General features: G+C 34.0%; 1 pseudogene; it reads right to left on the bottom strand.

The window, feature by feature from the left end:
* Positions 1-21,814: 21,814 nt before the first annotated feature.
* Positions 21,815-48,904, bottom strand: LOC149535519 (oxoglutarate-dependent flavonoid 7-O-demethylase 1-like; annotated as a pseudogene).
* Between the last annotated feature and the right edge of the window lie 23,185 nt (positions 48,905-72,089).

Genomic DNA, 72,089 nt, shown 5'->3' with positions numbered 1-72,089 from the left:
GTTGGGGCTTATTGTAGTATGCCCATCTATTTTATGGTCACGGTATCATAATCATATTTTGGCAAAATGATTTTATCATCAAGGATCACATCTCCATATTGAATTACTTTTTTAGCCTTTGATGAAATCGAGCTAGGCACTAAGATCTGCAATGGTGTAACATCTATGCTTAGCTTCTAAAGAGTATGACTTGATGGAGTGCTAGATACTAGTAAGGTTACCATTGCTTGAATAGTTGTTTTCTCCTTCAGTTGTTGTGTCATCTCACTATCTTTAGGCTTGCCCTGTTCTACTACAATGATCTGGCTTGCACCTTGATCTTGTGTTGTAGGTGCAAATAAGTCTGTTTGACCTGTTTCTTTTTGTTCTACAATAGCAACTTGCTTCCACTATTCTCTTTTCTATTGTATCAATCTTGGTGATTGTATCAACCTTGTCTGATATGGCTTCTGGTATCTTGACTAAAGGTTGTACATTAGTGAATTGAGGGACATTAGAACGTGGTTCTTGTGGATTCACCTTTTCCTTTTCAGTATTAGTCACTATCTTTTGTAATTCATCCACACTTACCAAAATAGGATTGTCACAAAGTTTGGCCTGCAGTGTAGACTGATCTAGTATCTTCTTCAAATCATCCTCTGTAAGGGGATTGATGTTATGAGCTAATAGATTAGAAACATCCTTAATAGTTACTATCTTAATAGTCTCCCTTGTTACATGTTGAGGACTGACACTCAGCAATTGTGTGTCTTGCACACTATGTTCTTCTTGCTTCTCTTCCTCAATTGTTTCCTTGTCATCTATTATCATTTTTTCTCCTCCCTCAATTGTACCTTCATCATCGTCTTCATCATCCTTGACCTCAATGGGTTCTTCCTCACCTTCCTTTGTTGTAGTTAACTCATAAGTAAGTTTCCACATCTGAGTGGTGTTCTTAACAACATAATCAACATTATTTTGCAAAATGTTGAAGGCTCTATATTTAGGTCCAACCCTAACTACATATTTCTTCATGGCCTTAGCAATCTATTCCTTAGTAAGTCTAGGCATCACTCGAACTAGAGATGTTTCTCTAATTTGTCTCTCCAAGTTTAGGCAATAGTGCCATTTTTGCTCAACTCTATCATATAAACTCTTAGGCATTGAGTTGGAAAGCTCTAGTGGAGTTGTCTTGAATTTTTCCATCATGGTATATATGGCCTCCTCCACTTGATCTTTCTCTACTTAAATTGGTTGTTGTCATCTAATTCTATTTTTTTCTAAACTTGACTTTCCTTGTGCCACATACTTTTTTCTTGGGCTTTTCTACTCTTGGCCTCCTTTCTCTACTAGTTTGGTCTTTTCCTTGGACTTTTGAGTTGTTGCACATGTACTAGCTCTTGTAGTAGGTGCAGTGGGCTTGGGTTGACTTGGCTTGGCTACCTTCTTAGCTTTAGTCATTGGTTGGACCTTAGCTTTCCTCTTCTTTGACTCAGTAAGAGTAGGTGCTTCCTCAGCTTCTTGTACCTCAACACCTTCAATCTCCTCCTCTTCTTGGTCTTCTCCCATACTTGGTGTCAAAGATAGTGGTGCATGTGTTTGAGAGTCTTCTTCCTCTTCATCCTCTTCTTCTTCTTCTTCTTGCTTAGCACCCTCTCCAAATTCAACTTTCAATTTCTTCACTATGTTCTCCTTTTTCTTCATGGAAAAGGTAGTCTTCAATTCCATGGTAATTTTGGACTTTACCATCTCATAGTTTCCAAATATCTTTGCACTTTTATCTATGTCTTCTTCAAGTAATGCAATAATGGCTGTAGAGGCTTCATCCACATTAATTTCATAACCTAAGGGTCTCAACCATATTACCCTTGGTATAACAACTTGTACATAAGTATAATCAACATCCACAAGAAAACATACATTTCATTAGCAAATTTTAGGCTCACTTGGCATCCATTAACATTTCAATCACTCAACAACCACTATGAGCTTGGCATCAACTAGCCAGATTGTTAGCTCAACGTCTTCTAGCATTTCACTTGGCACACATATGAAATATTTCATGCTCAAAAACAACATGAAAAGCTTAAATATTTATCTTGGATTTTTAATAACATCTTGCATCTTTATTCATGCTAATGTAATCTTTTCAACTTGCTAAGTCATTTTGGAACTGATGTATGATATAACGTTTAAGTATCAATCCCACATACCTCTTGATTTCCTAGTTTGAAGAGGTGTGATCACCTAACCCACTGGGTGAAGTGGTCCATTCTCAATTTGATGTACTGCATTCATCCCTTCTCTTCCATGTCTTGTTCATTTCATATTTGATGTGTTCAACATCTACCTTTCCTTTGCCTTTATCAAATTCACAACTTGGTGCCTTTGACCTAGTTGGACAATACCTATTGATGTGACCTATCTTCAAACAACTAAAACATGTTGTTTGGCTCAACCATTTTTAGTAGTCACCTTTGAAGTGTATCCTAATACAATTCTTAGGAACATGTCCATATTCTTGATAATAACGAAAACTATACCTTGTATTATAATCCCAGTTGTAAGAGTTGTCATTGTTCCTTACCTTTTCTTGCTTGTTGGATGACCACATGGGTTTGGATCTGAACTTAAAAGATATATGTCCATACTTCTGATAGTTGTAGAAATATCCTTCAAATCTTTGTGTATGCATGGTTTTGGTTCTACATTTATGTGCCTGATGACCTTGTTTGTTGCACTTATGGCAGTGAACCATGTTCTTAGGCTTGACATTCTAATTTGTAGACTTGCTCTTGCACACATTAGCAGTATGTCCTTTCTTACCACAATTATGACAAGTGGGTTTGGAGTTCTTAACTTTTTTGTTCCTTTCTTCTCCATTTTTAGATGACTCTCCTTCTTCACTACTTGTGTATCCCAATCCAAATGTATCATTATTAGATCTAGAGGATCCCAATAGTTGCTCAAAGTATTTGATGGCTTCATTTGGTTTGTAGAAACTTTCATTAAATTCATGTTCCTTCTTTAGTTCATTCTCCAATTGCTCATTCTATAGTTTCAATGTTGTTATCTCAATGTCCTTGACATTCAATTCATAGTTGACATTCATCATTTGACTTAGAGTATCCAATTGCATGTTGGAAACCTTGGTTAGTTCTAATGATTTCTCTTCTAGTCTATTGGCCAAAGCTCTTTTGTCTTCTTCAATCATAGCTTTTTCATCCATGGCTTTCTTCTTCTGTATAGTCACCTCACAAAGCAATATAGCTTGTGATTCTTTCTCTAACTTGAGATTTCTAATTTCCTCAGCTTTGGCTCTATTATTTTCCGTTATATATGCAACTAGTACATTGAATTCATTGGATTCTCCATCTACAAATAACTTAGTAATGTCTATCTCTTTGTATTGTGTGTCATCCTCTACAATAGAAATTTCCTTCCTTCTCTTCAAATATTTATTTAGTTCTTCTCTTGCCTCATTTAGTTGATGTATAATGAGATGTATTTCAATCTCCTAGTTCTCAATAGTCTTTTCCAATTTTTAGACTTCCATTTCAAGATCTTTCCTCAAAGTTGTGAAGCTTCTCTTTCAAAGAATAAGGCTCTGATACCAATTGTTGGAATCAAAATAGGAAAGGTTGGGGGGGGTGGCGGGGGGGAGGGAATGAAACAATAGTTTAAACTTGGACCCATTAAATTTTTTACCACACATCCATCTCATACATTCAATGAGTAAACTAGAAAAAAATGTAAAGCATGTACATCTAGAACATGTAAAACATATAAGAAATCACACAAATATGACAATAGATATGATTACCCAAAAAACCTCCAAATGAGAAGGTAAAACTGGGTTAAGGATGACACCCACAAATCTTCACTACTACAATAATAACATGTATCCAATGAAGGTTACACTGTTTTGACCATGAGACATGACCTACCCTATGAAAGGTCTACCCTATTAAAGGCTTACAAAGACTGTTAAGTCTCACCTTGTTAGAGGATTTCAACACCCTGTTAGAAGTGTGCCTTGCTAAAGGACTTTAACTCACACTAAGTAAGCATCTTGTTAAAGGATTTCATACAGCCTATTAGGACTACTTTGTTAAGAGATTTTAACTAAAATCACCTATTAGAATGTCTCATCTTTCATCATGTATTTAGCACTTGATTGCTTGATAATAGATCACCTCTAAACAATGTCTTCTTGATCCTTCTTGATCAAATGTCCCTTTGTTGTATCCTTTTCTCTATCATCTATTCTACTCTAACTAATTATGCAATGTAGTTTCACTTCATAACTTCTAAGCCACCATGAATGCTCAATTTTTGCATGCAAACTATTCTCTTCACTCCTTCTACACCTTACACACTTGCTCATAGATAATTTAGGGTTTGTCCTCCTTATGAAGACTTAGGTGACTTAGGGTTAGGTATAAATCTATAGCTAAGATTCATCCATTTTGTCACTTAATCCATCCCATTTTTTGATTGGCTATATCTAATTAGATAGGGAATCCATCTTGATATTTGTCTGTATCTCCAAAATATCAAAATCCAATCTTAAGTCGGCTCAAAAATGGTTTACATAGTTTTTTGTGCCTTTACAAACAAATATGTCAAAATTACCTTGCTTGGCATCTGAAGTCACTAATGCTCAGCATACACTAATCTTTATACTATTACTCGACACCTAGATTGCTTAGAATTCACTATTCACTCGACTCCTATGTCACTCAGCATATACTATCTACTCGACACTCACTATGACTCGGCATGGTCTAATATATACATATTATGCTCAGCATGTACTACTTGTTTAGCATGAACTAAGTAAATAGCTTAAGTGTATTTACACTCACTTGTCAAAACCAATATGAGATCAATAGATTCTCCTACATCAGCTTAGGAAATAAGGAGATTTCTTGGTGGCTTGTGAGCACAAGTTTAGATCTTTCTTGGGGTTTCTACTAGTTTATTATGATATTACAGATCTAGGCTAGCTAGGGTTTATTGGACCTTGCAAGGTCTTGTAGAACTATTACTTGCTTTGCATTTGGCTAGAATCATGAAAGCCTTATAACCTAGAGCATTGCACGTAATTAGTTATTTTATAAAAAAAGAGTTATGTTTTGGTATCAGATCTTATTTCCTATGTTGTTTTTCCCATTGTTTAGTTACTTTCTAAGAATTAGATCGCCTCTATTGGGGGTACATTTGGTTCTATACTACATCAGATTAAGAGTTTATCAAAATAATTAGAAAGTACTCAGGCTTTGGATAACTGGGCATCCAATCTCCAATTAGTGAGGGAGTCTTTCCTTAAGGAATTTATTATTATGGTTAAATCACCTTCTATTTCTTGTTTCTTAAGTCCCAATTCCTTACAAAGATCCAAACCCTCAACTAAAGTTGAAATTCCTTTCCAATTGTTGGTAGCTTCCCCAATTTCTTTGGCTATACATTCAATCTATATCCCTTCATCATTATTAATGATGCATCTTATACCATCTTTATCCATATTCCCACTAGATGCTCCTTTGAAATTCAACTTATACCATCCTATCTTAGGGGCCTTCCAAATACAATCTTGCCTATTTATGTTACGTTGAAGGTCCCCATTCCCTAGGAAGGAGGGAATCTTAAATCCAATCCACCTACCACACATCATCTCATCCCAATAAGACATGTTTTCCCCATTGGGAATCATAGACATCAATTCATTATTTGTTCATTCAATGATTGAGACTTCAATTATTGACAAGATGATCAACCTCCATCTTCTTACCTTGAAATATTCTTCTCTTTCTCTCCTTGATATTTTCAAAAGAACTATAGAAGGAGAGGATATATAAAGGTTCTTGTAAATTCAATCTAGTTTTAGCAAGGGCCAAGCTAAAAGAAAACTTATGATGGAGTTAGGCAAGGCCAAATTGTTGGATTAAGTAGATGAGAAACAAGATATTGAGAGGGGGGCTAAATCAGGATCTTAAAATTTTATCTTCAAAACCAATAACATAAATCCACACCTAACTCATCTAATATATTTACCATTAAAATTGAAATACTGAAACATAAGTGAAATACATCACATCCATAAAGAATTCAACACATAGCACAATGATTTGGTTACCTAGAAATAAAATCAAGATGGAGGTAAAACTAGGGTGGGGATGAAACCCACACATCTTCACTATTGCAACAACAAAGTTAACATGTTAGGGTTACAATTTCTTATCATAAAATATGATCTACTTTGTGAGGGTCCTTCCCTAATAAAATCTTAAGAGACTATAAGGTCTCAACCTTTTAAATGATTTTACACTCATAATGAAGTAAGGAATCTATTAGGAGGTTTACATAGGTCTATTAGAACCACTTTATTTTCTCTTCTAGTTGATCTTGGGTCTTCTCTTTGTTGTATCTCTAATTTGATAACTCTATTCAATCCTTCATTACTTTGATTGCTCTTTGTCTGCTCTATCTTCAAAACTTTGTGTTCACTCTTTCACTTGCACATAAGGATACTTTTCCTTCTCACTTTTCCTCCTTCATACATACACATGATTCTAGGGTTAGAATCCTCCTTAAATAGATGTTATGTGAAGGTTCTAGGTCTTGATCAATGACTTACACTTCGTCATGTTTTTTCATTTCTATCCCATTTTCTAATTGTTGAATTGTACACCTTGGGATTATTACCTTCTATAATGATTCTTATTACCTTCTCTAAACCTATGTTATTGATTAGTGTCCAAACAATTAGCCATTTACTAGGAAATATTACAAGGTCATCATTGTGACTGAGTTATCTAGTAAAGGTTAATCATAAAACACTTATACTGAGCAAGATAGTGGTTGTTGAGTATTCAATAGCGACTGAGCATATGAACAAGTCAAGCAATATAGTTGAGACTAAGCATGTTAAGTTAATAAGTGTTGACCAAGCAGGTATATAGAAGCTGAGTAACAACATGAAGAAGTATACATGATTGAGCCTCAAAGCATTGAACTACTAAGTAGTTTAGTTTTGACATATAATTTTGTAATGGCACAGACATATATATAAACCATTTTGGCCAAATCTTCTATGATATTTAATATGTGTAGATCAAAGTAACGATTTGATTACATGTCATTACAGAATATAATAATCACAAGGCATGCAATTTAATGAATCAAAAAATGGAATAGAAATAAAAAAAATTGATGAAGTGCAAGTCATCAATCAAGATCTAGAACCTTCTCAAAACATCTATTGAAGGAGGATTCATCCCTAGAATCATGTGTGTATATGAATAAGGAGAAAAAGTGAGATGGACAAGTATCCTTATCTACAAGTGAAGGAGTGAAGATGGAGTTTCAAAGATAGAGTAGATGGCAAGAAATTAGAGTAGTAAAGGATTGAATAGATTTATCAAATTAGGAGATCATATCAGAGATACAACAAAGAGGAGACCCAAGATCAACTTGAAGAAAAAAATTGAGGCTCAGTTACTAAACCAGTTATTGTTAATTGAGATAGGATAAATCTCTTTATAGAGTGGTCCTAATAGACCTATGTAAACCTCCTAACAAATTCCTTACTTTTTTGTGTGTGTAAAATTGTTTAACATGGTCAGACCTAATAGTCTCTTAAGATTTTAATAGGGAAAATCCCTTACAGGATAGATCATATTTTATGATCAAACATTGTAAGACTTATAGGTTAACTTTATTGTTGCAATAGTGAAGATGTGTAGGTTTCATCCCCACCCCAATTTTACCTTCATCTTAAAGTATTTCTATGTAACCAAATCATTGTGTTATGTGTTGAACTCTTTATGGATGTGATGTATTTCATTTATGTTTCAACATTTTAGTTTTAATGGTAAATATATGAGATGAGTTAGGTGTGGATTTATGTTATTGGTTTTGAAGATAAAAGGTTAAGATCCTAATTCATCCCCACTCCCACCCCCCCTCAATATCTTGTTTTTTATACACTTATTCTAATAGTTTGACCTTGCCTTACTCCATCATAATTTTACTTTCAACTTGGCCCTTGCTAAAATTAGATAGAATTTACAAGTACCTTTGGATCTCCTCTCATTATATAGTTCTTTTAAAACTATGCAAAGAGAGGAAGAGAAGAATATTTCAAGGCAAGAAGATGGAGATTGATCTTCTTGTCAATAAAGTTTATTAGTGAAGGGTTTTGATTTTGAAAGTCCTAGATAGTTGGCAATTTGGTGTAAGGTTGTAGATCTATAGATTTGGCCTGCACTTGCAGAGGACTCATTGTTTGATTATTTCTTGTATGTGTAAAGATGGTTTGTGGAAGGAGAGATGTGGATCCAGAATAATATGATATTTTGAGGAAACTTGTAGCTGGAGTAGAAGCTATTGAGTTAGCATAAGATCATGGAAGACATCTTGATGATGTTGAGAGCAATGCGTATGATTCTTTTTGGGATGATTTACATGAAAGGATTGATGATATAGAAGAGTCTAATTTGAGTTGGCATCTGAGGATTAGAAAAAAGGTTTGTTATCTGGTTAAAGAGATTATGAAGAGAAGAAGATAGATTGTGGAAGTACATGATGATTTTTCTAAAATGGAGGAAGTATCTTTTAGTTTTCATGAGAAGATGGATCGATCTAACATTGAAATTGTAGTGCATCTTGTTGTGTGCAATGAGATCAATGAAGAGGAGAGTTTCACTTATGTTGGTAAGGAATTGGATTTTGTTATTAAGAATAATGTTAATGTTGGAATGGATGTGATTGAGGACTTATATGTTGGTGATCTAGAGTTATATGTTTATTCTATTATGAATGATGTTGATATGGATGTTGCTTGTGGTAAGAAGATGGATTTACTTGCTGGTAATATGGTTGAGGGTTTCAAAGGTGTTATTTATGTGGATTTATATGATTTTGTTGTTGTTGATATGGATTTGCACGTATATGTTGCTACTAAGATGCTGAAGGATACAAATGTTGTTACCAATGTGGATTTTCATGATGTTGTTGATCTATATGTTGTTGGAGGAATGAATATACATGTTGTTTCTATTATGGACTTATATGTTTCTACTATTATGGATCTAAGTTTATATTTTGTTATGTTGCTACTACTATTATTGATCTAGTTTTCATGTATGAGGATGACGTTATGGATGATGCTAATGATAAGTTGCAGATGGAGCATTGTGATTTTCAGCTAAGTTCACATGTTGATTGGTTGGATGAGTTTTTGATTTTTGAATGGATGAAGCATAGATGGTTGATTTTCATATTTGATTTCTTTTCTTTGATGGAGTGAAAACCTTTTGTGTAGATGAAGCTGAGTACAAAATTTTCTTTTGAAAGAAAAATATGGGACACATTTTTCTATTTACTTGGGGATTCTAATGCAAGACCATCTAAGATCTTTTCTATTTACCCCAGCAGTTTGATGTAGGGGCATCCTAGCCATCATATTATCCTACTGATTCTATTGATTGCTTCCAAGTTACAAAAATTATCGAGTGCCAGTAAATTTTTAGTCATTACCGAGTTGAAGTTATCCCATGTCATGTCAACATACTACTTAGCATGTTATCCCATTTATTCTACGAGTTTTCATCGAGTGATCTTTCAAGTGCCAAGTTGGTTCAAGTTGTAGTGTTTGTCAAGATGCAATGTGTGCCAAGTGTTCCTTCATGTGCTGAGTGTTCCTTTTGGTGTCATGTTTTCTTGTATGTGTTGAGTGCTAGTATTATTTTTTTGTATATGTTTCTAGTTTAAGCCAAACTGGCACATATTTAATTTCATGATAGGTATTTACTATTTTTTGAGAGCCAAATTATGGCTTAATTATGCACTTAATGTAAGGGTTTTTCTATTTGGTAATTTGTAATAGGTTGACTTGTGCCCATGCAAGTATTTAAAGGGGTCTTGCGTAGAGTCTTAGGCATTATAATTCAATGTTGGATTATTGTTCAAGCATGGAGATGTAGAGAAGCCTAAAGAATTCATTTTAGTTAAGGGATCTTACCATGGAGTAGCTTGAAGATAGAAGTATATATTTGAGTTTGAAGATTTTTCCTTCTTTGAATTATGTTTTCTTCTTTGTAATCACTATAACATAAAAGGTCGTACAGTCGGGCATAGTGGATGTAAACTTCTTGATTCAAATATATGAAATATTGTCTCTCTAGATTTGAATCTCATTCCTCTTGTTCATTTTTTGTTGTTTATTTGTTTGTTGGTTTCTGGATTACCTCATTTTAGGGTACACGCAAATTAGTGTTGCATTAGCATGTTATCTTCCTTGATCACTTGGTCTATACTGCAAGGCTTGGTCAATACAGACTATACCATTGATTCTCTATACTTAATGATTTTATTTTTCTAATAGTTCTTAATACAACTTTACTTATGTAGATATGAAATTTTATCACTTCTATGTTAGGAACTGATGTAAAATATAACATTGAGTATACAATTCCTACATGCCTTCTTTCTTTAGTGAGATGTGGTGTGATCACCTAATCTATCAAATTGGGTGATCACAGTCTCATCTACTCTATTGCTTCCAGCTCTCACTATCTCTATCCATGTTTTCTTTCCTTTAGGTTTGTCATTTCTATTACTTGGTGTTGGTGTTCTAGTTTTGTAGTTCCTACTAATGTGTCCAACTTTGAGACAACTGAAACATACTATCTTTCTATTTAACATATTCTTGTAATTTCCTTTGAAGTGTTTTTTGATGCAATTCTCTAGAATGTGTCCATATTCTCCATAATAATGACAATTATACCATGTATTGTAATCCCAATTTTAGGAATTGTCTTTCCTTGTTGTATGAGTTTTTTTTTCATGTAACCAATTTGACTTTTTCTTAAGTCTACACTCATGAGCTCTATGTCCATACTTTGACAATTGTAGCCAAGACCTTGGAATTTATATTCCTTTTTGACTAATTCATTTTTCTTTTATCTACATTCATGTGCTTGATGTCCTACCTTCTTGCAATTAAAACAATTACCACTTGGTTTAGGTTTAGGAATTTCCTTACCATTTTCGCTCCTACAAATTTTGGTTGTGTGACCAATTTTCCCATAATGATGACATGTAGATTTTCCTTTTGATTTTTCATTCCTTTGTTCTCCACTTTTGGATGATTATCATTCTTTAGTAGATGAAGATTGCTTGTTGTATCCAAGTCCAGAGATGTCATTTGTTCTAGGTGACTTCATCATTTCTTCAAAGTGCTTGATTGCTTCATTTGGTTTGTTCAATCTCTCCATGAGTTCAATCTCTCCATGAGTTCCTTTTCATTCCTTGATTGATTTTTCAAGTGCTCATTGTATACTCTTAGATTTGTGATCTTCAAATCCTTTTTGTTTGCTTCCTGATTTACAATTACTAATTGCTTTGTCACATCTAGTTGATCATTGGTAAGCTTTTGTACTTCAAATGATCTTTCTTCAAGTCTACTAGCCATCTATCTTTTTTCTTCTTTAGCCATGATCTTTTTTTCTATTTCTTTCTTCTTGTGTTTGATTTATTCACAAAGTGTAACTAATTGAATTTATTGTTCTGTCTTGAGACCTTTTGCTACTTGTACTATGGAACTATTCTTCTTTGGAAATTTTGTCTTTGCTTCATAATTGTTACCAATCTTTCCACTATCTAATGGTCCTTCTGTGTTACCTTCTTTGTATTGACTAACATTTAGTTGAATAGATGTCTCTTTTTTTCATTTTAGGGTTTTCTTAACTCCTTTTTACTACTTCTAATTGTTGCAATATGATCTATATTTCAATCATCTGATTCTCAATGATTTTTTCCATCTTATACACTTCCATCTCCATGATCTTATCCTCTCAAGTTGTTAGGCTTCTTGACAAGAGAACCAATTGTTGGAATAAGTATATGAAAAATAAGATATTGAGAGGGGGGCAGTGAATCGAGATCTTAAACTTTTATATTCAAAACCAATAACATAAATCCACACCTAATTCATCACATATATACCATTAAAACTAAAATGCTAAAACATAAATGAAATACATGACATCCATAAAGAGTTCAACACATAACATAATGATTTAGTCACCCAAAAACACTTCAAGATGAAGGTAAAACTAGGGTGGGGATGAAACCCACAAATGTTCACTTTTGTAACAATAAAGTTAACCTGTTATGGCACTAGTACATTTGGGTTCATTTTTCGACCTTTATTGGTTGAATTTTTGACCTAGCTTTCAACCAATTTTTTTCCAAATTCGACCAACCCATCGGTCAAAATTTTTTTGGTCGAAGTTTCAAACAACATACTAATTGGTCAAAATTTTGACCAATCCATTGGTCGAAAACCTTCTAAAGCCATAGTCCAAGTTCAATCAGGAATTGGTCAAAATTTTGACCAATGAAGGTAGAAATTTTGACCAAAAAAGGTAGGAAAAAATTCAAGCATTGGTGGAAACTTCGACCAACAAAGGTAGGAAAAAATTTAGGCATTGGTGGAAATTTTGACCAATGAAAGTTGAAATTTTGACCAACAAAGGTAGGAAAAAAATTAGGCATTGGTGGAAATTTTGACCAATGAAGGTAGAAAGTTTCGACCAATGAAGGTAGAAATTTTCACCAACAAAGGTAGAAAAAATCTAAGCATTGGTGGAAATTTTGACCAATGAAGGTAGAAATTTCCACCAACAAAGGTGGAAAAAAGTCTAAGCGTTGGTGGAAATTTCAACCAATGAAGGTGGAAATTTCGACCAACAGTTAGGTGTAAATTATTTTTTAGGCATTCTATAAAACAATTCACATGCCTTGCATATGATATGACATTTTGCATGCATCCTACGCTCTCTCATCCAGCTGATGATGGATTACACAAAGTGATCTAAAACCATGATTCTAAAAAACACACACAATCAAATCCAAAATGAACTTGCACTAAAAATGGATTATGAAAATCTAATATTGTTAATTTTGCATGCATGTCTATCAGGACAAATATATGTTTAAGCTGCGATTGTCCTAGTAGACATGCATGCAAAATTACCAATATCAGATTTCCACAATCCATTTGTAGTGCAAGTTCATTTTGGATTTGATTATGTGTGTTTTTTAGAATCATGGTTTCAGATCACTTTGCATAATCCATCATCAACCGGATGAGAGAGTCCAGGATGCATGCAAAATGTCATATCATATGCAAGGCATGTGAACTATTTTATAGAATGCCTGAAAAACACCGACAGTAACTAATATGAAGTATATATAATTAGTTATATGATTGAGAAAAATCATGTATATTGTATGAAGGTAGTCCATGGTTGACAAGGCCCACCAAAAGATAAAACATATGATAAAAACACTTATTTTCATGTTTTGAACATATGGGGTACACATAACATGACTTATTATTGCACAATTCAACTAAGTTCAATTAATTTCCATAGCGATTGTCCCCATTTAATGGTGAATGTTTTTTCCACATTTCAAGCCTTTTGATTATATAAAGAAATGGATAGCATGAAAATTTTAAGTAATGTCAAGCCATTTATTTACTTGATATATAATGTGAATAGAACTATTATGTTGCTCAACAACAACCACCAAATAAAATTATCATCATGCACCCAAAAAGGGATGGATAGAATGTCGGAACTAACCTCCAACTAACTACTATCACCATCCCTCTATATTATAAGTTATAGTGGTGCTCTAGATTTTCTCTATTCCATCATACACTTTACCATAGTCCATATCAACAAGGTCAGAGAGATCAATTTCATTTGACTAGTATGTGGAAGACCTTGATGTTGAGAAGTTGTGTGATTCACATGGAGTGGAAGGTGTTTTGGCCCCTTGGAAGGAAGCTTCATCTCCTTTACTGGCTTCTTTATTTTTACTTGGAGAAGCATATTTCTTTGAATTGTCCCCATGGCTCCTTGCAAATGATGCCAAGACTATCCTTGTTGTTTTCTTTTGCCATAACATAATGTTCACAAAGTGTTAGAATTGTCTCTAGATGAAAAGAAACTATAGAGGCTCAATTGACATGTGATCTTAGTTAATGTAGAAGATAGATTACTAAATATCATCTAAAATGTTGATACAAAAGTCTTCCTAAAACAAAAATTTAAACCATATCAATTAGAAAACAAAAATGTAAACCATATCAATCCTAAAAATGATTTATATCATTTGATCCTTTGAAATGAACATGTTCTCCTAATGAAGGCTTAAACTAGTCTGGATCCCTATAGAAACACATGACATGTAACTGAATGGATAAAAATTTATGGTACAAGCACTTGAAACACTTAGATTGGATACTGCAGCTCAAGTGCCAAGGTCTTGAAAAATGCTGAACAAATTTACTTATTGGTGAAGTTTATATGCAACATCAAGCAAAAGTTTGTTATATGGTGCAACAAATTCACTCAAAGCTAGTGATCAGAACAAAAATCACCTTATAGAAGGATATAGATCACATTAAAATTGGCCATCTTCCAACTAAAATCATTTGTTTAGCAAGAAAAACTCTTTACTATTTTTCCCATTGTTCTTTGCACCATCAAGTTTTATTTTAAGTATTCTATGTGGAAAAAATATAATCTGGAGAATAGTTTCTGTTCTACTAATAGGTTCCATATAAATAAATGTTAAGGATTTTATATTATTCCAATCTAAACTGATTAGAAAGTTTACCTCAAAGTTTTTCAAATCTATCTCCGACCAGGTGGAAGCTATGTAACAGACCAGTTAGAGTTAAGCAAGCTACCATATGCACAAAATAGATATATTGAGAGAATATATTTGTTTAAGTTGAAACTGCCCTAGTAGACATGCATGCAAAATGTGGAATCCTAGATGAATAGTTCAACTGAATCCTCCTCCTGGACGAAGGCTACAACAAATACATAGTTCAATTGAATGGTCTATAGATACCATCAGGATTAGCATTTTGAACAATCTATTAGGATCCTATTATGTATTGGCCACTATTCCTAGATGATTTGTAGTCATATGTGTCATGTTTGTGGCATCACATCTCACCACACTTATCGTTGTATAAAGTTTTGTCTCTACCAGTAGGCATATTCAACCTGCAATAAGTTTGTGACAGCTAATATTGAAAATCTCTTATTGTAGTTTTAAAATAAAAGCTCCACTAAGTAGCCAACAACATTTCATCCATATTTTATATAATATTGAGCAACACATTTATCATATTTGTTTTCTATCTCAAGGAGCTTAACTAGACTAGTATTGGGTTGATGATGGCCTAATACTACCTTGTTAAGATCCTCAAGACAAGACACATCAACTCTGAGTAGAAAACATCTTGATAAATTCAAATTAAGTGTGCAATAATTAGTGAAGCTAGCATTCTAGTATTAAAAGGGAATGGAATAAAATATTTAATTTCTTACTAGTTCATGTTTTCTGATTCTGCACTATTCTTTAAAATCCATTTTTCTACTGTCTCACAATCAACTAGATGATGAGCTTTCTCGGAGCACTGAAGAGGTTTTAGTCAAAATTTTAAACTATTTAAGTTTCAATACAATATATTAAAATCAAGAACAATCTGTTGGAAAATAAAAGCACCTGCCAGAAGGACTATTACTAAGCACAATATAATAGAACTTACATTATAGCAAAAGTTGTGTGAACATTTGCAAGTGATATCATAGCACCCACTTCCAATTATGAAGTCAACACCATACTCACAGCCAGGAGCTGGACACTATTTGGTCTACAAGTACATCCAAATAAAAGTTTTAAGCAAATTACTTATTTCATACTCTCTACTAACCCCAAAAAATACATCGGAGATGGAATAAAGATAAATCTATTAATAACAAACACAAGACCACAATGTGGAGAAAGTTCTAAATTGATAAACAATAAAACATTTAGCACAAAAGGAATAGATACTCTAAATTATGTAAACAACCAAGAACAGAAACTCAGTATATGCTCATATGTGTTCCTCTATAACATCCTATCAAATAAGATTATGTAAAAGAAGCATCAACAATTAAATTATCATTATTATCCCAATATAGGGAACATGGAGTGCTCTTCCTAATTAGTACTAAGATGGGAACATGTATATTTGTAGAGAATTATTCAAAAGATGCTACAAAAAACAAAGAAAACTACTCTACAAACACACTCAAAAGGAACAGTCAAACTAGATAAGAACCATGATTAGACAAATTTAACTTCTTTAACATGACCAAGAAAATAATCAAACCTTTCTATTATCCTCAACATATGATCTGAGAAGGTATCATGTATATTTTTTTTTGCCTTCATCAAAGACCAAAGAAAGCACCATATTCTCATCAACAGTAGCTCCACATGATGGGATAGGACATCGTAAAGAAAGACATATGGGTCCATCATTTACAGAAGTGTGAATATAGCCTACAAAGCACAAGAAGTATGTTATGGCATGCAAAACCATTCCTTACCAATAAATGAAGAGTGTTCCCTGCACATCAAACTTACAGGATACAAATCATTCTATCCACATGCAAAACAGTTAACTAAATCATATTTAAAATGAGAATGAATGCAATTTCTAACATGAAAGCAAAGTCAAAACCGTAACATAAAAATCAAAATGATATACATAAGCATTGATCTCTTCTTCACTAATAATGACATCTACTTTTATAAAAGCACGTAGAATTTTTTGCCACTTGAAACTTGTCAACAGACACAAACCAAGTGAGTTCCAGTACCAAGAATTAACTAAAAATGGGAATAGAAAAATTGCAGGATACTTTTTAGGCAATGAGACAATATCTTTCGACTCGCATCAAACAAGCAAGAAAATCTAGATCCAAAAAAATACACAAGTTTTTCATGCTATCTAGAAAACATCAAAATGAAGATAAGATTTTCACTAAATGTCACTAAAGTATATCAGATAGCTTTAGCCTTCATTTGTACAAGAAAAGCTAGTGAGTATCAATGAAACTGAGGTGTGTATATAGAATACAACTGCAAGGCTGCAAACAAATAAATTTAGGCTTAATTTATTTGTCTCAAGAAAAAGCTAATAAACTCTGCATCCACAATCTACATTCACAAAAATTAATTGTAACTTTGCCTCTTCTAGACTCTGGATTCTCATAGCAATCATGTACTGCTCTTAGACAAAAAAATTATCATCACATAAATCACTCATTGAATTACAAACTACTGATATCTCTAAGCACCAAAGGTCCAAATGTTCTATGCTATGATAGCTAACATAAATCTTCTGATTTGAAGTCCAAGAAATAGTCTAGTATACCATCAGAGATATATAAAAATATCTCCATTGGAAGAAAAGAACTAAAAATGGAGATACCATTCATGACAGACTCCACTAGAAAAAGAAGGAAAGAGGAAAAACAAACAATATCATTTAACAGATAAGTGGAAGGAAGAATTACAAAGGAATTCTTACAAAGAGAAGACAAAATAACAAGGAAATAAAATTAGAATAAACAAAAAACTATCATCCTTGCTAACAAAAAAAAAATCACATCCCAATGACAATTAATCTTTTAAGAGATTCAACATCCAATATAGATTCTACAGACTAAAAGAAGAAAAATTCATAGTACACAAATATAATAGAGAAAACTAGTGGATTGAATTCCCTTTGAGAGACAAAAAGAGATTCAAGAACAATAGTTGTTATTCAAAATGTGAAGCAAATGATACAAAATAGTCACAAACTTGATTGATTAGAGGTGAGCTTCAAACAAAATTAATAGCACCATTATTGATAGGCAGAAAGTATCCTGATTAGCTTCTCTGAAGGAGATAAACCTCAAGTTCCCAATTATGTTCTTGTTATGGATAGGAGTGAAAATAGTTTAATATGTCAATTTCTATCGTTTATAGCATGCTAGTTTAGCATAACTAGCTAGTTAAATCAAGCATGATATAACAAGATATCACGGGTACCAGGTTTCAACATTATGGTCTATGTCAGATATGGGTATAGGGCCATAAAATGTGTCCCTATGTTACATGCACACATGCATACATACACATACACACACAAAATAATATTAGAAACATTCATAATTTTTGTAGCAACATTATTAATTGCTATTGTTGTTTTGAATCTTCCAATGTTATTAACACAAAAAAGCCCTCCCACTTTCCATGAACCATGCTCCAACTTGTTGCATTCAAACGGTGATCAAATGAGCGTAGATCCCCACCAAAAATTTGATTTTTAAAAACTCTCCATCTAGCACTTGCTGTAGTGAAAATATAGGTGCAGCAGTCAAATGAGAATCATAACATTGAAATAAGGGAAAACATTGAATCGGTTTATTTTTAGGTGAAAATAGGTTGAGTTCATTCACTTTTTAAGTTCTATTTATTTTTTTAGTTTCTTAGGGGGGTCTCATGTATTGTGGAGCATCTCCTTTCAAGAGAGATGCACCTCAAAATTAGGCTACATCCCTCAGAACTCAAGACATCCCAAAGTACATCAACTATCAATGACCAAGAAAATGGGATATGAGTATATAACATGTGTGGTTGTTTTTAAGGCATGCATTCACACCTTAGTTAAGTATGTATATTTACTCTTAAATATTTTGCATTAGGCATTATGCTAACTCAAGTCACATAGGATTCAATAAAGTTGAAAAACAAAGAAGGCAGTATTCTGAATGATTATGGAAATTTTTTAGGGGTAATGTTAAAGATGAAAGTGGGGGGCATACAAGAATAGAGCTATAATTCTCAACACCAAACCTAATAAAAAAGAAATCAAAGGAATTCACACGTTAGTTCCTCAGGCCACAAGATTAAAACATTTGGATTTTCAACTTTCTTTTGTTTCTTAGATGCATGACCCATAGGTCAAAGTGGTGAAGTTAGCAACAATCTAAGGTGTGCCCTTGAAGCAGATTTCCAATAAAGCCTCTGCAAGAACCAACCAAATTAAATAAAATAGATGATGTCTTTTATGTAATTACATCTAAGTGAAAAATATATATAAAGCCATGTGTTTATTAAAATCATTAAATTCAAACAAGGAGTTGAAATATCCTTCAACTTCATGTCATTTGAGAAGCTACAAGGTTGTCCAATTTTAGATGCTCCATTAAAAAAATGCCACTCTGTGTTTGATAAACTCACCTTGAGATTTGCCAAAGCAATTGTAGTGATTTCTTTGTTTGACCCAAGTTCAATTTTGGGAAGTGATACACTAGTCAAATTAGAAGCCTTAGATCCAAGATGCTTAACACAATTACCATTTGCTCTAGCAAACCAACTTTCCCCTACTGATAGTTCAAAGAGCTCCTGAAAAAACACACCTAAAATAGCATTAAATTAAAAGCTGATAAATATAATTTTTTTGAGAGACATTTAATGAAAAACTAATATGCATTGAAAATCCAAATATGCAGGAATTGTCTAAAACTGTTAGCATTGACTCCATCACATGCAACTATTGCACAATTTTGCAATGCATTGGTGTTTGTACAACACAGAGAACCAACATCCATATGCATTAAGCATGTCTAATCTTTAATGCATGCAGAGTTTTGTGTTGGCCCATTAGGCTATTACCACTAGCTGACCCCATTGGAGTTGAAGTTGTCATGGTAACAAGCACTTTAAAATGAAGTACAAGTGAGGTGTAACTTTTAATCTAGTTTTGCAATCTCAAAACCAAAATAAAAATAAAATACAAATGCAAAAGAAATCAGATGAAATGATGATTTCTAAGACCAAAATCCCCATCAAAGAATGTACATTATTTTTTTTTATCAAAATTATAGTAGCTACTACCCACATCACAAAATATTGTGCACTACAAATAAAAATTTCTCAAATCGGTATCTTGGTTTGCCTAACCAGCCCAGAGAATTGAGAGCATTTCATGCTCAAGGTACAAATTTTAAGCTAATTTTCCTAGTCAATTTAATTTATGAAATGTCAAGAAGAAGTAAACTAAAAGATAAAACCCAATGTGATTCAACATCGTAGAAATTTATGAGAGCATATGCAATAGGTAACTTTTCGTTAAACAGTATGCTTAGAAAAATTATTAAAATGTCCAAAGAGTGAAACTCAAAGGTCTAGAAACATCAAATGTAATTCATGAAATGTCAGGAAGAAGTAAACTAAAAGATAAACCCCAATATGATTCAGCACCGTAGAAATTTCTGAGAGTATATGCAATAGGTCACTTGCCATTAAACAATATGCTTAGAAAAATTAAATTAGAATAGGAAGTCCAGAAACATCAAATGCATTAACCAATGCTAATGAAGTTTGACCAAAAACATGCATAGAATGAAGCCCATGAAAGTAATACTCAATGAAGAAGTGTTAATAGTATATAATACCCAAAAACCTAAAGTTGGTTGGATATCAAGAACAAACCACCAACTAGGACTAACATCACCACAAAATTGTCAACAATGATTAAAAAGTATAGAAGCTTAATAAAGTATGTGACTTCATTACTCAAGCTTGCTGAAGAATTGAGAAGATAATAACAAACCTCTATGTTATTAGTTTTAGGCCATATCAAAAAATCCTCCCAATTCGTGCTCCTACAATAGTAATTCCAAGTCTCTGGCAAACTTTAATATATATAATGTTGAGCATTATTGCTGAAAAATTAATTTAGTATTAATCAAAAAGGTTGAGATAAATGAGAAATCTATTAAAAAAAAGCCACTCTTTGAAACACCAATTTGTTACTTTCAATTCTTTAGGTTCCTTTTCAACTAAAAGCTAATGCAATTTGAAATAGAATTATAAGTGAAATTCCTATGACATATAGTCAATTGGCCTCCACAATTAACAAATTGTAATTGTTAAAATTCAAGCTCCAATAAAAGCATGATTTGTGCATATAAACAAAGATAGGAAGAAATTAAAGAAATTATCACTTCTAGATGCAGAACTTAGCACTGTATGTAAGTATGATTGTTTTGGATCTTTCAAAAGAGATGATCTAGTAAACCCCTGTAAATCGAAGAGAACTACATTAATTGCCTCCTAAACTTCAACTAAATAACATCCAATATTTTTTTATGCTAACTTTGCTTCTACCTATTTTGCTATCACATCAAGCTCTGAGAGCCATGATGGAATGCTTTTTCCCTTCAAAAGGAAAGCATCTAAGCTACCTTCATCAAGAGATTGTCTATTGGTTCTGGGAATTTCTCTTCCTTCACTTAGAACAAAATTAGCATCCATGTCTTGATTATAAGAAATATATGCTTCATCCTCTATAGAAATCAATAACATAGCCTATAAAGAAATTTCAAAAATCATGAGAACACATTGACATTTGAGCATATAAATAAAAAATTGTAAGAACACAATGGCAAAGATACCAAAAATATTGAGAAGGATGCAATTCTGAATGCTGCAAATCTGGCAGTCAGAGTAGAGATTAGGGTCACCTCTAAGGAGTGTGTATTGATTGTTATATAAATTTGTATGCTTGTGAATGCAGTGTGAGGGTAGTCAATGAGCTGGGGACTAGAAATGGCAAAGGAGCCAAATTTGTTGTTATTTTTTCTACAATTTTTTCAACCATGATAGGCCTTGTTTTTCTAGGAACTTTAACAAACATGATGGTTAGTATGAACAACCTACTCTAGAGTAGTATAGAATTGGTAAAAAGATTGGTAATCTGCTAAATTGAATCAGTGTTTAAGTGTGTACCATTTAACTTTAAGCTCATGAGCATTGAGCAATGGGTTATGAAGATTGTCTTAACATAAAACTCCAATTGCATATAAACAAGATGATTAAGACATGATAAAATTTACTAAATTTTACTTACCTACAAGGGATCACTAATGTTGACAATGAGTGATCCAAGAATAGGGGATACAATAAACCATTATCCATCTTTCTTAACTTGAAGACCCTCAACTTGATCATCTAGCAGGGCAGTGATCACACTCCCATCTGAATGGGGTCTCAGTCCATTCACCAAATTTGGCTGAGGGCAAGGAGGATAATAATTGATTCTGAGCTGATGCAATGGTTCCTTGATAAGGGTTTGAACATAATCAATATCCAACCCCAAAACCTTAGAAAGCATACCAAGAAACGTATTTGTAAGATTGAGTACCTCTTCTCCATATTTTTCATAGGTTTCCCTTCATTGTCCACCACCAGTCAATCAACATCAATTTATACTCCAAATTAGAAATTACTTATGAATGTTGTAATTAAATTTACTTAAGTGTATGAGAGGGGTTTTTTTGGCCAATGTTTAGCTACCTTTATAGAGGGTGGGGAGATAAAATGAACAAGGGCATCGACCCAATCCAAGATTGTATCATCGGATATGTCAAAGAAGTGACTGTAGCCTTCAAGCATAAGAGTACTGAGTCTTACTAGGCACTATCTTATTTTTTCTTCCAAAGGAAGATCAATAAAATCTTTCGACACACCTTTAACCCATGATCCTTGTCCATCTAATCCAATTGATTAAATCCATCTATGAGGATCAAAATTTCCACTCTCCATCACTTGACAAGTGTCCCTACCTCCTCATGCTCTCACATGTATGACCATACCTACCTAGCCTACTCCTTGCTAAAAGGTGTAAGAATGCTCATACATATGTAGACATCCAAGACTTATCATACATGTTAAAATTATTTAGGCCCTAGGAATCTTGCTAGAAGTCTTAGTTGCCATAAGATCTTATCTTTTAATGTTGTCAAATTTCCAGAGTGTGTGATATAATTCACTTGTGAATGACAAAAAATCTAGAAGAAACAAGTGAATCTTATTGTTTTTCATTACTTCTTGAGGCCAACATGTTTAATATTTTTTATGTTAGTGGTCACATGTCATAGGAGTAACACACATGCCATGATCTATTATAATTTTGGGTGTTGCCTTGCTTATACAAGAAAAGTATCTCTTACATACTGTAACATCTAATTTCTCAATATAATCAATGAATCATATTGTGTACTTGATTGGTGGAATAGCATGTATTGCTATTGGTTCTCTCTTTTGTTTTATGTGAAAGGTAGGTTGGTGTTGCAGATCATAATTGTATCTTGGATGTTCACTTTGAGGTTTGAATCTGGCAAGCCCCTTTCCAATCTAGATAGTTTCTACTATTAGGTTCTTTCTATTGTGATTTGAGTTTTTTGGATGATCTTATAAATTCCCATATGGTTTTCTCTTGCATTTTAATACAATCTTCAAAATAAAAAAGACTTACAAAGATTTGATGATCATATGGCTAATATTCTTTGAAATATTAGCATAACTTTGAAATATGGCTAATATTTTTTCATAAGATTTGAAATGTAGCCTAACTAAAAGTTAAATAAACCTTCCTTTCATAAATCTATAACTTCAACATCATTGATAGTAAGCAGTGACTAGACTCTATCTTACCTTAGACTTAAAATGCAGTTCCTTCAACTGAAAAAATATATTGTTTTTTAAAAAGGCATTTATTTAATAATAATAAAAATCATGTGAAGGTGGAAAAATAGTTATCAGGTTTCTTCCATTAAAATGCACTTATAGAGTTTCTTCCACAAAAGAGAACTCAAAAAGAAAGCCCTTCAAATAGAAATATGCACAAATTAAATGATCCCTTTGAGAATTCTAAAAAAATCAACATTTGATGAATATATGGCTCAAACAAAACTTTGAAAATTGCATAAACTAAAGCATCCATGACTCTAAAAATCCAATGTGCATTGAAAACATGTCTTCAAATGCATTTACAATTCCAATAGACATAAATGGTTGATGCTACGAAAAACCCATCAATTCAGAGTAGGATTTCCAACTCCTAGTTCATATAGATAGATTCACTATTAACATGCTTTGGATTCTCCAATATAATACTACACAAAGATGCACTCTGGAAGCACCCAATGGATAAAAAATACAACATACCTCAGATCAAACAACTATTTAAGTTTCCTTGACAGGAGTCTCCTGAAAGTAAATTCCATCAAAACCAGCTAGCATTGACTTTGATCCCCTCAATAGTGGTTGTATTCCATTTGTTCTTAAATCATTTTGCATCCACCCCGTTACCAAGGATCTATCTGAAGTATAATTGAGCAAATATTCCTGTGACACATGCTTGCCAAAATAATGGTCATCCACCTTTGGCTTCTTTTTTTTCTTTCTTAGAAATCCAAAGTAGCTATAGCAGTAGGCGTGCCCATGCATGAATTGATGTTTTAATTAAATTAAAGAGAAAATAATCATCATATCTAGATCTGTTCTTAAAAACAATGAAGGTTAAAAAAACCTATTTCAACACAGAGATAAAACATGCAAGCTCCCTAAGATTAAATTAATGATAGAAAATACTTAGCTCTTAGAAATTTGAGAAGTGTGCTCGGCTTCCATTATAGCTTCTCGAGTATGCATTTGTCTATCCCTTTGTAGCAGAAACAGGCTGGGGATTTGATAGATCTTCGAAGAAAGCACATTAATAAAAGGATCAAATCCCAAATTGATTATGGGTGTAATCAAGCTCCATTCCTTCACTCCTACAGTTCTCGCGCTTTGTGAAAATCAAAGCGAATGCTTGTGTAGCTTTGGCGTAGGCTCTGTGAAACCCTTTTTCATTGAACATGTTAAGCTCGTGCTGGTTAAAATTTTGACCAACACGGGCATGGATTTTTTTTTTAAATACTTTTCCTTCCATATTCTGACCAATCTAAAACATTTTAATAGATGGTCAAAAATTTTGGTCAAAAAATGAGGTCAAATGTACTAGTGTGGTTATAATTTTTATCACAAAATATAATCTACGCTATGAGGGGTCGACCCTGTTAAAAGCTTAAGAGACTATTAGGTCTTACCTTGTTAAAGGATTTTCCACTCATAGTGAAGTAAGAAATTTTTTCAAAGGTTTACATAGGTCTATTTGGACCAATGTGTTAAGAGATTGACCCTATCTCAATTAACAATAACTGATTCAATACTTGACCCTCAATTTTCTCTATAAGCTAATCTTGGGTCTCCTCTTTATTGCTTCTCTAATCTGATCTCCTAATCTAATAACTTTGTTCAATCCTTAACTGCATTGATTACTCTCTATCTATTGTCTTCAAAACTTCATCTTTACTTCTTCACTTGCACATAAGGATACTTTTCCTCCTTCTCAATACATACACACAATTCTAGGGTTAGAATCCCCCTTAAATAGATGTTCTATGAAGGTTCTAGATCTTGATCAATGACTCACAATTCATTTTCTTTTGTCATTTCTATCCCATTTTCTAATTGGTTGAATTGTACAGCTTGGGATTATTACCTTCTATAATGACCTGTGATCAACTCCTTATATGGATCTAGATAAATATTATATATCATAGAAAATTTGGCCAAAATGGTTTACATATGTCTTTGTGTCATTACAAACTTAGGTCAAAACTGAACTACTCAGCACTTGAATGTTCTGACCCTTGGTCATATATACTTCTTCATGTTGTTACGCAGCTTCTATATACCTAATTTCTTCTCACTTAGTAACTTGTCAGCATGCTCAGTATCAACTATATTTCTTAGCTCATTCATATTCTTGGTCACAACTAAATACTCAACAATCATTATTGTGTGTGATACAAGTATTGATGCTTGACCTTTACTAGATAGCTCAGTCATAGTGATGACCTTGTAAATGACTAAGTGTTTGGACACTAATTGACAATATAGGCTTAGAGATCATAAACTTCACCATAACTTAGAACACAACCATTTCCAATAGTATTTCAAGAAAGGAGAATTAAGAAAAAGGTGATATATCGATTCTTCTTCAAATTCACAAAGGGGGCATCTACTAGGACCTTGGTAGCCCATTCTCCTAAACCTATATGTTTTTAGTTATCTATTGTGGATAAAAATCCAAGTTTAAACACTCCTACCTTGGGAAGACAAAATTTATCCTAGTGAAGATCAAATGGGAAGATGAATCTTAGAGAACCCTAGAGAGTATTCTAGAAGATTATAAATCATCCTAGAATTATAAAAACCACTATTGCATACATACTAAATAAGGAAATCTTTACCTCTACAAAAAGAAATTTTTGTAGAGGATAGAAAATTCTTCAGAAAGTCCTTCTCACTTCAAGGAATGTCATCCTCATCCAAGTTTTTCTAATGCCTTATAAGACTTCTTGTTTGAAAACCACATAATCCTTAAATCTAGGACCAAGCTTGAACTCTAAAGGACCCATTGAATGGTGGAGAGAAGGATATTTTTCTAAGTTTTTATAACCACCCCAAGAGTCATTCCAAAAATGTGCATCCTCTTCATTCCCTAAATCCCAAGTTAACTTATTTTGAATGACAAATCTACATTTAAGAAATAAATTATTTAAGAAATAAATTCTAAATTTTTGAGCCTTTAGGGGGATTGGCCTCTCTAAATAGATTAGATGGAAATAGAGAGGAAAGGTATTTTTGGTAGAGGATCTTAACACATTTTAGGTTTAGGAACCTTAGCATTCTCCATGCTAGCTAGGCTCCTAAAGTCTTCTCTTGTAATTTGATATTCTTGATATCAACCCCACCTTTCTCTTTTGGTTTACAAATTTGATCCCAAGCTACAACATGGGACTTTATCTTCTCATCCAACCCTTACCAAAAATTATTCCTAAGAAGCCTATTAATTTCATTTAGTTTACTGCCTAGCAAGTCCAGACAAGAAAGTTGATACAAAGTTTTCCTTGATAAGACTGATTGAACTAAAGTAACTCTACCTATAGATGAGATCCATTTGCCTTTCCATCCTGTCACACTTTTTTGAAGCTTCTCAAATATAGGATCCCATAATTTGGTTGATTGAGTACCAGATTTTAAAGGTAACCCCAAGTATTTACAAGGAAGAGATCCCTTATTGAAGTTTAAAATATCACAAAACTAATCTTCCACACTTGGTTGGATCTCAAAGAAGAATATGTCTAATTTATCTTTGTTGATCTCTTGACAAGAGGCGAAAGACTATCGCATTAAGATTCTATTTAGACCAGTATACATAAATAATATAAATATTATACAAGTATAGAGTAGAAAATTTTTACATTTTAGATTAGTTAAATTTGTAAATTTTATAATTTTGCATTTACTTTTACTTTTTTGCAATTTTATTCTTTCTTCTAATAATATGAGTGCAAGTAGTAAAATTTGAAAGAAGTAAACCTTTCTATAATAATAATAATTTAATATAACTACATGCATTAAACATAGAATTTTTTATAACTATATTATTTTTATTTATTTTGTTTTAGCATAATTCTTATAATAGATACAAATAAAAAACATTGTAATATGAAAGTAGTAAGTTTATCTCACTCGATACTAAAAAGCAAAAAATGTTGTTTTAGTTGTTAGAAAAGAAATCATGACAGGAAAGATGGATGCATAAAGTCTAGAGCTCATAACATTCTACCTAATTCAAATGTCTTTTTATATTATAAATGACACACTCAATATCATAACTCTTTGAATTTATAGATTGAGAAAGTGATCTAATATATAAGTTAACACAAAAATTGGAAACTTAATGTTGTAAGCAAATGTTCTAAATTTTAGAAGTCAAGATAGAGTGATTATACACATAAAATATTATTTTTTCTATCTTAAACATCTTTAAATAAATTGACAATTATTATGTTACTTCAAATATTTTCATATTTCAAATTAATTATTATAATTCTATTATAACTTTCCTATAATAATTTCCTAAACAAGTCAATTTAACAAATAAATTATAATTTCGTATTAGTACTTTCCTCTAGGCAATGTAATATTGTATCATTTATAAATTACTCATGTTAATTTCTATTAACTAATTAAAATTAATTATATTTGATAATTTATTATAAATATTATATTTCTAAAAATATACATGCCAAATTTTTAACTTTATAATTTGTACATATTGTTTTTGTATCTTTTAATTGGATGAATCAATTAAAGTCGTATATATTGATTTGTGGGTTTGTGATATATTATATCTTATTAAATATGTTTTAACTCATACTCTATTTTTATGATTGTAATTTTTTGAGGGGTTTGTGGTGAATCCCGCATTCCCTAAATTGGTTTGTATTGTCCCTAACTATTACAAATGAATGTGAGTGTGGAAGTATTCTTAGTGCTAGTCTAAAATACTTGTACAAGGAGACTTAAATAAAAGTATAGTAATAAAGTAATATACAAAGTCATTAGAACATGAAACTTAATAGCTTTATATTAATTATATTGAATAAATTATATTACATTTGATCTTTATTTTCTAATTTAATTTAATTATTAAATCTATTAAAATTGTAATAATAATTTTATACTAGTTTTTTAAAATATGAAGATTTATAAACTATAATGGTTGTGTAAATCAGTTTCTGGATTAGATTGTGTGGAGATTTTTACCATCAACGTTTCGAATCACACTACGTGTTCCATCATCAGGATGAGAGAGCAAGAGATGTTAAATAAAGTAAGTGACATCTCTTGCTCTCTCATCCTGATGATGGATCACATAGTGTGATTCGAAACATTGATGGTAAAAATCTCCACACAATCTAATCCAGAAACTGATTTACATAACTATGATGGATTGTGGAAATATGATCACATTACCTATAATGGTGATTATATAATAATATATTTGATAATTTTATAGTACAAAAATATAATACATTATTCAAAATTTGATGGTACTCTAGAAGTTTTTGTTCAAGGTGAGCCATTTCTGATTTTGGAGTCTCAAATTAAGTAGGATTGTGTAATAACAATTTTTTGCTATTTTGGAAGTACAACATTGATAAGACATTGAAATTCCAAAATCGACAATTTTGGACAAGTGATATAAAAAGGTCCCCAATTTTGGAATTTCAAAGATGACAACATCTTCTCCCTTTGATTTCATGATTTTTCTAAGCATTGAATTATGATTATATGATTTTGTAATTTTGCACAAGGAACAATCTTACTTATTTGATTTCACAATTTTGTAGTTGATGATATATTGATAGCTTAATTTTGTGATTTCTTGAGTCATGAGATAATGTTACCTCAATTTTTTGATTTCTCAAAGGGGAAATTTCTTCAAGGCTATAATTACGAAAGTCAATGTTAAAGGAAAATATGCATATTATTTCTTCAACCTCATGACGAGAAAATTGTGTGAGATAGCTATGTATATTTGTTGGTCTTGAATTTGCACTAAATTATATGTGACAATAACTTAATGTTGGTGCATGTGGAGGGATGGTTGAAGTTAATTCATTTTTTATAGTTGTTAAAAGGATAACATGAGGTCATGATTAACAGCATTCTTGTTGTACAATATTTATGTTTTTTTTGGAGGTTTCAAAGACATGCAACCATAGGATTACTAATTCTAGCTTCTAATGCAGAGGATGGATCAACACTTATTATGCAACTAGATTTGAATTTGACCCAAGAAGGATAGTTAGATGTTATCAATAGCATGTTCATTGTTGTCAAGGAATTGTGAACCAATTATGCAAGCTTTTCTAGTGACAACCATAAATTGGAGACCGAGGAGGACAAGGTTGAGGTTCGTTCTTTTCTTACAAAGTTTCAAGATCTTCAAGGGAAACATAACTTTGATATATTCTTGACATGATACAACAATTATATTTTCTTGAAATTTTAAAGTTTTTTTATTGTAAATTTTGGTGAATGGTTGCAATTAGTTATTAGTTAGTTTCTTTTTGTAAAGGTCTAAAGCTTTTCATACCCTTTCATTCTCTATAAGAAAGGCTACCTAAACCCTAGGATGGATATAGTGAGACATAGAAAAGAAACATTGATAAATGTATGTGTATGTAGCATAGGATAGATATTGCAACCAGTCATAGCCTAATTGTAGTCATCTTTTTAGAATTATTGAAAATACTATATTTATATTCTAAAGTCTAAGAATTGATCATCAAAATTTCTATATATGAATCATCCTCTTGGATTAATATCACTGTTGATAGAGTCAAATTGAGGAAAACTCTCAAATAAGAAAAACTCATATGGTTGTGTATGTTTTGTGTTATTGGTCTTCATCTTTTCAAGTTAAATATAATTAGCTAGGGTTTTATGACTTCAACTTCTTTGTGTTGTAATTGATGGTATTGTGCTTCTCTCTGGGTAGTATAATATTTACACTAAGTATTAAAATTGACTTTATTGACCCAACAAAAAAGGAATGGTATTTTTTTTTTCTAGAGATAAGTATAGTTTTGTGGAAGGTGATATTATTTGTCATATTCATCTGCGCACAACATACACATACTCTATTACACTCCATTACTTGTTGACCTTTATACACATTCAAAGTATTCATGTATTTGATTTCTTCTTGAGAACAAATTTTCAAACTCAAGAGTATTAGTTATAAAGTCTATAAAAGCAAGCCTCAACCTACCCTAGAGAGTTGGCAAAAAGTGCACCTACATAGGTCCATAGAGCCCAAAGTGTGGAGATTAAATTATTAGGTTTCAATCTTTGAAGTTGACCAATATTGTGTTGAAATTTCCAACATCAAGTGGGAAAGTATCATAGGAATTCAACCAATAATTTTGGGAAACAAAAAATTAGTGACTCTACTGGGGAAATTTTTCACAATTCAAATTGTGAAGTTACACAGGATTTCATTTTTGTAGACTAGAGAATGTAATTTTTTCACCTTGTTGGAGAGAGGAATCTAGAAGATCTAGTGAACATTCCTTTGAGAAGAGGTGGTGACTCTATTCATAATATTTGAATATATGTGTTCATGATTATCAAATACTTGTAGATGAAAAGAAGGTAACTAATAGACATTTATCCCTAAAATATATGTTGGGAGGAAAATCATTTCATTTTGAAATAAAATATCTTGAATACACTCCCAATATGAGGAACAAAAAATATAAACAAATTGTAGATATGTCATTCACTAAGTATAATAATTTTCTTAATAGAGAAAGAGAATTTCATGCCAATAATAAAGCTAATAATGGTGAACAAGGGGAGGAAAAACCATTTCATAATATAATTTTATTTCTTAATTAGGAACAACATGAAGCCCATCAAGTGGAGAATGAGACTAATGAGGAAGGAAATAATTATGAAGATGAGATTAATAAAAAAAATTAAAAACTCATATGATCTTTTCAAAATTATACCCAAGAAAAGAACCAAAACCCTAAGAAAGGTTCTCAGCAAGTAGAGTAGACCTCAAAAAAGATAAGATCATTGATCCATACCGGACTAGAAAAAAGGAAAGCAATGAAAAAGGTGATTCATCTAAATACACTCCTCAAAAAAATGAAAATTATTCATTTAATACTATACATAAAAATCCTTTGTATAATAAAAGCAAAGAGATGGGCCATGAGAGAAATAATGTACCTAATCAAAGTAAGAATCAGAAGGATAATACTAATGGTGATTGGAGAAATAATTGTACTAATAATCAAAATAATATGGTAAATAATCAAAGAAGACAAAACTTGAACATCATGAAAATCAAGAAACAAGTGTCCAATGATAATTAAAAGGTATAAACAATTAGATTTTACTGGCATAGTGGGTTAGCCAAACTCTGTATCAAATGATTTGAGAACTTCTATAAAAAAAAATTACTAGAGAAGAGAATCAATATGTTGAAAAAAATGTGATTAATCTCAAAGAATATTTTTAAAGAATTCAAAGACCATAATGAAGATGTATTTATGAAATTTTTTGTCCAATCATTGACCAATGATGCTATAGAATGGTACAGAGGACTTCCTAATAAATCTATATCAAGTTGGCAAGAATTTGTTTACTTGTTCCTTGAAGAATTTTTGAAATCATATTGATACCTCCTTTGCCTCACATGAATTATCTAATATCAAGAAAAATTTTAGAGTTAGTTTTTGAATTCAATAAAAGGTTTGATAAAGTTCTAAGCAGAATATCATAAGATATCACACTTCTTGATTCATTCCATATAAAATTTTACTTGATTTCTTTTGAAAGTAAGACTTGCTATGAGATAAGGTCACATAGACCACGAACTTTAGAAGAAGCCTTTAAGCTTTCAATAAAAATTAAGAATAATACAAAAGGATGCTAGTAAATTTGGTAAGAGAGATGACCCAAGATTATCCCAAAGACCCTAAGAAGAATAAAGATGAAGATAAGATTGAAAAACTTTTGGGTGTGATTAAGGATCTTCATATCAGATATAATAAGAATGAAGGAATAAGGTTTAATAGGAATGAGTTAAACTTTACTAGAAAGCAGATAGATATAGATTGTGAGATATGTCTTATAACACATCTTGGAAATATGGAAAACCAATAAGGAACAATGAAGCTCCTAATCCTCTAAAGAAGAATAACAACTATGTTGAGAATGGTCCTTGGTGTGAAGCTTGCAAGCTACCTCATATGTCAAAGATATTTTTAGTGTTAAGAAAAATATTAGAAGAAAAAACTCACCCAAGGGATGATCAATAAATAGTAAATTTTTGTATCATCTAAACCCTTTTGGGGAGAAGATGAATCTTTTGAAGAAGAATACATTCCAAGTGTCCACACAAAGAGAATATGACAACAATATACCCAACAATTTTTTTTTGATAATGATGAAAAGCCTATAATGAGGCTATAAACTAAAGAAGAAAGAAGGGCTCATATGATTGCATCAATTGAACAAGCAAGGAGTAATTACAAATTAAGAAAGAGAACTATAAATCCGTATATGAGAAAAAATGATGAACTGCCCACTTTACTTAACAAAGATAAAGAGAAGGTGATGTCCAAGGATCAAAAACATGTCAACTCCAAGGTAACTCATCCTTCAATAGGTAAGAAATTGGTAAATAACATCTCATTGATTTCTAATGTTTTATCACAATTAAAAGTTTTAGTTCCATTTTAGAAATTGTTAAAATTCCTAAATATGGAAGAGAGGTTTTAAGTATCTTGTTTGAAACTAACAAATAAGGGTATATCAAAGATCATAATATTGAGGAAACATCATTTATTTATCTTGGGACAATTACTAATGAGAGTGCCCCATAGGTAGACCCTATTTTTTTAACTCAGTTGATTAATAATAATGGTGAGAAATTGCATGGTGGATTTAGGATTAGCTATGTATATAATGCCAGCAGATGTTATAAAAGAATTAGGATTGAAAGTAGATATTCCTTATGGGAAGTATTATACCATGGAAAATAGGTCAGTTTCTATGGTTGGCATAATGAATATTGTTAATTTTAGATTCCTCACTTGTCCTGATGTATCCCATAAGACATATATAATTGTCATGGAGGTTTCTTCTTGTTATATCATGTTACTTTCAAGACAATGGTCAAGTTAAGTTGGAGAAAGTATACAATTGGATTTTTCATATACAACTATTCCAATAAATGGCCAAAACATTATAATTGATAAAGAATCGATATTTGATTACCTCATTGAAATATTTCATCCTAACATTAAAATCAACTTCTACCAAACAAATATTGATAACTTCCATGTAAGTATAAATAAACCCATACAAATTATAGAAGATATTGATGAGGTTCCTATAAAGGAAGAGAACAACAAAATATGGAAACTGCATTTTGATGGAGCCTGTAGTAAGGAAGGTAAAGGTGTTGGAATAATCCTTACATCATCATCAGGTAAAATGTTTAGCTACTCTTTTTTGTTGATCTTTGAATGTGAAAATAAAAAAAATTAATATGAGGCTCTAATCAGAGGACTCAATATGGAAAAAATTGATAAAATAAAGTTGCATTCATTATTTGGAGATCTTGAATTATTTATATATCAGATTAAAGATACATTTATGATATTAAATTCAAGGTTAAAAGATACATAAATTATTTATGGGATTTACTAGAGTTTTTATGTATTTTTAATTAATTGGATTGGTAGAAATAATATTTTTTAGCTAATATGATGGCTAATTTAGGCACCAAACAAATTAATAGCTCATTACAAGAAGTTGTACAAGTTGAAATGACAAATAGACTGTTTGTTCTTAATAATATACATAACTGACAAGTTTTCAAAGATGACAAAGATTTAGTGCAATCCTTGACATGTGAGGAAGATTATGAAGATGTTGGTATTGATTGGGGTGCCCTTGTTGAAAATCAAGATGGAAAGTATATTATTTTTGGAGAGGAGATTGTACAACTTAAGTCTTACAAGATACCACAAGGATTAATGGATTTGCAGCATATATTTGATAACCATGAAAAACTCAAAACTGACACCCCTATTGCTATGTAGGGAAAGATTTAGAAAGTTAATCTTGGGAATGATCATTCCTCCAGGGAAGTTTTTATTGGTAAAAATCATAAAATATAATAAGGTTATAATTAATTAATTTATTAAGGAAATTTAGGAATGTTTTTGCTTGTTCATGTGATGCTTTAAAGGAACATAGAGATGATTTTTTCCAAAATGTAATACTTTTGAAACTAGATGCCAAGCCTTTTGAGTAGAAGAAAAGATCAATAAACCCCATGTTAGCCCCTACACCAAAAGAAGAATTGATTAAAATGATGGATGTTGGTATAATCAAACCCATTAGATATTCCACAAGGATTTCTAATTTGGTTTCTATTAAAAAGAAGAATGGAGATATAATATTCTGTATTGATTTTGGAAATCTAAATATATCATCATTAAAGGATAATTATGCTTTTCCAAACATTAAGGCTTTATTGCAGAAGATTATAGGAAATGAACTCTTCTCTATGATGTATGGTTTTTGTGGCTACAACCAAGTGAAAATAAAGGAAACATAACAATACAAAATGACATTTACTACCCTATGGGGAACATATGTCTGTCTTAGAATGTCATTTGGATTGACAAATATTGGAGAAACTTTTCAAAGAGTGATGGATGTCACATTTGAAGGATTTATCAATCACATCTTGGTGGTTTATCAAGATAACCTTACAACCTATTCAAAGAAAGAAAAAGATCATTGTAATCATTTGGAAAAAATCTTTACAAAAGCCATTGAATATGAGACATCACTTAATCCAAAAAAGTGTCATCTTCGAGTCATAGAAGGAAATTTATTGGGACATATTGTTTCAAAATAAAGTGTAAGATGTTGGAATATTCAAATGGGAAGACTACTTCTGAGAGGGGGGGATGAATCAGAAGTAACTAACTTTTAAGCTTTTCAAATCCTTTGAAACACATAAATAAAAGTAAACTACATGTATGTAAACATATTAAATAAACATAAAGTAAACATATGCATCAACAACACATAACACCAGAATTTGGTAACCCAGAAACCCTCCAAAATGAGAAGGTAAAATTGGGGTGGTGATGATACCCACAAAATCACTACAACAATAATTGTTTGACCATTTCTGATGGTCTGCCCTATGAAAGGCCTGCCCTATTAAAGGCTTTACACTATGTCAATAGTGACCTAGTTAGAGGATTTAAAACAATTTACATGAAGTGTCACCCTTATCAACATAGGATTTTCCTTTTCTAATACATTTCTAGAGAGTATTATATTCATTAGCCTGATTTCTTACAATCTCAAATTGTTGATTTCAGGCACTAGTTTTGCTCATTCTGATCTTGATCCTCTGAGATCTGATATCTATTAGTATCCCTTGCTTTGTTTTGATCAACTGGATATGCAATTGCTACTCTGTTCCTCTAAGTCTTTCACACTTCCCACTAAATTTCACTATAGTTTTCCCATACACTACTCTCTTCCATGCATACAATGGGTTTTCATCCTCCTTTTAAAGATTACAAAGACTTAGGGTTAGGTATGGATCTATGATCCATATTGAATTTTTATTTCCTACTTATTCCTTGCACTTTTCTTATTGGTTGCATGTCTTTTCCATTTTTCTTATTGGTTGCATGTTGATTGTATAGGAAGTGTAAAAGATTCATTCTTATTTTTATTATCTTTCAAGATTCTTCTATGTCAGCTCAAAAAAAAATGGTTTACATCTGAGTTTTTGAAGGCACAAACTCATGTGTTGATTCTGTGTTACTTGGCACATACTAGATTATTGGTGCTCGACACATATACTATCCTAGTTTGTTCGGCACCTATTACATTTTGTCTTGCTCAGCACCTATTACATTATGACTTGTTCAGCATCAACTATGACTCGACACCTATATATCACTTGGCACCTATATCATTCTCGACACCTGAAGTCATTCAACACTTGATCTTCACTCGGCATGATTGCTCAGCACCTAAAGATCACTCGACACCTATTGTAGTTCTGTCTGGCTCAGCACATACTATGGTACTTGGCTTCTATATGAAAATTGGTTAAGTGTGTTGACACTCAAATGTCAAAACCATTCTGAGACCAACAATCTCCTCCTTTGACATGAGTGTCAAAAACACTTAACTAAGCATTATTGATCTAACCTTATGAGTACATTATCCAATCTATTCGGCATATGTACAAAATTTCATAAATTTTTTCAAACTTTTGTAAAGAACAATATACCTTATAACTCCCCCTAAGCTAATTTGTGCCTTTTTTCATTTTTGTAACCAAAATTCCTATGCTGATGTATCTAATACTCTTTGCCTTGCCTTGTTTCTATAATCTATACCTATGTGCTAAGCTATTCTATCTATTCTGTTTGGATTTGCAAGTATTATTCATATCTCCCCCTTTATTTTATTTCTCCCCCAAAACATCAAAACATTATATCTCCCCCACACTATATATCTTATATCTTATCTCACCTTTTTGGCTATCTACAATCTTTCCCCTTTATTCTCCAAAAGAATGAATGAAAGAATGTAATCAAAATACTTAGTATTCTCCCCCTTTGTTATATCTTCCTTATTATTTCTTCCTCAAAACATTATACATATATCTATCTCCATTATTGTTATTTCTCCCCCTTTTTGACACTAATGTCAAAGGGTTCTAAGAGTAATACTGTATGTAGCCAAAAATGTACTATTTACCTCCATGATCATTTTTAGAGCTACATCCCAATTCTCCAAAGCAATTTGTAATGACTTGTGTTGGATGGCAGCCTCTGCAGCAAGATGTACAAGCCCATCTAATGTAGAAAGATTGGGATCTTTCTTTAGAACATTCTCTTCATAGGTTGCTCTTTATGGAGGACCTCCAAATGTGGGGTAATGGAAAATTGTATTAGCATCAATTTGGTCTTTATATTGGCCTCTTCACTTGCTAATGTAGCTAACTCCTTTTGAGTGTGAAGCAATTCAGCAAAATGCTTCTCACTTTGAGCTAGATTAATGGGTAGCTACATGCTAGAAATCTTGAGATTTTCTCCAAGCTCAATATCCTCTAGCCTGTCTCTTGTGTGAAGTTGGAAAAATCACACAGTTTTTTGTACAAAGAGAAAATATTCTCAAGTATAGTTTTGACTTTCTCAATTTTCTTGGCCAAATCCACTTGTGCAAGTGTTATATCACTTGATATTTTCTCATTTACCTTTCCCTGAAACTTTCTTTCAGACCACTCCATAAGTTTGACATTTGTGTCCTGGTCTTCACTTGTCACCTAGTCAACTATATCAGACAATTGTTCCATTATAGGCTTTGACTCATCTGGTGACTGAAAACTAAAGTCATCCATAAATATTTCATTAATCTCATGCAATGCTTTCTTGTGCTTATACTCTTTCCTATGTATTTATGTCCTCTTTCTCCTATTCAATGCATCCTGCATCTCTATAAGCTATTTAATGGTAATAGTCTTGGAGTCATAAGGAGGTATGAATATCTCCTCATCTAGATCAAGGACTCCATAGTGAAGTACCTTGGCAACCTTTGTAGAGCTTGAGCCTAGTGTAGAGATTTGCAATGATATCATCTCGATGCTTGGCTTTTGATGAGTTTCGGTAGGAGTGCCAATTTTAGGTAACTCTACCAATGTTTTAATTGTGGCCTGCTCCTCTTCTTTTGATTTATCCTCCTTCTCCTCATTTTTTTTCCCTTGATCAATCACAATAATGTGTGGAGTACCTAGTACCTATACTGTAGGATCAGATGTAGCAATTTGTCATGTTTTCTCTATGTGTTTTGGCTTTTGCACTGTGGTATCAACTGTTACAGATGTATCAATTATTGCAATTGGTGGTGGAAGCATTAAAATTTGAGTACTAGTAGCTATAGAGATGGAAGTTGGTTCTTGTGTTTTCACCTTGTCTCTTATAGGTTTTGCTACTACCTTTTTCAACTCATCCACACTCACCAATACATTATTTGTGTATAATTGTGCTTGTAGAGTTGATTAGTGAAGGATCTTCTTGAGATCCTTTGCAATTAGTGGATTGATGTTCTGACATGATTTGTCAATAACATCCTTTATAGTTATAGTTTCTATAGGTGTGATGGTTACATGAGGAGGGCTAGAAGGTGGCATTTGTGTGTCTTGGACACTCTCTTCCTCTTGCTACTATTTCCACTACATCTCCCTTTTGTGTTTCGTCCTCTCCTTTTTCCTTATCTTCTTCCTCTTTCTTTTCTTCTTCTCCTTTCTCTTCCTCTTCTCTTCTTCTTACTTCTCTTCCACTTTCTTTTCCTCTATCTTCTCCTTGGCACTAGCCTCTGCCTTATTTGCTTCTTCATCCTAGTCATTAGTCAACTTGTAGATTGATTTCCACAATTTTGTGGACTTATTTACTACATCCTCAATCTTATTTTGTAAAATGCTCAAAGCCTTATATTTAGGTGCAAATTTTCCACCATGTTTCTTATTAGCCTTTGTTATTTTACCTCTTATCAGGTTAGGCATCACATGTGCCAAGGTAGATTCTTGATCTCCTTTTCCATTTTCAGACAATAATGCCATTTGTTTTCAATTATCTCATATAATTCCCTAGGCATGGTATTGTCTAGCTCTAGAGGTGTGTTTTTTAATTCAGCCATCATGGCATATACAAATTCCTCTATTTTGTTTTGTTCTTCTCTACTTATCTTATTGAAATCAAGGCTTTTCAAATAATTCAAATCTACATTCTTGATATTTTCACAAATTTTATCTATAGCAGATTTGGGAGGATGGCTTGCCACCCAGAATTAGCTGATATTCTCTATCTCAATCTTCTCCTTCTCATAAAAATTTGGTTGTGCTCCATATTTTCTTCTTTTCTTGTGCACTTCACCAGTCTATTCAGTAGCCTTCTTCTTCTCTTTTGTTTCCTCCTTGGCCTTTTGTGAAGATGCTCTTGTGGTAGCCCTTGTTGCAGGTGTCTTTAGTTTGGCTTGTGCAGGCTTGGTTACCTTCTTGGCTTTGGGCTGAGCTGGAGGCTAAGTTTTAGCCTTTCTCTTCTTTTGCTCAGCTTGTGTTGGTGCTTCTCAGCTTGTTCTTCCTCTGCACCTTCCTCCTTGTCTTCTCCTAAGCCTTGTGTCAATTTCATTGGGCCTTGTCCTTGTTCTTCTTCTTCACTTTCATCTTCTTCTTCTTCTTCTTCACCTACACCCTCAATTTCTACACTAAACTTCTTCTTGATTTTTCTTACCAATTTTTCCTTCTTCTTTACTATAGAGGCTATCTTCAAATCCATTTCTACCTTGGACTTCAATAATCATACATGCCAAAGGGTTTGGAAGCTTTGTCAATGTCCTCTACAAGCAATGCAGTTATTGTTGCTGATGCTTGGTCCACATCTAGTTCATAACCTAAGGGTCTAAGCCATCTTACCCTTGGAACTGCTACCTAGATATAGATATAGTCAATGTTAACCAAAAAACATATGTCATTGACATGTTGTTCTACCAAGGAAACTAGTATCCTCATTCTTTCCTTCATGGTTTTCTTGAAATTCTCAAAATAGCTTGTCATTTAGGCCTCAAAATTATCACCCATCTATTCTATGTACTCATTAATTTGTGTGATTGCATATTTGTTTAAACTCCATTTTACCTTTCCAATAGAAGGAAACTCTTCCAAGACATAAAAATATGTAGAGAAGGACTGAACCAAACTTGCATTGAGGTCCTTTTGGCCTTCTAATAGCTTCTAGGTTCTCATTTATCTATTGTAGCATCAATTTTGCTAGATCATTTGTATGATCAAGTTCTTTACAAGCGTGTAAGCTACATCAACAGCTATACATGGTACACTATTCAATCTGCTAGATTGGTAGAATTTTTGAGAAATCACTCTCTCTAAAAAATCTAAAAGGGGATCTATTATAGTATCAATGGTCATACCCCTCTTGTTCCACTTTGCCCCTGTGTTTCTTTCAATGGCCTCCTTTGAATCACTTCTCAAGGTCTTAGGTCAATCTAGGGTTGTGAAACCTATAACCCTATGTACTATCTTCTTGGTTATTTTGATAGGTCTTCTTTCCAACCACAAACATCCATCATGAATTTGGCTCAAGACAATACAGATCCATTCAATTTTGAACATTGTAGGAAAAATTGGGGCATTTGTTAAACCCTTCTTCTCTGCAATCTAGAACTTGTCCTTTAGAATTCTATTGTTACATAGTTTTTCATATGCTTGGAATACCACAAGGTCACCTATAGCCCCTACCTTATAGTTGTAAGACTTTCTCACATCCTGTACCATAACAACTTTGGGTGGAATGATGGAGAGTGCACCAGCAGGGTCATTTGTATAGCCGACTTCAAGGATTGGCCTAAACTTGGGTTGTTTGACCTCATTACTGACTAACTAGACCTCATGAATTTCCTTTCCTTTGGGGTTATTAGAACTAGAAGCCATTATACTAATCTAGGGTTTTAATATATAACAAACTTTAAAACTGTGTAGCTTGACACTTGATGAATACCTTTAGATGGACAAAATTGTGTTGAGTCGATGTTAAAATCAAATCAGTGCAAAAGGCTTTAAGGTTTCTCTTTGATCTCTTTTGCACTCTTCTCATCATTGCTCTATGTTTGAATGGCATAAAAATGATTAAAATTTGACCTCGTACCCCTTAAAACCTACCATTAAATTTATAATGCATAGAGCTATAAACTTGGAACTTGAAGATTTCAACATGACTCAGCTTCCATTGGATTTCATTCACTCAGGTTCCACTAGATTTCCACTTCACTTGGCTTCCACTATAGCTTTACTCGACATCTAAGGACAGCTTGGCAACTCTTGCTAAATTTTTAAGTTTTGACTTTGCATCTTGATTCATGTTGTTTTCTTCTTTGTAGTGCTTGTTTGTCTTGGGACTGATGCATGATATAACTATGTATATCAGTCTCATACTCTTATTCATGCTTAATTGGATGAGGTGTGACCACTTGACCTCTTGGGTGAAGTGATCCCTTCATTTGATGTGTTGCACTCATCTTTCTTCTTCCAAGTCTTGTTCATTTTCCCTCTAATGTGTTCAATATCTACCTTCTCTTTTCCTTTGTTGACTTTTGACTTGGGTGCTTTTGACTTTGTTTGGAATCTTGCTGATATGACTAGTCTTGAAGCAACTAAAACATGTGGTTTGACTTAACCATCACTGTAGTTCCCTCTAAAATGTGTCCTTATGCAATTTTCAAGAATGTGTCCATATTCTTGACAGTAGTGACAACTATACCTAGTGTTATAGTCCCAATTATAGTGATGACCATGGTTACCTTCTCTTGTTGCCTGATTTGATACCCACATAGGCTTTGACCTGCACTCAAAAGCTCTAAGTCCATATTTCTTGCAATTGTAGTAGTGACCATCAAATCTTGGTGTTCTTATAGTTCTAGTCCTACATTCATGTGCTTGATGTCCTTGCTTCTTGCACTTATGACAGTAGCTTGTATTCTTAGGCTTATCATGCTGATGGGCATTCTTGTTGCTGCATACATTAGAAGTATGTCCTTTTTTATGATAGAAATGACAAGTAGGTTTAGTGTTCTTACCTTTGTTACTCCTTTCTTCTGTAGTCTTGGATGATTCTCCTTGTTCAATGCTAGTGAAACCAAGTCCTAAAGTGTCATTGCTAGATCTTGGTGATTTCAGCAATTGTTCAAAGTGCTTGATAGCTTCACTTGATTTGTTGAAGCTCTCTACTATCTCCTTTTCTCTTTTCAGTTCATTCTACAATTGTTCATTCTGCATTTTCAGAGTGGAGATCTCAAGGTCCTTTATATTTAGCTCATGATGAGCATTCATCATTTGGCTTAAGGTGTCAAGCTACATCTTTGAGATTCTTTCAAACTCAATTGTCTTTTCTTCTAGTCTATTGGTAAGATCTATTTTGTCATCTTCTAGCATAACCTTGTCTTCAATGGCTTTCTTCTTCTATTCAGTTACTTCACAAAGCATTGTGGCTCGTGATTCTTGTTCAAGCTTGAGCATTTTGATTTCTTTTGCTTGAGTTCTATTCTTCTCCATCAATTTTGCTATTGTTGCATCAAACTCTTTTGAATCTCTATTGGAAAACACTTGTGTGATATCAATCTCCTTGTAGTGTATATCATTTTCAGCTATGGCTATATCCTTCCTTCTTTTTAAGGATTTTCTTAGTTCCTCTTTGGCTTCCTCTAATTTGTGTAGAGCGAGGTGCACATCAATCACTTGATTATCTATGATCTTCCCAAGTTTGAGGACTTCCATCTTCTGATCTTTTCTCTAAGTTGTTAGACTTCTCCTTGTGAGAACCTTTCTTTGATACCAATTGTTGGAATATTCAAATGGGAAGAGTACTTCTAAGAGGGGGGGTGAATCAGAAGTAACTAACTTTTAACCTTTTCAAATCCTTTGAAACACATAACTGAAAGTAAACTGCATGAATGTAAACATATTAAATAAACATAAAGTAAACATATGCATCAACAACACATAACACCAGAGTTTGGTAACCCAGAAACCTTCCAGAATGAGAAGGTAAAACTGGGGTGGGGATGATACCCATTAAGTCACTACAGCAATAATTGTTTGACCACTTATGATGGTCTACCCTATGAAAGGCCTACCCTATTAAAGGCTTTACACTATGTCAATAGTGACCTAGTTAGAGGATTTAAAACACTTTACATGAAGTGTCACCCTGTTAAAGGATTTAATCCACCTCTTCAAAGGATCTACATTCTAGCTGTTAAGCTAACCTATCAACATAAGATTTTCCTTTTCTAATACAATTGCTAGAGAGTATTAGATTCATAAACCTAATTGCTTACAATCTCAAATTGCTAGTTTCAGGCACTAGTTCTACTCATTCTAATCTTGATCCTCTAAGATCTAATATCTATTAGTATCCCTTGCTTTGTTTTGATCAACTAGATATGCAATTGTTGCTCTATTCCTCTAAGTTTTTCACACTTCCCACTAAATTTCACTATAGTTTTCCCATACACTATTAAGAACATACAATGGGGTTTTCATCATCCTTTTAAAGATTATGAAGACTTAGGGTTAGGTATGGATCTATGATCCATATTGAATCTTTATTCACCGCTCATTCCTTACATTTTTCTTATTGGCTACATGTTGATTGTATAGGAAGTGTAAAAGATTCATTCTTATACTTATTATCCTTCAAGAATCTTCTATGTCGGCTCGAAAAAAATGGTTTATATCTAAGTTTGTGAAGGCACAAACTCATATGTTGATTCTGTGTTACTTGACACATACTGGATTATTGGTGCTCGGCACATATACTATCTTGGTTTGCTCAGCACCTATTACATTTTGTCTTACTCGATACATGTATGTTTTTGGTTTGCTTGACATCTATTATATTCTGACTTGCTTGGCATCAATTGTGACTTGGCACCTATATATCACTCAGCACCTATATCATGCTCGACACTTGAAGTCATTCAGCACTTGATCTTCACTCGGCACCTAAAGATTTCTTGACACCTAAAGATCACTCAGTACCTATTATAGTTTTGTCAGGCTCAACACATACTATGGTACTTAGCTTCTATATGAAAATTGGTTAAGTGTGTTGATACTCAAATGTCAAAACCATTCTAAGACCAACATAAGATTAGATCTTGATAGAGTTGTAGCTATTGATAACATAAAAGTTCCCAAAACTATTAAAGCTATTCAATCATTTTTTGAAGATTAATTTTGTAAGGGTGTTTGTATCCAATTTTATAGAAATCATTAAAATCATTTCCAAGATGTTAAAAAATGATAAAATTTGGTTTGGGATGATGAAACTTTACAAGATTTTGCAAATATAATGAAAGTAATAAAAGAAGGTCTAGTTCTTAAGACACCAGATTTCAAGAAATTACTTTTTCAAATATTCGCCTTTGTATTGTATCATATAATTGTTGCAATCATAGTCCAAAAAAGGAAAAAACATGAATAGCCAATTTCCTTTATTAGAAGAAGTTTGAAAAGCTTAGAGTAAAACTATGACATCAATGAGAAACAAGAATATTCTTTGGTAAAGATAGTTAAATGTTTTAGACCATATTTCATAGGTGTTTATGTTGTAGGATACATACATAATGCTATAGTTAAAGATATATTTAGATAGATAGAGTCTAAAAGAAGAAGGTTCCAATGGATTAATCAAATCCAAGAGTTCAATATCAATATTCACATAACAAAGTTAGTAAGAGATCAAGGATTATCTAAGCACATGGATGATTCTAACTTAGAAGCAACACAAATAAATCAAGTCAAAGAAGAATATTGTCAAGAAAGTATTGAAAGGTTACCTTAATACTCTAATATTATTTATTAGATTATATGTGTGAATTATCACGAGGGATTGAATGAGAATAAGAAAAGAACTATAAAGTTGCAAGCAGCAAAATAATTCCTTAACCAAGGAGATTTTTAATCAAAAAGCAATGATGGTATATTACATTTTTGCCTCTAAGATATTGATCAAGCACTTATAATCCTAAAAGATATACATGAAGGGGTCTATAGAGGACTTTTTTTTTCTTAAACAACTACTCACAAGATTCTATGAGTAGTATATTACTGGTCACATTTTTCACCGACTAATGTACTTATATTAGAAAGTGTGAAGCATGCCAGGAATTTTCACTAAACCTTAGAACCTTGCAAGAAGAAGAACCATTCCAAATGTGTGGAATTGAATTTATAAGGGAGATCTGTAATAAATTATGTAGTGAGAATAGTTGGATACTAGTTGCCAAGGATTATTTCATTAAATGGGTAGAAGATACACCAACTACACACTCCACTAGCTTGGTTGTTATAGAATTTTTAATGAAAAATATAATGACCAGATTTGGAGTTCCTAAAAATTTATTTTTGATAATGATATGTACCTTAGATCAGGGGAATTTTTGAACTTTTGTAGTAAATACAATATATCCATCTCCTCCTCTTCTCCTTATCATCCTCAAGGGAATGGCCATGATGAATCTAGTAATAAGAGTATACTTAAAATCATCATTAGAATATTGGATAATAACAAAAGGGCTTGGGATTAAAAGTTACATCTTGCATTATGGGCAGACAAGATTAAAAGGGAAAAGGCCACTAGATTCTCACCATTCAAACTTATATATGGAAAAGAAGCTAGGATTCCCAAGAATAACCTATTACCAATTTATAGATTCATTAAGATAGAGAAAATAGAGGATATTACCTTTATGGATGAAAGTATTAATCCATTGGAAGAATTAGATGAGAACCAGAGAACAACATTAGAGCATAACATTGAAAATCATAAAAGAGTCAAATATCTTCATGATAAAAGATCAATGGATAAAACATTTAATGTTGGTCATTGGGTGCTAAAATAGAATGTAGAAGATCAAGATAAAGGAAAACATGGAAAATTTGATTCTTTATGGATGAGTCATTTTATTATATCTAAGAAAAAAGAGACCACCCATTCTTTTTATAGGATATCAATGATAACATACAAGAGTTTCTTGTTCATGTCCAATATCTTAAACCAATTTTCCTTTTAATATACCATGCTCATGTTGGAAATATACAAGGACTAACTGAGAGGGGAGGGGTGAATTGGTTACCACAAAAATAAATCCTAGATCCCTTAGATGTTAAAATAGAACATAAACTTCACTAGAAATACTAATGCTTGGTAAACTCATAGGCACTTGGTTTACACTAGAAAATGTTGTAACTCGGTAAGTGCTTAACATGTAAATATTATGATATTTTATATGATTAACCTTGCTTAACTTAGTTGCATACACATGAAAGAAATAGAATGAACACAAGTGATACCAAGATTTAACTTGGAAACCCAATTTGGGAAAAACCACTAATTGCAACTAGTTACTAATTTTTACTCTTTTGAAGTGAGCCCTATTAAGAGCCAACCCTGCTAAAGATTACAAAACAAACTAGTAGGTGTGACCCTATTAGAGGATTTAATTACCCTGTTAGGAGTAGCCTTGTTAGAGGTCTTTAGACACTTTAATCTAGAAATGCCACCTTGTTAGAGGATTTACAAATAACTATTAAGCCAACTATGTTAAGAGATTTAGATCACTGCCACAATGGTTAGAAAGTAACAAAGAGATGACCTAATTTTTTATGCAACTAAATTTCTGATCATAGATCTCAATTCTAGCTTGTATGCTTGATCTTTTCTGATTGAATGTATCTTTGAAACTCCACAAGGATATTTTTCTTATCCTTCTAATTCACTACCTCTGAGAATCTTTAAATCTTCTATATAATTGCACATTTTCAATCCTCTTATTGACCTTATATTTATCTTACACATTGTCAAGTCAAATTGAATACAACTTAGGATAATTAATATTCATCTCCTCAGTTGGCTAGAACCAACACACAAATCTATTACATTCAATATGCCAAAACAAGAAAATCCTTTGTTAGCTAACCCTGCTCGGTAGAGACTAACTCATAAATGATTTTCTTGTATTAACCAAGTGAAATCGGTTAACATTTCATATTTACAAAGTTCCTTTGATAATCGAGTGAGCTTGATTAACACTAATTCTATCCAAATTTTCCTTCATTAATCGAGTGAGCTCATTTAACACTCAATCATCTATGAACTTCTATTTGTCACAAGAGTGAACTTAGTAGACACTATCTTCTAAACTAGGAAAACTCTAGAATTCTTTATAGACACAAAAAATTGTCTTCATCACCTAAGTGAGCTCAGCATACACTAACTAGAAAAGATATGACATTTTATGTAACATCGAAGACAATACACAATTAACCAATTAATTTCAATAGTTCATTACTTATACATTATTAGAATAAGGCTAATTTTACTTCTTTTTTCTTGTTTTTGTTCCAAATATAACTAGATTATTGTCATATTCTGAAGAAACATACATCCCCAAAAAGAGCCACTGATGATACTTGTTGTCACTTAGGTTTGCACCCTTTTCCAAGGCCTATGCGTGAGGACAACCTAGTGAAACATGGAAACAACCTCCAAGCTGTGGGACTTGAACTGCGAGGTTGAGTCTCAAGAGAAGGCCGGCTTCCTCTTACTATCAGGGTGCACCTAACTACTCTTGGAGAGGAAAAGGGAGAGAGAGAGCATGAAAGAAAATCTACCTAGTCTAATCTAAGGAGGTGATGCACCAAAATAGAGTGTTCAGACTTCTTTTCTGCCCATATATGCACTACAAAACCAAGATAACATCCAAAAGACATACACACCTAGACTTATGTCAATCAATAACCACATACAAATTAGGAAACCAACTGAATAACACAAGGAAAAGGATTCACTTATGTATTATCCAATAGGCCAAAAATAGACATAGTATGCAAGCCACAAATCTCAACAATACACCAATGAGAGGCAAGATGGATGCACATATGCATTGATGGCTGAAGGAGATGATGCAGAATGTTATACAGCTCAGAGACAAAGGGAATTTTACTCTGCAGACCTGCGAGCAGTAGTAGAGAAATCAGAAAAGGAATCCCCTCAGAAAAGATCACAAAATTGCCTTTATAGCTCAGGCATAACTAAAGATTTTTTGCATTACATTTACTTCTCAACTACTAGCACTAACTTCTCACCCTGAAAATCCAATCAAAGACCTGGTGGTCTTGAGTACCAAAATCTGATATTCTTCTAAGAAAGAGCCTGGAGAAGATAGAACGGCACCATAACTACGCTCTGACCATGTAGATGGATCAACTAAGATAGTGGAGTGTCTCCCTATGTTTCACATTCATTTTTGGTAGGTCAGGATCGATCATGAAGATCAGATCGCAAGATAAAATCGATCACCTTCGCCCCTTAGGTTCATGAATCAGTAGGGGGTCAGAGAGTCAACCTAGTTCCACAAGCCAACTGGGCCACGCAGGCCAATCGCTTATTTTCATTTTGCCACCTAGGAAGTCCTTTGTGGTTGGCCTCCCATCATTGAACTAACCGCACCACCCTAGAACTGTTATCGCTAACTATGATGGTTACACTAACTGCCAGTCGACCGTCAATCCTGACTGGGCCAGTGAGACATGTGTCATCAGGGCACTATGTCGCCAACGTATACATCATGCAGCTTCTTCATAGTGCGATGGCACCTGCCATCAATCGTCTTGATCTGATGGCCATGTAAGATCTATCCCTCTTTATTGCGCTGGCTGCATGGAAATATGGCCCCACCAGGACACGTAGTGCTAGGGCACTATGTTGCCAATGTTATCTCCCGAGCAGTTCCTCATAGCGCGATGGTGCCCATCATAGATCTATTTCAATCTGACGATCAGAACCATGTTGTACTCTGCACATCATTTCCTCTAAAAACCACTAGGCCCGTGAAATGTTGTGCTCTAACATGTACACTTGGCACCTCCCTGCTGGCCATTTGAAGCGTCAACTTGGCAGATCCAAGACTTGACCCCACGGAGTGGCCATGTGTCGACTAGGTGCCATGTCACTATGAGAAAATTTAGGTCAAATTCCCATAGTTCCATAGCATCCAACTGATGACATGTCCTTTGATTTGCATGTGGCTCCCTCTGATTCACCACCATGGCGTCGGGCTTTCTGACTATCCAGATGAGGTACAAATGGGACCCAACTGTCTGATCGCTCCTGCTGTCGATCTGATCTTCCGTTTGGGTGCTATGTTGCCAATGGAAAACTCATGGGTTTTCTGTTGGCGACATGGCACCTTACCACTTTTTGAGACTTTCGACCATCAGAACATGCTCGTTCACCACCGTGAACACTTTTTGGTCCATCGTGAAACTTTTTTGACCTGCCAAACATTGGGACGTGTTCGTTAGATGTGGACCCACCAACACAACATGTCATTAAGACGCTATGTCATCATCATAAATCCCATGCAGTTTCCCCATAGCACGATGGCGCCATCCATTGATCTACCTTGATTCAATGGCAGAGAACCGTAAAACATATGTTATAAGGTTCGAAACTTGGTATTTAATATTCCCATGGGTATTAAAATATTACTAATTGGGGAGGTGACCGTTGGGCGGGGTAACATTTGAATTTTGAAATTTGGTGGGGCAAACAAAATGTGGTAACATTCTGGCAACTCACAGGGGATGCAAGCCTGCTATGCATTAGACCAGTGCCTACGAAAAATCCATTGGGCTATGGAGTCAAAAAATATGAACCTAAGAACTACAAAACCCTAACCTGTCTGTGAGGAGAACAAAACATTGAAAACTTTAGCTCTGCAACTACAACTGGAAACAAAAAACAAAACTTCCTCTGCAACCTGAGACACCTTAAAAATTGCTACTTCACAGGGAGACGACTGTGCCCGCGTACTTCTTGAAAACCAAACTACTTATGTACATGGATACACAAATTTTCAAAAATAGGGCTTCAGATAGACCCCATTGACTGGAATGGGAAAAATCTCTCCATTTGGCCTGCTCAACTGAAATGCATTAGCCTGTTTGCAACTGGCAATCAGATAGAGCCACTCCATAGTGGGTCAAACTTGGAATGTCTTCCTGGTTTTGCTCTGTCAGAATCCCACTTTAGAACTAAATCTCCTTCTCTGAAGGTCCTAACCCTAGTTTTCTTATCAAAATTCCTTTTCATCTGATGCTAATGTATCTCTAGGGTTTGCATAGCCTTATTTCTCTTTTCTTCTAGTTCAATCAACTCTACCATTCTTACTGACATGGCATTATCTTCAATCAATTCTAGCTGATGAGCCAACTCCAAGGATGGGAATTCCAATGAAATTGGGAGTCTGGCCTCCCTACCATATACTAGCACAAAAGGTGAATTCCCAATAGATCTCTTGGGTGTTATCCTATCAGCCCATAGAGCAGTTCTTAATTTCTTATGCCAGACCCTCTGATTGTCTTCTATTGTCCTCTTCATGATTCTAATCAGATTCTTGTTGGAAGACTCAGCCAAACCATTACCCTGGGAATAGTAATTTGATGATGTGCTCAGGTGGATATTGTGATTCATTGCCCATGCACAAATTTGGGTCCCAACAAAAGACCTAGCATTGTCCAAAATGATAGTAGAAGGAGCACCAAACCTAGATACAATTCCATCAAGGAATTCAACAACTGATGGTTCTGTGGCATCCTTCAAGGCAACTTCCTCTGTCCATCTAGTGAAATAATCAATAGCAGCCAAAATCCATTTATGACCTGCACTAGATGGAGGATTAATGGGGCCTATAAAATCCAACCCCTACTGGGTAAAGGGCTGATCCACCTGAATAGGATGAAGGGGGAGAGCTGCAAGCATCTGTTTGCCTGAAAACAAAGCGCACTTCTCACATTTTCTCACATATCTATAACAATCATGGAATAGAGATGGCCAATAATAACCAGCCCTCATGATCTTCATGGCAGTTGTTCTTGCAGAGAAATGGCCACCATCAAGGCCATCGTGAAGTTCCTTAATCATCCTTTCAGCCTGATCCTTTTCAATGCATCTCAACAAGGTCCCATTAACATCCTTCCTGAATAGGATACCATCAATTACAACATAGGGGATGGACTATAGTCTATATTGTCTCCTTTTTGTTTTGTCCAATCCCTAAGGGTATCCACTCCCTGATAAGAAGCTCTTCATATCACTTATCCAGCTCCTTGGACCATTAGCACTTCTTTCCTCCTGCTACTCTGTTATTACCATAGTAGCCTCTTCATCTGAATCCTGGCCTGATAAAATTTCTTTGCACAATCTTCTTCCCCTTAGTAGCTTGGTAATCTAAATATTGACATCATATTCCATTACCCTAGTGATCCATCCAGCTCTCTTTTCACTGATATCCTTGCTTAACAAGAAGTCTTTTACACTGGCATGGGGCACCAACAAATGGGTCTTATTGTGGGATAAGAGGTGTTTGAATTTCTTCTAGGCTCTGATGACAGCAAGGGCCTGCTTCTCAACAAAGTTTTACTTATCCTCATATTCCTTGAGCCCTTCACTAAAGAAAGCTATGGGCTGCTCCTCATCCTTGTCATTTGTTTGAGTCAAGACAACAGAGATACTTGACTCACCACCTAAAGTGTAGAGGATGAAATCTTTCTCAAAATTTGGGTTCATGAGAGTAGGGGCTGAGGCTATGGCTGCCTTGATCTCTTCAAAACTCTCCTTCCCTTCCTTGGTCAATGAGAAGACCATACCTTTCTTAAGCATAGTTGTAAGATGTTTCACCATGGTAGCAAGGTTAGGAATAAACCTTCTTACAAAATTTATCCTACCAAGGAAACTTTGCAGCCCCTTCTTGTGTTTAGGAAGAGGAAGGGCAAATATTGCCTTTGTTCTTTCTGGATCAATGGTCAGCCCATCCTTAGATACAATGTGTCCCAATAATTTTCCTTGAATTGTAGCAAACACACACTTGGCTGGGTTGAGGGAAACCCCAAACTCTCTACATCTTAGAAATACCCGTCTTAGATGATCAAAATGATCTTCTACATTCTTTGAATATATAGTTATATCATCAAGGTATACTAAGACAAACTTGTCAATTAATTTTCTGAATGCCATCTCCATTGCCTTCTAAAATGTGGCACCTGCATTTGTTAGCCCAAATGGCATCTTGCAATAAGCATAAGTGCCCCACTTAGTAGTAAATGCAGTCTTATATCTGTCAGATTCCTTAACTAACACTTGGTTATAACCAGAGAATCCATCGAGAAAAGAGAATCTCCTTGAACCACTGACCTTGGACAGAATCTGCTCCATGGAAGGGAGAGGATGGTGATCTTTAAGAGAAGCCTGATTAAGGTCTCTAAAGTCCACACACAGTCTGATTTCTTCATTCTTCTTCCTTACAGGGACAAGGTTAGGTACCCATGATGAGTGTTTGATAGGAAATATTATATTAGCCTCTATCAACTTAGATAGTTCTTTTCTCATTAGGGGCTCAATCTTAGGATTCACTGGTCTCTATTTTTTCCTTACTAGTTTGGCCTTATCAATTAAATCTATGGTATGCTAAAACAAACTAGGGTCAAACCCTTTTAAGTCATCATATGTCCAAGCAAATACATCATTAAATTCTTGACATAATTGAATGAAGTTTTCTTGCTCAATTTCAGAATATACCTTCCCCATATTCAGAGATTTTCCATCAGCAATTATAACTGGGGCATAATCATCCTTCTCTGCAGCTAGATTCATTCCTTTGCCTCTTGTTTGATCATCAGGATTAAAGACACTCTCCAAGATTATGAGGCCCTTGGGCAACTTGCTAGAACTGGGATGAATGATCTGATCACCATACTGATCTTGTAGTCTTGACTGATTTCTATCTGAGAATTCTACCTCATTTTGCAAGAAACTCACAATTTTCTCATCAAAATCAAACACCTGCCAATGAGTGTTGTTGTCACAGATGGCAGGCCTCACTACCACCCTTATTTGTTGCTTCTTCTTTTCCTCAAGATTCCCTGGTACATCATAAGTTGCACCCACTGCTACAAGTCTATCAGCATGTTTATTTTCTTTCCTAGGGATGCTCTAAATATTAAATGCATTGAAGCCCTCAAGAAAATCCTAGACTCTGTGTTTGTAAGACTTAAGCAGGCCATTTTTGGTGATATTCTTGTTTCTCACTTGGTTAACTACCAACTCACTATCCCCATATACTCTCAAGGCTTGAATTCCTCTCTTTTGGGCAAGTAAGAGACCTTGAATCAAAGATTCATACTCGGCCACATTATTGGTGCAACTAAATTGGAGTCTAAATGAGAAGTAGTATCTTATTTGTGTAGGAGAGATCAGCATAACACCAGCCCCTAATCCATTTCTATTCCTCAAGCCATCAAATTACATACTCCATGTTCCATTCATATCATCATTAGTCCTAACAAGGTCAGGAACTTGAGCATCTTTCTCTATTATGCAATATGTACTAAGGCCTGTCTCAAGAGTCTCTAACATAGGCTCAAATTGATATGCATTTGCCCACTCATCCAAGAAGAAATCAGGAATCTCTGCTATAGAAGTAGCAGGCTCATTTACTATGTCATTTTCATCCATCTCTAGATAGGGCAATTCATGTTGATGGGATTGGGGGTGTAGGATTCAGTGTGATGAAGGGCTTGAGGTTCTGCTCTGATTGAGGCATTGGCTCCATATCTGGTCTTAAATGACATATATGACCAATCAGCAGATATGAATCCACCAATTTGAGTAGTGAAGTCTCTTGAAAGACAGATGGCAAAATAGGGCTTGACTTCAGCAACAAATATGTCTTGAATCACAGTGCAACTAGGGCATGCATGTAGGGCCATCTCCACATTCCTAAGGATACCTACAGTTTTGACAGTACTACCATCTAATTGTAACACATCCCTAACAATGGGTTCATATTTCATTCCTAAAGCATCAGCAACACACCTAGGCATTACTGAGCTACTAGCCCCTGAATCTATCATGCAATTGTGGACTAATTTTCCCCCTATAATCAGAAAAACATAGAATAGAGGAGGCTTAACCTTTTTATTTGTCTCCACATCCCCTGCTGGTTGTACTAGACTTTTGGCACTCTCCATGATAGATGGCTGATCCTTGGGTTCAATCTTCTCTAATTCTTGTTGTAACATCCTCTTCTACATTGGTATGATAGCAACAACATCCCACATAGAAATATTCACATTGTTCTTCTTCATTTTCTCTACCACACTGAATGGTGTATTAGGAATTTTGGTAGAAACTTTGGGAGCTACACTTATAAGAGGTTGAGATGGAGCAACATAAGGATCACCTGCATCCTTCTTTCTAGAATCTTTCTTTTTCTATTGTGAAGTACTTGTTTGTTCATTTGATGCATGTGCATGACGTACAGCACTTGAAGTTGAAGCCTACTTAGGAGAAGGAGGGGCAGCATGTTCCATAGCTCTCTTCTTACTTCTTATGTTATGAGCAACAGAATCCTGGTTTACATTATAATGCTTCCCAATCTGATGATTCATGAAAGAGCAATCATCATGTCCTTGAATAAAAGAGGCCTCCTTAGAATGATCCTCCTTGTACAATTGCTTTGTTGCAAGTTCTTGGGCAGTTAGGGCTAAATAAGATTCTGCCTTCTGGCACATGCAATAGGTATAAGAATAGTTGCAAGAAGGACAGAAATCTTGATCTTGGGCCATGTTATTTTGAGGGACTATAGCTCTATTCTAATTTGAGCTTGAAGCAGAAGCATAACTATTTTGCCTACCCTGATCAAAAGAGCTATTCCACTAATTAGGAGGCCTACCACCATTTGGAGCCTGATATTGCAATTGGGGAGGCTTGCCACCTTGAGCTTGCTGCCTTTTTAAGGCCACCACCTTGTTACTCATTTTTTGTATCATAGAAAAGTTATCCTCTAATCTCTTTCCTTGGTCTTTCAACTCCCTCCCTTGCTCTTGCAATTTTTTATCAAGGGTCTTCTCTCTCTTATCTGTATTCAGCACTAGACCTTGGAGCATCTCTTTGAGTTCATCTATCCCATTTAAGGATGTAGAAGCTTGGGGAATTGGAGTAAGGGCTTCTGATGTAGAAGTTGTAGGAAGAGGGGCCATTGCTGGTTGGTGGTTGGGAACATCAGGAAAGAAAGGCATATGGGGCCTTGGAGCCAACTTTCCTCCTTGTATTAGGATGTTCTTAGCTTTTATGGCTATCTCATAAGCATTACGCAAGGTATCTCCTCCCATAGTTTGGATTGTAGTGGCAATATCACCATTAAAATCTCTAAGGTAATGCAAGAAGGCATTACCAGGGGTAGGTTTCACTGTAGAAGGTATTCTATCCCATGTCTTTTGAAATCTATAGTTAAAATCAATCATACATTCATGGGGGGCTCTTTTTATAGTAGTCAGCTGCTCTAAAAGTGACAGATAGTCACTTCTATCCTCAAAATGTTTGCATAATCCTACTCCTAGTCCATCCCAATCAGTTATAGAACCATGAGCTAAGCCTCTATACCACTATAATGCTTTTCCTTTTAAAGATGAGGCTAGAAGTCTGACAACAACATCATCCTCTATGATACCATGAATATTACAGACATTTTCTACCTCTTGGATATGCTCTAAAGGGGAGATGGAAGTTTCACTAGTAAAATCAGGTATACTTTTTAGTGTAGATACTGGTATATCATGTCTTGGGCTAACAATAGAGGACTTCCACCATTAAAGGTGGCAAAAGCATGTACTCTTGGTTGTGCCATGTAAACAAGTGTTCTATTGATGAGTGTTGATGGAAATCTAGGCTGAGTTCGAGCAACAGGAGGAGTAGAGATAGATCTTACAGGTATATTAACTATTATTACACCCCTAACTGGTGATAATGAAGTTCTAGTCCTCCTTCTTCTAGGATTTGAAAGAGAAAGCTCTTGATATTGAAATTTACCTCTAGAAGATGCCCTTGTTTCAGCTTTGGGCATGAATTTCTACAACTTTGGCCTAGAACCAGATTTGTTGATGTTTAGAGTTGCCAAGTACTTTGAAGGATCAGCCTCTTAAAGGCTTGAATACTAAAGCCAACACTACCTCTTCAGCATTAATCTCTGAAACTCTTTCTTCTTTGACACCAGTAGACTTTAAATTTGTTTGAAAATAGTCCCACCGGGCATGCCAAAAACTATTGTCACTTAGGTTTGCACCCTTGTCCAAGGCCTATGCATGAAGACAACCTAGTGAAACATGGAAACAACCTCCAAGCTGTGGGACTTGAACTGCGAGGTTGAGTCTCTGGAGAAGGCTGGCTTCCTCTTACTATTAGGGTGCACCTAACTACTCTTGGAGAGGAAAAGGGAGAGAGAGAGCACGAAAGCAAATCTACCTAGTCTAATCTAAGGAGGTGATGCACCAAAATAGAGTGTTCAGACTTCTTTTCTGCCCATATATGCACTACAAAACCAAGATAACATTCAAAAGACATACACACCAAGACTTATGTCAATCAATAACCACATACAGATCAAGAAACCAACTGAATAACACAAGGAAAAGGATTCACTTATGTATTATCCAATAGGCCAAAAATAGACACAGTATGCAAGCCACAGATCTCAACAATACACCAATGAGAGGCAAGATGGATGCACATACACATTGATGGCTAAAGGAGATGATACAGAATGTTATACAGCTCAGAGACAAAGGGAATTTTACATTGCAGACCTGCGAGTAGTAGTAGAGAAATCAGAAAAGGAATCCCCTCAAAAAAGATCACAAAATTGCCTTTATAGCTCAGGCATAACTGAAGATTTTTTGCATTACATTTACTTCTCAACTACTAGCAATAACTTCTCACCTTGAAAATCCAATCAAAGACCTAGTGGTCTCGAGTACCAAAATCTGATATTCCTCTGAGAAAGAGCCTGGAGAAGATAGAATGGTGCCATAATTGCGCTCTAACTAGGTAGATGGATCGACTGAGATAGTGGAGTGTCCCCCTATGTTTCACATTCATTTCTAGTAGGTTGGGATCGATCATGAAGATCAGATCGCAAGATAAAATCGATCACCTTCGCCCCTTAGATTCATGAATCAGCAGGGGGTCAGAGAGTCAACCTAGTTCCACAAGCCAACTAAGCCACGGGGCCAATCACTTCTTTTCGTTCTGCCACCTAGGAAGTCCTCTATGGTTGACCTCCCATCATTGAACTAACTGTGCCACCCTAGAACTGTTATTGCTAATTGTGACAGTTACACTAACTACCAGCCGATCGTCAATCCTGACCGGGCCAGTGAGCCATGTGTCATTAGGGCGCTATGTTGCTAACGTATACATCATGCAGCTTCTTCATAGCATGATGGCGCCTGTCATCGATCATCTTGATCTGACAGCCATGAAAGATCTGTCCCTCTTTACTGCGCTGGCTGCATGGAAATATGGCCCCACCAAGACATGTGGCGCCAGGGCGCTATGTCACCAATGTTATCTCCCGAGCAGTTCCTCATAGCGCGATGGTGCCCACCGTAGATCTATTTCAATCTGACGATCAGAACCACGTCACACTCTGCACATCATTTCCTCTAAAAACCACTGGGCCCGTGAAATGCTGTGCTCTAACACATACACTTGGCACCTCCCTGTTGGCCATTTGAAGCGCCGACCTGGCAGATCTAAGACTTGACCCCATGGAGTGGCCATGTGTCGACTAGGCGCCATGTCACTATGAGAAAATTGAGGTCAAATTCCCATAGCACCATAGCTCCCAACTGATGACATGTCCTCTGATTTGCACGTGGCTCCCTTTGATTCGCCACCATGGTGCTGGGCTTTATGACTATGCAGATGAGGTACAAATGGGACCCAACTGTCTGATCACTCCTACCATCGATCTGATCTTCTGTTTGGGCGCTATGTCACCAATGGAAAACTCATGGGTTTTCCGTTGGTGACAAGGCACATTACCACTTTTTGAGACTTTTGGCCGTCAGAACATGCTCGCCCGCCACCGTGAACACTTTTTGGTCCATCGTGAAACTTTTCTGACTCGCCGAACACTGGGATGTGTTCGCTGAATGTGGACCCACCAACGCAACGTGTCGTCAAGGCACTATGTCACCATCGTAAATCCCACGCAGCTTCCCCATAGCGCGATGGTGCCATCTGTTGATCTGCCTTGATCCGAAGGCAGAGAACTTGCGGGCTGCAAAACATATGTTATAAGGTTTGGAACTTGGTTTTTAATATTCCCATGGGTATTAAAATATTACTAATTGGGGAGGTGACCGTTGGGCGGGGTAACATTTGAATTTTGAAATTTGGCGAGGCAAACAAAATGTGGCAACAATACTCCAAAAACATTCTTCGAGATGAGTCATTTCTCATTTTGGAATCTTGGATTAATTAGGGTTGTTCGATGACAATGTTTTTCTATTTTAAAAGTACAACATTTATAGGACATCAAAAATCCAAAATTTTGAATCTCTAGCAAGTGATATAAAGTCGTCCCTGATTTCACAATTTCAAAATTGGCACAATCTTCTCCATCTAATTTCATGATTTTGCTAAGAAATGAATTACAATTATCTAATTTCACAATTTCGTACAAGGAATAATCTTACTTATCTAATTTTTTAATTTTGCAATTGATGATTTCTTGATAGCTCAATTTGCAATTTCTCAAGACATGAGATAATGTTACCTCAATTTTGTGATTTTGCAAAGGGGATATTTCTTCAAGGTTTTAATTGAGACAATCAATGTTAGAGGCAAATATGCATAGTATTTCTTCAACTCTATGACATGAAAATCATACTAGGTAGCTAAGTGTGGTTGTTGGTCTTAAATTTGCATTGAATTAGATGTGATAATAACTTTATGTTGACATCTATGGAGGAATGCTTGAAGTTAATGCATTTCTTACCATTGTTAAAAGGAGACCATGAGGTTTCTTATGAACAATATTCTTGTAGTACATTATTTTTTGTTTGCATGTTTCAAAGACACATAGTTATGGGATTAATAATTCAAGCATACAATACAAAGGATGACCTGAGGCATGTTGGGAAATGAGGCTTGAATATGGCCAACAAGGAAGACTAGTTGGAATTTTCTCAACAACATGTACGTTACTGCTTGGGAATTATGAACCAATTATGCAAGCTTTGTCAGTCAAATCCATAAATTGGAGCTTAAGGAGGACACAACTGAGGTTCATGTTATTCTTTCATAGTTTCAAGATATTTAGGGGAACTAACACTTTGATGAGATTCTTGACATGATATGAGAGTTATAGTTTTCTTGAACTTTTAAAGTTTTATAATTGTAAGTTTTGGTGAATAGTTGAAATTAGTTATTAGTTAGATTCTTTTTATAAAGATCTAAAGCTATTTGCATCCTTTTGTTTCTATAATAAAGTGTACCAAGACCTTAGGATGGATATAGTGAGAGATAGAAAATAAATACTGATAAATGTATATGTATGCAGCATAGGATAGATATTGTAAATAGTAATTGCCCAATTGTACTCTTCTTTTTTGAATTAATAAAAAAATACTCTATTTTTTTTCCCAATCTAAGAACTGATCATCAAAATTTTGATCTATAAATTTTCCTCTGGGATTAATATCATTGTTGATAGATTAAAATTGGGGAAAACCATCGAATAAGAAAAAATCATGCTTTTGTATGTTAAATTGTATAATTTCTCTTCATCTTTTGAAGTTAAATAAAATTAACTAGGGTTTTATAACATCAAGTTCTAGATAGTGTTTTTTTCCTCTCTTTCTTAGTTTCATTTTGATTCTCATCCATGCAATCTCAAGATGCTCCCTCTATCATTTCAGCACATGTACTCTATCTCTATCACATCTCCCTCTTTTTGATAACTTCAACATCTCTAGAAAATATGTCTCCCTCTTGAGAACTATAAATCTCACCCTCAATATATTCATGGGGAACTACCACACATCTCTCTCTTTATATGTATCATGTATGATAACTCAATCATTCTCTCCCTCTTTGATAACAATTCCAAAGATGTCAACCATACATCTTTAATTTTATGCCACTACTCTAACTGATATAGAAATGTCACTCCATCATTATCTCTTTGTGGCTTAATCTACTTATAGTTAAGTTTCTTTCTTTTCACATCTATAGGAATCTCATAAAATATGAGCTCCTACATCAATCTGTAAGATATTATGATCATAGCGATTGAAGCAATGAAGCATCTCTTCTCATTTTTCTTAAAGTAGGGGGGTGACCCCTAACTTACCTCTTAGATACTCAAAAACATCCTTATGTAGTGCCTTTGTGAATATGTCAACTAACTTTCCCTTTGTACTTACATATTCTAGTCTTACTTTTTTTGTCTTTGTACCAGATCTCTCAATAATGATACTTGATCTCAATATGCTTAGATTTTGTGTGCATCACAAGATTATTTTATATATTTATAGAACTTGTGTTATCACAATATAACACAACAAGTTCAGTGATATTTTCCTGCATTCCTTTTAACAATTTCTTGATCCATGAAATATTTGAACAATTCACTATTGTAGAAACACACTCTGCCTCTATTGTAGATTTTGAAATATAGTTCTTCATCTTTCTTGTCCATGAAATCAATATCCTTCCTAGAAAGAAAGTTCTTCTACTTTTACTTTTCTATCATCAATGTTGTCTACCCAAACAACATCAATGTAGACCTCAATTCAAACTTATCACTTTTCCTATACCATAGTCCATAGTATTATCTTCCTTTTAGGTATCTCAATATCCTGTTTACTATCATCATATGATTTTCTCTTGGATTAGCAAAGAATCTAGCAACAATATCATATGTTAATGCAATTCTAGGTTTTTTATGTACAATAGATTGTAGTTTTACAATCATTGACCTGTATAGTATTTGATTCATTTCAACTAAATCATAAATTCTTTTACAACTTATGTCCAGTCACCATAAGTGTTCCAACTAGTTTTGAGTCTTCCATACCAAGAATCTTCAAAACTTATTTGATATACTTGGATTGAGTAATGTAAATGACTTTATTCATCTGATAAAATGTTAATCCAACAAAGAATTTAATCTCTCCAAACATTGACATCTCAAATTCCTTCATCACTTGATTAGAAAATGACTTACTCAATGAATCCTTTCCTCCAAATATGATATTGAATAAAAACAAAATCAGCTAGCAATATCTTATTTTTAAAATTAGTTTTCAGATACATATTGTTACATCATTAGTTCTTTAAAAAACAATTTTCACCAAATAATTATGTAACCTTGGGTACCATGCTCTAGGGGCTTGCATCAAACCATATAAATCTTTTTGTAGCTTACATACTATATTTATTTTTTATGAATCAACAAACCCTTTAGGTTGTTCAATATAGACTTCTTCCTCCAAAATTTGATTCAGAAATGTGGATTTGACATCCATTTGGTATACATTAAATCTTTTGTAAGAAGCTTATGCAAGAAAATTTCTAACCCCTTCCAACCTTACAACTAGGTCAAAAGTATCACCATAGTCAACCCCTTCCTCTTGTGTGTATCCCTTACAAACTAGTCTTCCCTATTAATCTCATATTGGTTTTGACATTTGAGTGACAATAAGCCTAATTCATTTTCTTAGTTCATTCCAAACAAGTAATGTATGCCTAGCATAAGTTCTTAGATAGTGTATGCCAAGTGAGGGTTATGTAATATATGTTGAGTAATTAGTAAGTGCCATGAAACTCAAGTGTTGAGTAGATAGTATATGCCGAGTCATTTAGATGTCAAGTGATAATAGGTGTTGAGTCATTCAAAGGCCAAGTTATAGCATTGAAGAGATAGTGGATGTTGAGCATTAGACACTTCAAGTGTTGAGTAAATAGTTTTGGACATAGTTGTTTGTAATGGCACAAACTTCTATGTAAACTATTTTTTAGTTGACTTAAGGATTGTTTTGTGATTCTACATGACAAGGAGAAACCTATAATAAGGATCCATGTGTAGTACATGCAACCAATCAGTTGAAGGGATGTCTTAAGTGGAAAAATGGGTGAATCTCAATCATTGATTCGTACCTAACCATAAGTCACCTAGGTCTTCTTAAGGAGGACAAACCCTAAACATTGTATGTGTGTGGAAGGAGAAAAGAGAGAAGTTTCCATGCACAAATAGAGTATTCATGGTGGCTAAGGAGTTGTGAATTATAATTAGTAAGGATCAAGTACACATCAGGAAAGAGGTGATCTATTATCTAGCAGTAGAGTGTTAGCTATAGGACCATTGGTGATACATTCTAGCAAGTAAATTAGTTAAATATCTTAACAAAGTAGTCCTAATAGGCTGTTGTAAATCCTTTAATAGGGTTCTTACTTCATTTTGAGTTTTAAGTCCTTTAATCAAGAACACTTCTAATAGGGTGTTGAAATACTTTAATAGGGTAAGATCTAACAATCTTGTAAGCATTTAACATGGTAGAGCTTTCACAGGATAGATCATAGTTTATGATCAAACATTGTAGCCTTCATTGGACACACTTAATTACTACAATAGTGGAGATTTGTGGGTGTCATCCCCACCCCAATTTCACCTTCTCATTGGAGGGTTTCTAGGTAGCCAAGTATCTTTTGTCATACATGTGTTGAATGTTATTTTCTTTCATGCTATGGATGAATATGTTTAGCTAGCTATTTTAGTTTACATGCAAATTGTGAGATGGATGTGTAGTGAATGATTTTATGGTTAAACTTTTGAAGGACTGATTCACCCCCCTCCCCCTCCCCCCTCTTAGAGTTTACTTTTCCTATGTATTTCCAACATTCCCTTGTTCATTTGGCCTGGGTACCAATGTTCAAGTCTTGTTCTTAATATTTTCATTTTTTTCATTCATTGGTTCTTTTCACTCTTCATTTTCCAAAGCATCTTTAACAAATTTAGGCTCAAACTCACATAATAATCATGTAGCATTCCTCAATTTTCTTCTTGTCATGACTCTTAAATATTTTTCTCCAATTATTTGATCTAGTGCATGATGTCTTCCCACATACTTTGCCAATACATGTTCAAATATTCTTTCTTCTTGTTGTTTTTTACTCAATTCAACTTTCTCTATTACTTCAATTATCTCTCATTGCAACTCAACTTCCTCTGTCTGATGGTCGGTAGTGTAGGTTTTTGAATCGGATCATATAGCATGATGCTCAAAACAATTCTTCTATAGAACCTTAGAAATTTTTTGTTGTTTATGCTTGGTGGCCTTCTTATCTAGTTTAGATAAGGTGTTAGATTCACCCTCATACATATACACAAATTTTCTATAATATGCAGGTTCTTTCCTACATTCTTCTTCATTCTTATTTGCAAATTTATCAACTCTAACATTTGTACTTGAATAGAATAAAAATGGATGTGTGGGGTATGATATATGAGGGGGAATATAGGATCTACCCTTAACCCAAATTGATGAATCAAAAAGAAGTGATCAATGCACAAATGAATCAAATGATGGAGAATATGAAGAAAGGAGAAAATCCTATAATCTACTATAGAAAGTATGTACTTGAAATATTGAATGAATAGAAGGAAAATACTAACCTCAAAGTAGGGAAAATCTAGAAAATGATGATTTATGATGTCTGTGCATAGTTTCGAGAAATTTTACCACCTACTCTGAATAGGAAATGTTGAGATAGAGAAAACCTAGAAAACTTTTGTCCTTCTGAGGGTAGATTGACCTTGACCCCGATAGTGGGGCACAATATTAGCCCAAAAAGTTGACCTTGACCTGCATTGCTCTAACAAATATTTTGTTTGTGGATCTCGTATGTTTGGTGAAAAGGGTATCCAACTATGAACTCCATTTCACTATCTTTTACCTATACCTGCAAGAAAAATGGTTTTTTTTTGTTTGGATGGGGCTTTACCTTGGTCAAACCCTAGTTTGGAATCTTTTAGCTATACATGTAAGAAAAATGATTCTCTTTTTTTTGGATGGGGGGTTTACCTTGGTCAAACCCTAGTTTAGGTGATTAAGATCATCCATCTTTGAACCATACACAATATCCATAGAAGATGGTTGAACAATGGTATTAGTATCATATTGAGGTAAAGGATTCATATAGATTTGAATATTTTGATTATAAGAGAAACATATTTTTTCCCACTACCCTCAAAATTATCAACAGATAAGGCATTAGACCAAGGCCATTATATTTTAAAGAATAACATTTCTTAGTATCATGACCATTTTAATGATGATATTGACAAAAAGATTTAGAATAGGAGGTAAAGTAATAATATTAGTAGTTAAGAACCTATTCATAATAGAATGTAAAGATTTAGAAAGAGGAGATAATGTACAATTTAATTAAAAAGTAGTGGATGTAGAAGTGGCATTGTGAGATGCAACAACAAATTGATCAGCAACTGCACTTGCATGTTTGTTTATAATGACATAGTTGTTGAATTTTTGAGATTTTTTGGGATTAGGAGCAACATTACTTTTATCAATAGGAATAGGATCGATTGGAGTTTTTCTCTCAAATTGACTCACTTGTAATTGATAATGATGAAGAACTACACAAAGTTGTTGAAAAGAGGTAAATTTAGTAAGCAATATCTTATCTCTAACTTTTTTTGTAAATTTTAAATAAACATACGTTGAATATCAATATCAAGAATAGGATAGGAAATCTAAGCATGTAAATGCTTAAATCTACCAATAAATTTAGTCAATTTTTTCATTAGTACTTATTTTATAATGCATCAAATCAATCAAAGGCACTTGTGGGCCAATGTTGTTTTGAAATTGTTGAATAAAAGAATTGGCAAGTTGTGAAAATGAATCGATAGAATAAACAGACAAGGAACAAAACCATTGTAAGGCCTTGTTACAAAAGGTTCTAGAAAACAACTTAGCTAAAATCCTATGGTCATGAACATAATCACTACAAAGGATTTGAAATGTTTTAACACAATGAACAGGATCTCCCTTACCATTGTAATTCTCAAGACGAGGCATATTGTCTTGCTAAGGAATAGTAGTAGGAATGATATCATGAGACAAAGGACTTCCCATGTCACATGTAGGAATACTAAACTTGTTTTGAGTCAAGGATGCAAGTTGTTTTTGTAAAGATGACATAGTTTGAGCCAAATTGATAATTTTTGAATCATTAGAGGACATAGGAGGACTAGCAACATTAGAAACACTAGGTAAAGTGTATGAAGCTATAGGAATGGAAGACACAACTAGAGAAACACTTGGAACTACCATTGGTAGAGGATTAGAATAAGTAAAAGGAACATTACGATAAGAAGGTTGTGATGTAGGAAGGTACATGGGAGGAACACTCATAGGAATAGAGGGAACCATCGTTATCACCAAAGGAGTATAGGTAGGAATACTAGGTAAAGGAATAGAAGAAGGTTTTGTACCAGTGATAGGAGAAATCAACCCTAAATCTTGAGCTTCTTGAGTTAGAGGTTTAACATTTGAATGCACAAGGTGAGTAATACCATGCAAGAGGTTAACACCTTGAACACTATCATGAAGAAATTTATTAAAAGCCTCTATAGCTTGAATAGAATCTTGATTATGGTTTTCTTGCATAAGCCAATTACCCATTTTATCAAGTTTGGTTGAAATTTTTTGAATTTGTTTAGGAGGAACTCTTAAAGCATCATCCTCATCATGAGATGAGTGAGAAGATTTTTGCTCCATAATAGGATTGAAATCATGATTAATCAAATTATCATCTGGAATCCTAGGCAAAGGAGAGGAAGACTCACGATCAAAGGTACCCATAAGTCTATGACTTCCTCTAATTGGAATATTAGAAGTAAGATTAGAATTAGTATATCTCATAAACCAATGCAATGTGAATGAACTAAACTAAGACAACACAAAACACATGAATATTTTTGTATTTTGAAAGAGAGTTTGTAATTTTTTTGCATTTTTGAAATATAGATGCAAGAAATCTAATTATCATACAAGATTTAACATAAAAGACAAATCTAACACCAACAAGATGATATAAAAGGAAATCTAACACCACAAAACACAAAAGGGCATCTAATTCCACAAAATAAAAGAGGGTAAGCATGTCGGGTTCACCAAAATAAATAGTGAAGGTGAACATGCAAGATAATATGAAGGGAAATCTAACACCATAAAACAAAATAGGGCATCTAATTCCACAAAAGAAAAGAGGGTAAGTGTGTCGAGTTCACCAAAATGAATAGACTAAAAGTGGATGTGTGGGGTCTGATATATGAGTGGGAATATAGTACCTATTCTTAACCCAAATTACCAAAAGGAATGATCTAATTTGATGATTCGCAAAGAAGTGATCAATGCACAAAATAATCAAACAATGGAGAATATGAAGAAAGGAGGAAATCCTATAATCTACTATAGAAGGTATGTACTTTAAATCTTGAATGAATAGAAGGAAAATACTAACCTCAAAGTAGGGAAAATCTAGAAAATGATGATTTCTGATGTATATGTACATTTTTGGGAAATTTTGCAACCTACTCTAGATGGGAAATGTCAAGATAGAGAAAACCCAGAAAAATTTTGTCCTTCCAAGAGTAGGTTGACCTTGACCCAAATAATAGGGCACAATCTTACCCCAAAAATTTGACCTTGACTTGCACTGCTCTAATGAAAATTATGTTTACAGATCTTGAAAGTTTACTGAAAAGGGTATCCAAATTTGAACTTCAATTCGATATCATGTACCTATACCTAGAAGAAAAATTGTTTTTTTTGGATGGAGGTTTTTCCTTGGTCAAACCCTAGTTCAAAATCAACCTTGAAATTTAATTGAAATTTCAATAGGTATAAACAAAGTAAATGGTACTATTCACCATTCTTATGTTGAAATCCTTGTGGAGGATTTGAATCCTTGCATTGGTGTTTTGAAATGCTACAAGTTTCAAATTACCCCGATCAGAATAAAGTACATCTAGGGGCAACTGACTCCCATCTTCAATATACTATTTCAAACACCAAGCCAACTATAAGGCTAGACCTTCTTCTACTTCAGGCTCTGCAAAATTTAGGTAGGTGGACCTCAAATTCAATTATATGATACTAGTGCTAAAACATATTTCTGAATTTAACAAAGCAAATAAAAACCCTTAATCTCCTATACTTATGCAATCACAAAGATGTGTAGTAGCAAATTTCAACTCTATGGAATTCACAAGCTGAGTGAGGGCATCCTTTTCAGCTCTTCAACATGAAAGGGAAACATAATTGATTAATGATGTTGAATATCAACACAACCCCAAATATGCAGCAGTAAGAACAAATGATCTATAGCTGATCAATGCCTTATCTATTAGGCAATTCCATGAATCAAATGCATACATCTATGATATCAAGGACATATTTCATACTCACAGACATGTAGTGCCTCTCATGTTTGCAGTTTGTACCTTGTCTATTTTGATTCGAGAGATACTTGATACTCTTAGTTTGTACCTTGTGATGACCTGAGGGTCGAATGTTATACTTTGATTTAGTACCATAGATGCTATACTGCTATGCTATTTAGTTTATCATTTTGCATGTTGATGCTATTTTGAGATGATAGTACATCTATGATGATATCTATTTATATGATTTATTTGGACATATTATTGGTTATGTTATGTAATGGATTTTATGCTATGGTGATTTACTTCATTCTTATTCTTTACATTTCCTACGAATGTGAGTGATGTAAATGGATTAATTAGTTAATTAATGTTTTAATTACTTTGGCTACTATATTATATGCAATTGAACTTGATTGTGTGTTTTAGTGTGCAAGAATTATATCCTTGGCAATGGCCTATGGAGTTAGTGATTCAGTTGTTCATATTTTACCAATGTCAGCCCTGTATGTTCAATGTAACCTTATTTAGTTGTTTTAAATTAAAACCATTCAGTGAGTAGTAAATATGAATTCATCTTCATTATGTGGTTAGACTAGTATGTCTATGCATTTAGAGGTTCACAATTGTCATGAAAGTGTTACGTTATTTTCTATGATTTTGGGTTTTTAATCTTTTCAGATTTAATTTTTGGGTAGCTTTGCCTTAGGTGAAATTCCTTTACGGATAATAACCTATTTTTGTTTGGATTGATTTGAAGTTTAACTACTCCAGCTAGCTATTTTCCATAATTGATTATTCACTAAAAAATGAATAAGTATTGGAAAAGTGATTGGATTATTCACTTCACACATTTTGGAAATAGAATTTTAGAGAAAATTTGAAAAAACCTCTTCTGAAGGATTGGCTTTTTGTTTGTTCTAGGAGCTATGAGGGTGGGAATTTCATGAGATCAGTCACCTTGGATCCGGCTTGGGAAGACCTTGCTTTAATGTCACTCTCAGTAGATTCGGTGGATTATTTGTTTTATCTAATTATTTTTAGTATTTGCCCCTTTGTTGACAGGTAGGGCTTTCCCATTTTATTGCTTTTACTCTATTTCAACTTCCATTTCTTTTAGCAATATGTTAGTAGGTTGAGAACTAGTGTTCCCCTCCATTTCTGTTTGCTAGTTTTCCCTGGTTGGTCGGGTATGAACATTTTCCCTATTTTTGAAATGGGGGTTTGGGTTTTTGAGCCATTATGCTAGCCATTTTTGCATACGATTTCCAATTTCTTTTATTTTTAGATTTTTTGGGTTTTTGCACCCAAAGGCCAAATGGGTTTTCATTTCAGAAATTTTCCAAAATTTGGAGTTTTTGCCTCATTTTGCATGTTGCCCTATTTTCTTAGGTTTTCTCGGCATAATGTGGTTCGTGGACTTGGATGATTCGTTTGGATATCCGTCAGACCACTTTTGTACTTTATGTTGCATTGGGATGTGAGTAGCATTCATCATACCAATTATGTTTTTGGTTGATTGACTTTTGTTTGTTTTCTCATCCCATCCTTGTGTATGATCTTTGTGATGGTGGTGCACCACACATGAGTACATCTATCGGGTGACCTACGGGGCCTGATCTTTCATGATACTTTTGGAAGTTGTGATCATTGGGGTTGGGTTGGGAGTTTGCATGCCTACGGCCACTCATTGTTGGATGAGCATAGGTAGGTTAGGGTAGCATATGGAGGGAGCTTCTATCTTGCAGCTCAGCATTCATGGCATCAGAGGTTGGTAGAGGAAGCTTTATATAAGTGATAACTAAATAAAACATTGGGCGGTAATAACATTAAAGATAACAAAGTAGTACTTTAGTGTATGAGCCTTCCATTGAGGGAGTTGAGTTTGCACAAATTTGAGCTTGGGCTTTTTGATGCCAAGCGACTCTCCATGATGTTAGTCCCTACATAGTAGCCCATTGAGATGTCTAACTAGGACCTATAGTTTAAGCATTGTCTTTGTCTTGGGTTCAATCATCATATTGCTTGGCATGTGTGTTAGCCATGGATGTTGTTTTGTGTATTTGTGGTTGGATCATTATCTCCATCAGCACGGCAAATGTGGACCTACGAGTGCCACATGGTTGGGAGGTGTAGCTAATGTCACCACTACTAGGGACCAATGTATAGAGATGGTCTATTGTTCTAGTACGACCATTGTTGGATGTGTTCACTTGGTACTTTGAGTTTTGAAGTACACTTTCTTGTGATTTATGCTTTCTTTGGGATGTTTGTTTATCATGTTAGATGATCTTAGCTTTGATGCATTCCTTATTATGATGTTTAACATATGATAGATGATGTATCTACCAATAGGAATATCTTATGCTCTTTTACTAGCATATTAGATTCCCTTTGCTTTTGTAGCATGTTTTGTAGTGATGTCCCTATCATGATAGTACTGACAATTTGATCGGTGGCTTGGGATGTTATGCACAAGGGATGGCTAGGGCCTACGATGGTCTGATGATGTTATTAATGGTTGGGAGGAACCACATACATAGTTTGGTTATTGTACTCATTGCAATGTTATTTATGTTTTAATGCAATCTTGCTTTTAGTTTATTGTGATGTTTCTTTCTATTATTTCCTTCGATGTCGATTAGATGGTTAGGTTCTAGCTTTTTATCTTTCTATGTTTGTCGAGTGTTATTTCTTTGAAATGTGGATCCGGTACTCCTTGGTGTGGAGGAACTTTGTTTCATAGTTTCCTTAGCTTTTTGTTGTGTTTTGTGTTTGCATGTTGATTTAAGATCTCGTGTGAGATTGCACTTTCTCGTTCGATAATGCAAGTCTTCACACAACACGGTGAGTTCCTTCACGCAGCTTCGCACTTCTTTCTGCAAAACCTAGCATCAATTTGTATTGTTGGAATGCACTTCTTCACACTGCACTATGCACTTCTTCACACAATAATCTGGTATTATTTACCTTCGCACAAAAAATTGGGGCTATCTAGGGTTGTCAGAGAAAAGTTTGGAAATTGGTTTTGGACACCCTTTTTGGTTTTACACCTTCCTAGTTCAAAACATATTTCCTAGGGGTTTAAAATATATTGTTCAAGTATAAGTTGACGTATATTTAATTTCTTATAAGTTGACATATATTTAATTTCTTATAAGTTGACATATATTTAAATATATGTCAACTTATAAGAAATTAAATATATGTCAACTTATAAGAAATTAAATATACGTCAACTTATACTTAAGATATATTTTAATATATGCGATGATTCATTTGAGATAGGTTCCAGACCTCTATGGGCTAAGATAAAGATTCTAGGAAATTTTAGGGCTTTAGAAATTCAAACTTAGCCAAATTTCAGGGCTTCAAGATTTCAGCCTTAGCCTATTTTTAGGAATCCACTTTTGTCTTTCAGCTTGGTTGATCTCTTGTGTTTTTTTTTGTTATGTTTTAGTTAGTGGTGATGTTCAGAGATCTGTTGGTGTTAGATGTTCATTAGTCTTCCATTGTGATCTTTTTATCTATGTAGATTTTTTTCATGTGCACTTAAACTTGGTTTTAAATTTTTTTTAAAAATTATCCTGCTTGTATTTCATCCTTGTTTCCAAGGATCTCTGAGCAGGGCATTACAAGACATCAAATCTATCCTATCACTTTGTGAATTAGACATCGGTGTTCATAAAGACCTCATTATCATGAGATATCCTTCTCAAAATAACTAGCAACCTTGTCAAAAACATCAAGCATTTACTTGGCCCTTTGTTCCAACAGCAAAACATATCTAACATACAACCTTAAAGGGATGCAAATGATTCTTAGTTCTTTGTTCCTAGACTAAATAAGACTACAAATTACTAAGATAGGAGATGAGAATCAAAATGAAGCTAATGAAATTCTTGCTCATTTGTATTTGTTTCTTTGAAACAATACATTCAAATGCATGAAATCAAAACATGAAAAACACCTAATAGATATGAATTTTCTATATTATCTTCACTAATGCTATCATACAAGAGAAAAATGATGAAGAATGTGGTGTCACGGTGATGAGAACACATCAAGATTGGAACCCTAGTTTCACAAATCTGAGAAAACTCCAAATTGGAACACACATGGTATCACAGTAATGAGTCATTTTTTTCTCCAAAATTGGAACCTATATAATGAGAAAAAAAGAGAATGATATACAGGAAATAATTCTCAAATCTTCTCTATGTCTAACATCTATCCACTTGAAAAAACCTCCTCACGAAGTTAAGAGAATCTCTCTAATCTCTCTCTGTAACTGGATATCAAATCCTTAACCATTTTGCCTCCCAAAAGCATAAAGTGATTCAAATATTTGATGGAAATCATAATTGATTTTGATGCCAGATTTGAAACTAAAGGCAAAAGAAAAAATTAGTTAAATGACCTCAATAGGCAAGATAAACTTTTCAAAATCAACTTTTTCCACAATCAAGCTTCAAGCTTTTATATCTGCCTCCTAACCAATTTTGGTGATCAATGGTGAAATCTACCTGTTCTATTGAGAATGCCCCAAAAATTAAGAATTTGATTATAGATTAAATCAGTGAATAGTTGTGCAAAATCTGACTTTATATTTGGAAAATTCATTTCCTCCTAGTTCCAATGGTATATTGAAGTGTCTATTTTGGATAAAAACTACCCCTGTGGTGGCCATTTAAAAATTAGGCTCCCAACCATGGCTTTCAGTTTAAATGAATGAATTTTAAAAAAATTAAAAATTCCCATAGTTTAAAGTATAGAAATCTTCTTTTTTTCAAACCAAATTTTTTAAATCCTCATGACCAATCAGAACTAGAAAGATATTATAATATTTCAAAATAAAACCTCATATATCCCTCCACCACTCAAACAATGCCACTTGTCACTTTGTGATTCACTGACTA

The sequence above is a fragment of the Cupressus sempervirens genome, chromosome 10 (assembly GCF_028749045.1).
Source record: "Cupressus sempervirens isolate cs-2001-9-10 chromosome 10, ASM2874904v1, whole genome shotgun sequence".
In the NCBI taxonomy this organism is placed as follows: Eukaryota; Viridiplantae; Streptophyta; class Pinopsida; order Cupressales; family Cupressaceae; genus Cupressus; species Cupressus sempervirens.
This window is presented reverse-complemented; position numbering and strand designations above follow the sequence as displayed.